Below are 72,089 nucleotides of genomic sequence, written 5' to 3'. Positions count from 1 at the left end.
ATTCTGAACTATCAGTCTGGCCTCATTGAGGAGTCCTCTTCCTCTTGCCATTCTGACCTATCAGTCTGGCCTCATTGAGGAGTCCTCTGCCTCTTGTCATTCTGAACTATCAGTCTGGCCTCATTGAGGAGTCCTCTGCCTCTTGTCATTCTGAACTATCAGTCTGGCCTCATTGAGGAGTCCTCTGCCTCTTGTCATTCTGACCTATCAGTCTGGCCTCATTGAGGAGTCCTCTGCCTCTTGTCATTCTGAACTATCAGTCTGGCCTCATTGAGGAGTCCTCTTCCTCTTGTCATTCTGAACTATCAGTCTGGCCTCATTGAGGAGTCCTCTGCCTCTTGTCATTCTGACCTATCAGTCTGGCCTCATTGAGGAGTCCTCTGCCTCTAGTCATTCTGAACTATCAGTCTGGCCTCATTGAGGAGTCCTCTGCCTCTTGCCATTCTGAACTATCAGTCTGGCCTCATTGAGGAGTCCTCTTCCTCTTGTCATTCTGAACTATCAGTCTGGCCTCATTGAGGAGTCCTCTGCCTCTTGTCATTCTGAACTATCAGTCTGGCCTCATTGAGGAGTCCTCTTCCTCTTGTCATTCTGAACTATCAGTCTGGCCTCATTGAGGAGTCCTCTGCCTCTTGCCATTCTGAACTATCAGTCTGGCCTCATTGAGGAGTCCTCTGCCTCTTGTCATTCTGAACTATCAGTCTGGCCTCATTGAGGAGTCCTCTGCCTCTTGTCATTCTGAACTATCAGTCTGGCCTCATTGAGGAGTCCTCTTCCTCTTGCCATTCTGAACTATCAGTCTGGCCTCATTGAGGAGTCCTCTGCCTCTTGTCATTCTGACCTATCAGTCTGGCCTCATTGAGGAGTCCTCTGCCTCTTGTCATTCTGAACTATCAGTCTGGCCTCATTGAGGAGTCCTCTGCCTCTTGCCATTCTGAACTATCAGTCTGGCCTCATTGAGGAGTCCTCTGCCTCTTGCCATTCTGAACTATCAGTCTGGCCTCATTGAGGAGTCCTCTTCCTCTTGTCATTCTGAACTATCAGTCTGGCCTCATTGAGGAGTCCTCTGCCTCTTGTCATTCTGAACTATCAGTCTGGCCTCATTGAGGAGTCCTCTGCCTCTTGTCATTCTGAACCTATCAGTCTGGCCTCATTGAGGAGTCCTCTGCCTCTTGCCATTCTGAACTATCAGTCTGGCCTCATTGAGGAGTCCTCTGCCTCTTGTCATTCTGAACTATCAGTCTGGCCTCATTGAGGAGTCCTCTTCCTCTTGTCATTCTGAACTATCAGTCTGGCCTCATTGAGGAGTCCTCTGCCTCTTGTCATTCTGACCTATCAGTCTGGCCTCATTGAGGAGTCCTCTTCCTCTTGTCATTCTGACCTATCAGTCTGGCCTCATTGAGGAGTCCTCTTCCTCTTGTCATTCTGACCTATCAGTCTGGCCTCATTGAGGAGTCCTCTGCCTCTTGTCATTCTGACCTATCAGTCTGGCCTCATTGAGGAGTCCTCTGCCTCTTGTCATTCTGACCTATCAGTCTGGCCTCATTGAGGAGTCCTCTGCCTCTTGTCATTCTGACCTATCAGTCTGGCCTCATTGAGGAGTCCTCTGCCTCTTGTCATTCTGACCTATCAGTCTGGCCTCATTAACATATTCTCCTAAACATCAACATCATATCGCTCTTTAAACATTTGCTTACCTGGCCTCATTGAAACCTGGCCTCAACGCAAAAGAGAATAAAGACATGCAATCCCACAGCCACAGGCTGCTGGAGAAGAAAGGGGGGGCACGAAGAAGGAACATGGGGGGTGGCCTTCCTCCTGCTAGCCCTCTGACAAAAGCCTCATTCATTCATGGCTTCTCCCTGCAGCTGACACTGAGCTGTCCTTACCTGTTCTTACCTGTTCTTACCTGTCCTTACCTGTCCTTACCTGTTCTTACCTGTTCTTACCTGTTCTTACCTGTTCTTACCTGTCCTTACCTGTCCTTACCTGTTCTTACCTGTTCTTACCTGTCCTTACCTGTTCTTACCTGTTCTTACCTGTTCTTACCTGTCCTTATCTGTTCTTACCTGTTCTTACCTGTTCTTACCTGTCCTTACCTGTTCTTACCTGTTCTTATGTGTTCTTACCTGTTCTTACCTGTCCTTATCTGTTCTTACCTGTCCTTGCCTGTCCTTGGCCTGTTCTTACCTGTTCTTACCTGTCCCTTATCTGTTCTTACCTGTTCTTCCCTGTTCTTCCCTGTTCTTACCTGTCCTTATCTGTTCTTACCTGTTCTTACCTGTTCCTCATTGTCCTTATCTGTTCTTACCTGTTTGAGGAGTATCTGTTCTTACCTGTCCTTATCTGTTCTTACCTGTTCTTATCTGTTCTTACCTGTCCTTATCTGTTCTTACCTGTTCTTATCTGTTCTTCCTTACCTGTTCTTCCTGTTCTTACGTGTTCTTACCTGTCCTTACCTGTTCTTCCCTGTTCTTACCTGTTCTTATCTGTCTTACCTGTTCTTATCTGTTCTTACCTGTTATTACCTGTCCGTACCTGTTCTTACCTGTTCTTACCTGTCCTTATCTGTTCTTCCCTGTTCTTACCTGTTCTTACCTGTCCTTATCTGTTCATTACCTGAACTTACCTGTTCTTGCCTGTTCTTACCTGTCCTTATCTGTTCTTACCTGTTCTTATCTGTTCTTACCTGTCCTTGCCTGTCCTTATCTGTTCTTACCTGTTCTTACCTGTCCTTATCTGTTCTTACCTGTTCTTACCTGTTCTTCCCTGTTCTTACGTGTTCTTACCTGTCCTTACCTGTTCTTCCCTGTTCTTACCTGTCCTTACCTGTTCTTATCTGTTCTTACCTGTTATTACCTGTCCTTACCTGTTCTTATGTGTTCTTACCTGTCCTTACCTGTTCTTCCCTGTTCCTACCTGTCCTTCCCTTGTTCAGTCTGGGCCTCATTGGAGTTACATTCTTACCTGTTCTTACCTGTTCTTACCTACTTTATACTACAGCCCTATTCCCTAGTCCTAGTGCACTACTTTATACTACAGCCCTATTCCCTATATAGTGCACTACTTTATACTACAGCCCTATTCCCTATATAGTGCACTACTTTATACTACAGCCCTATTCCCTATATAGTGCACTACTTTATACTACAGCCCTAATCCCTATATACTTGTATTTACTAGGGTAGTGCACTACTTTATGTGATCTATCCTAACCCAGGGTAGTGCACTACTTTATGTGAACTATCCTAACCCAGGGTAGTGCACTACTTTATGTGATCTATCCTAACCCAGAGTAGTGCACTACTTTATGTGATCTATCCTAACCCAGAGTAGTGCACTACTTTATGTTAACTATCCTAACCCAGGGTAGTGCACTACTTTATGTGAACTATCCTAACCCAGGGTAGTGCACTACTTTATGTGAACTATCCTAACCCAGGGTAGTGCACTACTTTATGTGATCTATCCTAACCCAGGGTAGTGCACTACTTTATGTGATCTATCCTAACCCAGGATAGTCACTACTTTATGTGATCTATCCTGACCTTAGAGTAGTGCACTACTTTATGTGATCTATCCTAACCCAGAGTTGCCTACTTTATGTGAACTATCCTAACCCAGGGTAGTGCACTCTTTATGTGAACTATCTGTTGCACTACTTTATGTGAACTATGTGAACTATCCTAACCCAGAGTAGTGCACTACTTTATGTGAACTATCCTAACCCAGAGTAGTGCACTACTTTATGTGAACTATGTGAACTATCCTAACCCAGAGTAGTGCACTACTTTATGTGAACTATGTGAACTATCCTAACCCAGAGTAGTGCACTACTTTATGTGAACTATCCTAACCCAGAGTAGTGCACTACTTTATGTGAACTATGTGAACTATCCTAACCCAGAGTAGTGCACTACTTTCTTATGTGAACTATCCTAACCCAGAGTAGTGCACTACTTTATGTGAACTATGTGAACTATCCTAACCCAGGGTAGTGCACTACTTTATGTGAACTATCCTAACCCAGAGTAGTGCACTACTTTATGTGAACTATGTGATCTATCCTAACCCAGGGTAGTGCACTACTTTATGTGATCTATCCTAACCCAGGGTAGTGCACTACTTTATGTGATCTATCCTAACCCAGGGTAGTGCACTACTTTATGTGATCTATCCTAACCCAGGGTAGTGCACTACTTTATGTGAACTATCCTAACCCAGAGTAGTGCACTACTTTATGTGAACTATGTGAACTATCCTAACCCAGGGTAGTGCACTACTTTATGTGAACTATCCTAACCCAGGGTAGTGCACTACTTTATGTGAACTATCCTAACCCAGAGTAGTGTCACTACTTTATGTGATCTATCCTAACCCAGGGTAGTGCACTACTTTATGTGATCTATCCTAACCCAGGGTAGTGCACTACTTTATGTGAACTATCCTAACCCAGGGTAGTGCACTACTTTATGTGATCTATCCTAACCCAGAGTAGTGCACTACTTTATGTGATCTATCCTAACCCAGAGTAGTGCACTACTTTATGTTAACTATCCTAACCCAGGGTAGTGCACTACTTTCTGTTAACTATCCTAACCCAGGGTAGTGCACTACTTTCTGTTAACTATCCTAACCCAGGGTAGTGCACTACTTTCTGTTAACTATCCTAACCCAGGGTAGTGCACTACTTTATGTGAACTATCCTAACTCAGGGTAGTGCACTACTTTATGTGATCTATCCTAACCCAGAGTAGTGCACTACTTTATGTGATCTATCCTAACCCAGGGTAGTGCACTACTTTATGTGATCTATCCTAACCCAGGGTAGTGCACTACTTTATGTGAACTATCCTAACCCAGGGTAGTGCACTACTTTATGTGAACTATCCTAACCCAGGGTAGTGCACTACTTTATGTGAACTATCCTAACCCAGGGTAGTGCACTACTTTATGTGATCTATCCTAACCCAGGGTAGTGCACTACTTTATGTGAACTATCCTAACCCAGGGTAGTGCACTACTTTATGTGATCTATCCTAACCCAGGGTAGTGCACTACTTTATGTGATCTATCCTAACCCAGGGTAGTGCACTACTTTATGTGAACTATCCTAACCCAGGGTAGTGCACTACTTTATGTGAACTATCCTAACCCAGGGTAGTGCACTACTTTATGTGAACTATCCTAACCCAGGGTAGTGCACTACTTTATGTGATCTATCCTAACCCAGGGTAGTGCACTACTTTATGTGATCTATCCTAACCCAGGGTAGTGCACTACTTTATGTGAACTATCCTAACCCAGGGTAGTGCACTACTTTATGTGAACTATCCTAACCCAGGGTAGTGCACTACTTTATGTGATCTATCCTAACCCAGAGTAGTGCACTACTTTATGTGATCTATCCTAACCCAGAGTAGTGCACTACTTTATGTGAACTATCCTAACCCAGGGTAGTGCACTACTTTATGTGAACTATCCTAACCCAGGGTAGTGCACTACTTTATGTGAACTATCCTAACCCAGGGTAGTGCACTACTTTATGTGATCTATCCTAACCCAGGGTAGTGCACTACTTTATGTGATCTATCCTAACCCAGAGTAGTGCACTACTTTATGTGATCTATCCTAACCCAGAGTAGTGCACTACTTTATGTGAACTATCCTAACCCAGAGTAGTGCACTACTTTATGTGAACTATCCTAACCCAGGGTAGTGCACTACTTTATGTGATCTATCCTAACCAAGGGGAGTGCACTACTTTATGTGAACTATCCTAACCCAGAGTAGTGCACTACTTTATGTGATCTATCCTAACCCAGGGTAGTGCACTACTTTATGTGAACTATCCTAACCCAGGGTAGTGCACTACTTTATGTGAACTATCCTAACCCAGGGTAGTGCACTACTTTATGTGAACTATCCTAACCCAGGGTAGTGCACTACTTTATGTGAACTATCCTAACCCAGAGTAGTGCACTACTTTATGTGATCTATCCTAACCCAGGGTAGTGCACTACTTTATGTGAACTATCCTAACCAAGGGTAGTGCACTACTTTATGTGAACTATCCTAACCCAGGGTAGTGCACTACTTTATGTGAACTATCCTAACCCAGGGTAGTGCACTACTTTATGTGAACTATCCTAACCCAGGGTAGTGCACTACTTTATGTGAACTATCCTAACCCAGAGTAGTGCACTACTTTATGTGAACTATCCTAACCCAGAGTAGTGCACTACTTTATGTGAACTATCCTAACCCAGGGTAGTGCACTACTTTATGTGAACTATCCTAACTCAGGGTAGTGCACTACTTTATGTGAACTATCCTAACCCAGGGTAGTGCACTACTTTATGTGATCTATCCTAACCCAGGGTAGTGCACTACTTTATGTGATCTATCCTAACCCAGGGTAGTGCACTACTTTATGTGAACTATCCTAACCCAGGGTAGTGCACTACTTTCTGTGATCTATCCTAACCCAGAGTAGTGCACTACTTTATGTGATCTATCCTAACCCAGGGTAGTGCACTACTTTATGTGAACTATCCTAACCCAGGGTAGTGCACTACTTTATGTGAACTATCCTAACCCAGGGTAGTGCACTACTTTATGTGATCTATCCTAACCCAGGGTAGTGCACTACTTTATGTGAACTATCCTAACCCAGAGTAGTGCACTACTTTATGTGAACTATCCTAACCCAGGGTAGTGCACTACTTTATGTGATCTATCCTAACCCAGGGTAGTGCACTACTTTATGTGATCTATCCTAACCCAGGGTAGTGCACTACTTTATGTGAACTATCCTAACCCAGGGTAGTGCACTACTTTATGTGAACTATCCTAACCCAGGGTAGTGCACTACTTTATGTGAACTATCCTAACCCAGGGTAGTGCACTACTTTATGTGAACTATCCTAACCCAGGGTAGTGCACTACGTGCTGCTTCCAATGGTTGTTCAGGACGAAGAGATTTAGGATAGAGACCAGCTGGTGAACAGGCTCCTACTGTAACACCTGTGGTATAAACATCAGGGTAGAGACCAGCTGGTGAACAGGCTCCTACTGTAACACCTGTGGTATAAACATCAGGGTAGAGACCAGCTGGTGAACAGGCTCCTACTGTAACACCTGAGGTATAAACATCAGGGTAGAGACCAGCTGGTGAACAGGCTCCTACTGTAACACCTGTGGTATAAACATCAGGGTAGAGACCAGCTGGTGAACAGGCTCCTACTGTAACACCTGTGGTATAAACATCAGGGTAGAGACCAGCTGGTGAACAGGCTCCTACTGTAACACCTGTGGTATAAACATCAGGGTAGAGACCAGCTGGTGAACAGGCTCCTACTGTAACACCTGTGGTATAAACATCAGGGTAGAGACCAGCTGGTGAACAGGCTCCTACTGTAACACCTGTGGTATAAACATCAGGGTAGAGACCAGCTGGTCAGGCTCCTACTGTAACACCTGTGGTATAAACATCAGGGTAGAGACCAGCTGGTGAACAGGCTCCTACTGTAACACCTGTGGTATAAACATCAGGGTAGAGACCAGCTGGTGAACAGGCTCCTACTGTAACACCTGTGGTATAAACATCAGGGTAGAGACCAGCTGGTGAACAGGCTCCTACTGTAACACCTGTGGTATAAACATCAGGGTAGAGACCAGCTGGTGAACAGGCTCCTACTGTAACACCTGTGGTATAAACATCAGGGTAGAGACCAGCTGGTGAACAGGCTCCTACTGTAACACCTGTGGTATAAACATCAGGGTAGAGACCAGCTGGTGAACAGGCTCCTACTGTAACACCTGTGGTATAAACATCAGGGTAGAGACCAGCTGGTGAACAGGCTCCTACTGTAACACCTGTGGTATAAACATCAGGGTAGAGACCAGCTGGTGAACAGGCTCCTACTGTAACACCTGTGGTATAAACATCAGGGTAGAGACCAGCTGGTGAACAGGCTCCTACTGTAACACCTGTGGTATAAACATCAGGGTAGAGACCAGCTGGTGAACAGGCTCCTACTGTAACACCTGTGGTATAAACATCAGGGTAGAGACCAGCTGGTGAACAGGCTCCTACTGTAACACCTGTGGTATAAACATCAGGGTAGAGACCAGCTGGTGAACAGGCTCCTACTGTAACACCTGTGGTATAAACATCAGGGTAGAGACCAGCTGGTGAACAGGCTCCTACTGTAACACCTGTGGTATAAACATCAGGGTAGAGACCAGCTGGTGAACAGGCTCCTACTGTAACACCTGTGGTATAAACATCAGGGTAGAGACCAGCTGGTGAACAGGCTCCTACTGTAACACCTGTGGTATAAACATCAGGGTAGAGACCAGCTGTTGAACAGGCTCCTACTGTAACACCTGTGGTATAAACATCAGGGTAGAGACCAGCTGGTGAACAGGCTCCTACTGTAACACCTGTGGTATAAACATCAGGGTAGAGACCAGCTGGTGAACAGGCTCCTACTGTAACACCTGTGGTATAAACATCAGGGTAGAGACCAGCTGGTTTAGGGGGAGTTTGTGACCCCACCTTGACCTACTGGTTTAGGGGGAGTTTGTGACCCCACTATGACCTGCAGGTTTAGGGGGAGTTTGTCACCCGACCATGACCTGCTGGTTTAGGGGGAGTTTGTGACCCCACTATGACCTGCAGGTTTAGGGGGAGTTTGTCACCCGACCATGACCTGCTGGTTTAGAGGGAGTTTGTGACCCCACCATGACCTGCAGGTTTAGGGGGAGTTTGTCACCCGACCATGACCTGCTGGTTTAGGGGGTGTTTGTGACCCCACTATGACCTGCATGTTTAGGGGGAGTTTGTCACCCCACCATGACCTGCAGGTTTAGGGGGAGTTTGTGACCCCACCATGACCTGCATGTTTAGGGGGAGTTTGTCACCCCACCATGACCTGCAGGTTTAGAGGGAGTTTGTGACCCCACCATGACCTGCAGGTTTAGGGGGAGTTTGTGACCCCAACTTGACCTGCAGGTTTAGAGGGAGTTTGTGACCCCAACTTGACCTGCTGGTTTAGGGGGAGTTTGTGACCCCACTATGACCTGCAGGTTTAGGGGGAGTTTGTCACCCCACTATGACCTGCAGGTTTAGAGGGAGTTTGTGACCCCACCTTGACCTGCTGATTTAGGGGGAGTTTGTGACCCCACTATGACCTGCAGGTTTAGGGGGAGTTCGTCACCCCACCATGACCTGCAGGTTTAGAGGGAGTTTGTGACCCCACCTTGACCTGCAGGTTTAGAGGGAGTTTGTGACCCCAACTTGACCTGCAGGTTTAGGGGGAGTTTGTGACCCCACCTTGACCTGCTGGTTTAGAGGGAGTTTGTGACCTCACCATGACCTGCAGGTTTAGGGGGAGTTTGTGACCCCACCATAACCTGCAGGTTTAGGGGGAGTTTATGACCTCACCATAACCTGCAGGTTTATGTGAAGTCAGTCAGTGGGGAGAGAGAGAGAGAGGTGGATAACCAGACATCAGCTACAGCCCAGCAGCCCTCCGTGTTGTATTCTAGATGGTATTGTAGTCTAGGTCATATAAAACACTGAGATGTGGCTGGACCTGAGAGCTGGAACACAGTAGCTGGAATCCATTGACACAAATGATGGGATTCTAATTGTATGGCTGCAAGCCCATCTCAACAGTTTGAAAGCTCACTAGCCTTCTTCTAATCAGTGGCCAGTGTGTTTCCATGTGTGTGCCAACTACAGGGGTTTTGGTGGCCCAATGTTCTCTTGCCAAAAATAGACAATCGGTCTCTGGAAACGTACGGTTTAATATAGGACAGTAATGAGCATAGTGAAGGGGACTGAGGGATGTTTCCTTTGTGCCTGGGAACGAACCCCACCTGGGTCGTTGAAAGGAGTGAAACAGACCATTATCATTTATCAGCCATCATGCCGGGGTCATCACAAACTGATCCTGGAGCTGTAATTACATGATAAATGTCTGTATAAAACGTCTCCTGTCTCCACAGCACCCGGGAGGGAGGGAGGGAGGGTGGAGAGGGGGAGAGGGAGAGGGAGGTGGAGAGGGAAGGGAGAGGGAGAGGGAGGGGGAGAGAGAGGGGAGGGGAGAGGGAGAGGGAGAGGGGGGGAGAGGAGGGGGAGAGGGAGGGGGAGGGGAGAGGGTGTCTCTAAAGGGAGAAGGAGGGGGTCCCAGTGTCTCTAGAGGTCCCTCCATGACAGAGGGAGGGTCTCTAGGGAGACAGAACCCCCTGAGGTCCCAGTGTCTCTATAATGTCCCTCCATGACAGAACCCCTGAGGTCCCAGCGTGTCTCTATAATGTCCCTCCATGACAGAACCCCCTGAGGTCCCAGTGTCTCTATAATGTCCCTCCATGACAGAACCCCTGAGGTCCCAGCGTGTCTCTATAATGTCCCTCCATGACAGAACCCCTGAGGTCCCAGTGTCTCTATAATGTCCCTCCATGACAGAACCCCTGAGGTCCCAGTGTCTCTATAATGTCCCTCCATGACAGAACCCCTGAGGTCCCAGTGTCTCTATAATGTCCCTCCATGAAAGAACCCCCTGAGGTCCCAGCGTGTCTCTATAATGTCCCTCTATGACGGAACACCCTGAGGTCCCAGTGTCTCTATAATGTCCCTCCATGACGAAACACCCTGAGGTCCCAGTGTAACTCTCTAATTCACCATTAACATAATTTCTCATCCACACACACACACACACACTCACACAGACACACACACAAACCACAGGAGGTTGTTGTCACCTTAATTTGGTAGGAAGGGCTGGTGGTAATGGCTGGAGCAGGATTCAGTGGAATGGTATCAGACACACGGTTTCCATGGTTTCCACGGTTTCCACGGTTTCCATGTATTTGATGCCCTTCCATTAACTCCGTTCCAGCCGTTATTATGAGCCCATCCTCCCATCAGCAGCCTCCACTGACGCACACACACACACACACTAAGCCGCCCTGCACCAGACCAGGAACAGCTTAGTGTGAGGGCCCTCTCTCTAATTGCGGACCATTGCACATAATGCCTGTGTGGCAGGCCGGAACAGGAGAGGTTCAACATTGTTTTCCAACACTGTGAAATGGCATCGAGGCCTCCTCTCACACGCCCAATGATAATTGAACAATTAAACTTTAGCATGCTAATGACCACTTCAGAGTTGCATACTGGATAACTAATTACCGTGGCAGGCCTCTCTAATGAAACACCGTCCACGCTAACATACAATCACAAAATGAGGTTGTGTATGCTAACATACAATCACAAAATGAGGTTGTGTACGCTAACATACAATCACAAAATGAGGTTGTGTATGCTAACATACAATCACAAAATGAGGTTGTGTATGCTAACATACAATCACAAAATGAGGTTGTGTACGCTAACATACAATCACAAAATGAGGTTGTGTATGCTAACATACAATCACAAAATGAGGTTGTGTATGCTAACATACAATCACAAAATGAGGTTGTGTATGCTAACATACAATCACAACCTTTTGTGATTGTACGATAGCAATGAGGTTGTGTATGCTAACATACAATCACAAAATGAGGTTTTTGTTATATGCTAACATACAATCACAAAATGATGTGATCGTACTATTCGTTAGCATACACAACCTCATTTTGTGATTGTATGTTAGCACACAACCTCATTTTGTGATTGTACACAACCTCATTTTGTGCCACTTTTCTAAAGCTTGTCTTAGCAAACTCTGCGTACTGTAATCGTGTGTAAATCAGATGAAAGGATACTATTCCATTTAGCCTGGAACAGGAGAGGGCAAAGCATTTAGTCTGGAACAGGAGAGGACAAAGCATTTAGTCTGGAACAGGAGAGGGCGAAGCATTTAGTCTGGAACAGGAGAGGACAAAGCATTTAGTCTGGAACCGGAGAGCACAAAGCATTTAGTCTGAAACCAGAGAGGACAAAGCATTTAGTCTGGAACAGGAGAGGACAAAGCATTTAGTCTGGAACAGGAGAGGACAAAGCATTTAGTCTGGAACAGGAGAGGACAAAGCATTTAGTCTGGAACAGGAGAGGACAAAGCATTTAGTCTGGAACAGGAGAGGACAAAGCATTTAGTCTGGAACAGGAGAGGACAAAGCATTTTGTCTGGAACCTGAGAGGACAAAGCATTTAGTCTGGAACAGGAGAGGACGAAGCATTTAGCCTGGAACCGGAGAGCACAAAGCATTTAGTCTGAAACCAGAGAGGACAAAGCATTTAGTCTGGAACAGGAGAGGACAAAGCATTTCGTCTGGAACAGGAGAGGACAAAGCATTTATTCTGGAACCAGAGAGGACAAAGCATTTAGCCTGGAACAAGAGAGGACAAAGCATTTAGTCTGGAACAGGAGAGGACAAAGCATTTTGTCTGGAACCTGAGAGGACAAAGCATTTAGTCTGGAACAGGAGAGGACGAAGCATTTAGCCTGGAACCAGAGAGTACGAAGCATTTAGTCTGGAACAGGAGAGGACAAAGCATTTAGCCTGGAACCGGAGAGGACAAAGCATTTAGTCTGGAACAGGAGAGGACAAAGCATTTAGTCTGGAACCAGAGAGCACAAAGCATTTAGTCTGGAACCAGAGAGGACAAAGCATTTAGTATGGACCAGGAGAGGACAAAGCATTCAGCCTGGAACCGGACAGGACAAAGCATTTAGTCTGAAACCAGAGAGGACAAAGCATTTAGTCTGGAACAGGAGAGGACAAAGCATTTAGTCTGGAACAGGAGAGGACAAAGCATTTACTCTGGAACTGGAGAGGACAAAGCATTTAGCCTGGAACAGGAGAGGACAATGCATTTAGTCTGGAACAGGAGAGGACAATGCATTTAGTCTGGAACAGGAGAGGACAAAGCATTTAGACTGGAACAGGAGAGGACAAAGCATTTAGTCTGGAACCAGAGAGGACAAAGCATTTAGTCTGGAACAGGAGAGGACAATGCATTTAGCCTGGAACAAGAGAGGACCAAGCCTTTAGCCTGGAACAGGAGAGGACAAAGCATTTAGTCTGGAACAGGAGAGGGCGAAGCATTTAGTCTGGAACAGGAGAGGACAAAGCATTTAGTCTAGAACAGGAGAGGACAAAGCATTTAGTCTGGAACAGGAGAGGACAAAGCATTTAGTCTGGAACAGGAGAGGACAAAGCATTTAGTCTGGAACAGGAGAGGACAAAGCATTTAGTCTGGAACAGGAGAGGACAAAGCATTTAGTCTGGAACAGGAGAGGACAAAGCATTTAGTCTGGAACGGGGGAGGACAAAGCAGTTAGTCTGGAACAGGAGAGGACAAAGCATTTAGTCTGGAACAGGATAGGACAAAGCATTTAGTCTGGAACAGGAGAGGACGAAGCATTTAGTCTGGAACAGGAGAGGACGAAGCATTTAGTCTGGAACAGGAGAGGGCGAAGCATTTAGTCTGGAACAGGAGAGGACAAAGCATTTTGTCTGGAACAGGAGAGGACAAAGCATTTAGTCTGGAACAAGAGAGGACAGAGCATTTAGTCTGAAACAAGAGAGGACAAAGCATTTAGTCTGGAACAGGAGAGGACAATGCATTTAGTCTGGAACCAGAGAGGACAAAGCATTTTGTCTGGAACAGGAGAGGACAAAGCATTTAGTCTGGAACAAGAGAGGACAGAGCATTTAGTCTGAAACAGGAGAGGACAAAGCATTTAGTCTGGAACAGGAGAGGACAATGCATTTAGTCTGGAACAGGATAGGACGAAGCATTTAGTCTGGAACAGGAGAGGACAAAGCATTTAGTCTGTAACAGGACAGGAAAAAGCATTTAGCCACCACTTAATGATGTCATCCGTTGACAGGAGGTGGGATTACTTGCATGACATCTTTTAATTCAGTTAATTGAATAACACCTTCATATTAGGTGTATTGATTAAGGTTAGGTGTAATGGTATGATTGATTAAGGTTAGGTGTAATTGTATGACTGATTAAGGTTAGGTGTAATGGTATGATTGATTAAGGTTAGGTGTAATGGTGTGATTGATTAAGGTTAGGTGTAATGGTGTGATTGATTAAGGTTAGGTATAATGATATGATTGATTAAGGTTAGGTATAATGGTATGATTGATTAAGGTTAGGTGTAATTGTATGACTGATTAAGGTTAGGTGTAATGGTATGATTGATTAAGGTTAGGTATAATGGTGTGATTGATTAAGGGTAGGTGTAATGTTATGATTGATTAAGGTTAGGAATAATGGTATGATTGATTAAGGTTAGGTGTAATGGTATGATTGATTAAGGTTAGGTGTAATGGTATGATTGATTAAGGTTAGGTGTAATGGTATGATTGATTAAGGTTAGGTATAATGGTATGATTGATTAAGGTTAGGTGTAATTGTATGACTGATTAAGGTTAGGTGTAATGGTATGATTGATTAAGGCTAGGAATAATGGTATGATTGATTAAGGTTAGGTGTAATGGTATGATTGATTAAGGTTAGGTATAATGGTATGATTGATTAAGGTTAGGTCTAATGGTATGATTGATTAAGGTTAGGTCTAATGGTATTGATCATCTCTAGGTGTAATGGTATGATTGATTAAGGTTAGGTGTAATGGTATGATTGATTAAGGTTAGGTCTAATGGTATTGATAATCTCTAGGTGTAATGGTATGATTGATTAAGGTTAGGTCTGATGGTATTGATCATCTCTAAGTGTAATGGTATGATTGATTAAGGTTAGGTCTGATGGTATTGATCATCTCTAGGTGTAATGGTATGATTGATTAAGGTTAGGTCTGATGGTATTGATCATCTCTAGGTGTAATGGTATGATTGATTAAGGTTAGGTCTGATGGTATTGATCATCTCTAGGTTACCGTAAAGAGAGGTGATGTTTCAGTGGACCAGGGAACTACAACAGCCTCCACCTACACAGCAGCTTCTTCATATCCTCAAGTCATGACTGATTGTAATGAAGCACGAGGAACCACATTGGAAAGGCATGAAAGATGGTCACACGTGATTCAGAATCCAACTGAAAATGAAAGGCTGAAGCCTATTTTTTTGTTAAATGAATGTGGCTCTTCAAAACGCCAAGTCATTTCATTTGCAAGTTGTAATACAAAGAGGCCTGATAAGCGTGAGCGAGATGGCGGATATGATCGGGTACGTATTATGAGGTGATTGGAGACAATATCAAACGACACAAAGAAAGCTTCTGTTGGAGAATTCCTGTTGCAGTTCAGCCCATATCGCCTCTCTGCTTTAATTACATTTTTTATTTATTTGTTACCTCCCATTGTTGGGCTTTTTTATTTTATTTTATTGAGGTTGTGCCTGGCTACGTTTAGTTATCAGGCCCATCTCTACTCCAAGTGAAGGTCACCAGAGACCAGGACGGGCAGAGTGCCTCAGTTTATTGGCTTTTCATTGAGTCCCTTTATATGAAGCTGATTTGACTATCTGCCGTTAAGATACTGAGCTCTGTTCGTAGCGTTTGGTGGCGTCGCCATCCGGATATTGTTTATCGCTGTTTTGAGATATTCCAGGGTGTATTTACACTTGTGGTTGAATTAAATATTCCTCATCACTTTTATAATATCCTCTTTTATGTGTGTGCTCTCTCTCTCTCTGTGTGTGTGTGTGTGTGTGTGTGTGTGTGTGTGTGTGTGTGTGTGTGTGTGTGTGTGTGTGTGTGTGTGTGTGTGTGTGTGTGTGTGTGTGTGTGTGTGTGTGTGTGTGTGTGTGTGTGTGTGTGTGTGTGTGTGTGTGTGTGTGTGTGTGTGTGTGTGTGTGTGTGTGTGTGTGTGTGCGTGTGTGTGTGTGTGTGTGTGTGTGTGTGTGTGTGTGTGTGTCAGGGGTGGTTGGGTGTGTCGGTGTGTGTCAGTGTGTGTATCAGTGTGTTAGTGTGTGTATCAGTGTGTTAGTGTGTGTGTCAGGGGGTGGTTGCGTGTGTCGGTGTGTGTCAGTGTGTGTACGTGGTGTGTATCAGTGTGTCAGTGTGTGTGTATGCGGTGTGTGTATCAGTGTGTGTGTGTCAGTGTGTATCAGTGTGTGTGTCAGTGTGTATCAGTGTGTGTGTCAGTGTGTGTGTCAGGGGTGGTTCAGTGTGTCAGTGTGTGTGTGTGTGTCAGTGTGTGTATCAGTGTGTGTATCAGTGTGTATCAGTGTGTGTATCAGTGTGTATCAGTGTGTATCAGTGTGTGTGTCAGTGTGTATCAGTGTGTATCAGTGTGTGTCAGTGTGTATCAGTGTGTGTGTCAGTGTATATCAGTGTGTGTGTCAGTGTATATCAGTGTGTGTGTCAGTGTATATCAGTGTGTGTATCAGTGTATATCAGTGTGTGTATCAGTTTGTATCAGTGTATATCAGTGTGTGTATCAGTGTATATCAGTGTGTGTATCAGTGTATATCAGTGTGTGTATCAGTGTGTATCAGTGTGTGTATCAGTGTGTGTATCAGTGTGTATCAGTGTGTGTATCAGTGTGTATCAGTGTGTGTATCAGTGTGTATCAGTGTGTATCAGTGTGTGTATCAGTGTGTATATCAGTGTGTATCAGTGTATATCAGTGTGTGTATCAGTGTGTATCAGTGTATATCAGTGTGTATCAGTGTGTATCAGTGTGTGTATCAGTGTGTATCAGTGTGTGTGTCAGTGTGTATCAGTGTATATCAGTGTGTATCAGGGTGTGTGTCATTGTGTATGCGGTGTGTGTATCAGTGTGTGTGTCAGTTTGTATCAGTGTGTATCAGTGTATATCAGTGTGTGTCAGTGTGTATCAGTGTATATCAGTGTGTGTATTAGTGTGTATCAGTGTATATCAGTGTGTATCAGTGTGTATCAGTGTATATCACTGTGTATCAGTGTATATCAGTGTATGTATCAGTGTGTATCAGTGTATATCAGTGTGTGTATCAGTGTATATCAGTGTGTGTATCAGTGTGTATCAGTGTGTATCAGTGTATATCAGTGTGTATATCAGTGTGTGTATCAGTGTATATCAGTGTGTGTATCAGTGTATATCAGTGTATATCAGTGTGTATCAGTGTATATCAGTCAGTGTATATCAGTGTATATCAGTGTATATCAGTGTATCAGTGTATATCAGTGTATATCAGTGTGTATATGTATATCAGTGTGTATCAGTGTATATCAGTGTATGTATCAGTGTGTATCAGTGTATATCAGTGTGTATCAGTGTATATCAGTGTATATCAGTGTGTATATCAGTGTGTATATCAGTGTGTGTATCAGTGTGTATCAGTGTGTATCAGTGTATATCAGTGTGTATATGTATCAGTGTGTGTATCAGTGTGTATATCAGTGTATATCAGTGTCATGTGTGTATATCAGTGTGTGTATCAGTGTGTATCAGTGTATATCAGTGTGTGTATCAGTGTGTATCAGTGTGTGTCAGTGTGTGTATATCAGTGTATATCAGTGTGTATCAGTGTGTATCAGTGTATATCAGTGTATCAGTGTGTATCAGTGTATATCAGTGTCAGTGTATATCAGTGTGTGTCATCAGTGTATATCAGTGTGTATCAGTGTATATCAGTGTATATCAGTGTGTGTCAGTGTGTATCAGTGTCATATCAGTGTATATCAGTGTGTAGCTCTTTGTGTATCAGTGTGTGCCCCAGTGTGCAGCTGTAGCTCTTTGTGTATCTTATGTCCCTCCCAGCCCCCCAAAAAGCATTGCCCCCCCAAAAAATTGCCCCCCAAAAAAGCCCCCCCCAAAAAAAAAAAGCATTGCCCCCCCCAAAAAATTGCCCCCAAAAAAAGCATTGCCCCCCCCCAAAAAAAGCATGAGCAAGAAATGCCCATAACATTATGCAATAACACCCCAGTATGATACATTAAATAACACACAGGGGGGGTTATCCACTTGAAACTGGCAGCTCATTAAACCACACAATGCTGAGCCATTTGTACAAAAGGCCCTCTTCCCTCACCTTCTTCTCTCTACTTTAGGTGAAATTACCCTCGGCTATCCTTCCTCCTGCTCCACGAGGACCACTTCAGACATTCTGCCTCGCTGACAAAGGCAGAGGCTGAACATCCTAATGTTTACAGAGAAAATACAGGCTTTCTGATCTTCATTTCACTGTTGTTCTTCTGTACGACAGACATCTGTATGTCTTCTATATGACAGACAGTCTTCTATATGACAGACAGTCTTCTCTATGACAGTCTTCTATATGACAGACAGTCTTCTCTATGACAGTCTTCTGTACAGTCTTCTCTATGACAGTCTTCTCTATGACAGTCTTCCCTATGACAGTCTTCTCTATGACAGTCTTCTCTATGACAGTCTTCTCTATGACAGTCTTCTCTATGACAGTCTTCCCTATGACAGTCTTCTCTATGACAGTCTTCCCTATGACAGTCTTCTCTATGACAGTCTTCCCTATGACAGTCTTCCCTATGACAGTCTTCTCTATGACAGTCTTCCCTATGACAGTCTTCCTATGACAGTCTTCCATATGACAGTCTTCTCTATGACAGTCTTCCATATGACAGTCTTCTCTATGACAGTCTTCCCTATGACAGTCTTCTCTATGACAGTCTTCTCTATGACAGTCTTCCCTATGACAGTCTTCTCTATGACAGTCTTCCATATGACAGTCTTCCATATGACAGTCTTCCATATGACAGTCTTCTCTATGACAGTCTTCCATATGACAGTCTTCTCTATGACAGACTTCCCAGTCTTCTCTATGACAGTCTTCTTCTCTATGACAGTCATCTCTATGACAGTCTTCCATATGACAGTCTTCTCTATGACAGTCTTCTCTATGACAGTCTTCCATGACAGTCTTCTCTATGACAGTCTTCTCTATGACAGTCTTCCATATGACAGTCTTCTCTATGACAGTCTTCCCTACATGACAGTCTTCTCTATGACAGTCTTCCATATGACAGTCTTCTCTATGACAGTCTTCCCTACGACAGTCTTCTCTATGACAGTCTTCTATGGCAGTCTTCAATGACAGTCCTCCGTATGACAGTCTTCTGGGTTTCATTGGGTCTGTCTTTGACTCTGCATTTCAATGTTAACCTGTCCACTACTTTTCAATAACAAGAAATTCAAAAATAGCAAGCATTTGAAACAATGCTCAGTTGCACGGTCTTGTCCTGTGCCCCCTGGTTAGAAAGGTGGATCCATAATTAGAGAGGTCTTATCCTGTACCCCCTGGTTAGAGAGGTGGATCCATAATTAGAGAGATCTTATCCTGTACCCCCTGGTTAGAGAGGTGGATCCATAATTAGAGAGATCTTATCCTGTACCCCCTGGTTAGAGAGGTGGATCCATAATTAGAGAGATCTTGTCCTGTGCCCCCTGGTTGGAGAGGTGGATCCATAATTAGAGGTCTTATCCTGTGCCCCCTGGTTAGAGAGGTGGCTCCATAATTAGAGAGATCTTGTCCTGTGCCCCCTGGTTAGAGAGGTGGCTCCATAATTAGAGAGATCTTATCCTGTGCCCCCTGGTTAGAGAGGTGGCTCCATAATTAGAGGTCTTGTTCTGTGCCCCCTGGTTAGAGAGGTGGCTCCATAATTAGAGGTCTTGTCCTGTGCCCCCTGGTTAGAGAGGTGGCTCCATAATTAGAGGTCTTGTCCTGTTTCCCCTGGTTAGAGAGGTGGATCCATAATTAGAGGTCTTATCCTGTGCCCCCTGGTTAGAGAGGTGGCTCCATAATTAGAGAGATCTTGTCCTGTGCCCCTGGTTAAGGAGGTGGCTCCATAATTAGAGAGATCTTATCCTGTGCCCCCTGGTTAGAGAGGTGGCTCCATAATTAGAGGTCTTGTTCTGTGCCCCCTGGTTAGAGAGGTGGCTCCATAATTAGAGGTCTTGTCCTGTGCCCCCTGGTTAGAGAGGTGGCTCCATAATTAGAGGTCTTGTCCTGTTTCCCCTGGTTAGAGAGGTGGCTCCGTAATTAGAGAGATCTTGTTCTGTGCCCCCTGGTTAGAGAGATGGCTCCATAATTAGAGAGATCTTGTCCTGTGCCCCCTGGTTAGAGAGGTGGATCCATAATTAGAGGTCTTATCCTGTGCCCCCTGGTTAGAGAGGTGGCTCCATAATTAGAGAGATCTTGTCCTGTGCCCCCTGGTTAGAGAGGTGGCTCCATAATTAGAGAGATCTTATCCTGTGCCCCCTGGTTAGAGAGGTGGACCCATAATTAGAGGTCTTGTCCTGTGCCCCCTGGTTAGAGAGGTGGCTCCATAATTGGAGAGATCTTGTCCTGTGCCCCCTGGTTAGAGAGGTGGCTCCATAATTGGAGAGATCTTGTCCTGTGCCCCCTGGTTAGAGAGGTGGCTCCGTAATTAGAGAGATCTTGTTCTGTGCCCCCTGGTTAGAGAGGTGGCTCCATAATTAGAGGTATTGTCCTGTGTCCCCTGGTTAGAGAGGTGGCTCCATAATTAGAGGTATTGTCCTGTGCCCCTGGTTAGAGAGGTGGCTCCATAATTAAAGGTCTTGTCCTGTGCCCCCTGGTTAGAGAGGTGGCTCCATAATTAGAGGTCTTGTCCTGTGCCCCCTGGTTAGAGAGGTGGCTCCATAATTAGAGGTCTTGTCCTGTGCCCCCTGGTTAGAGAGGGCTCCAGAGAGGTGGCTCCATAATTAGAGGTCTTGTCCTGTGCCCCCTGGTTAGATAGGTGGCTCCATAATTAGAGGTCTTGTCCTGTGCCCCCTGGTTAGAGAGGTGGCTCCATAACTAGAGGTATTGTCCTGTGCCCCCTGGTTAGAGAGGTGGCTCCATAATTAGAGGTATTGTCCTGTGCCCCCTGGTTAGATATGTGGCTCCATAATTAGAGGTATTGTCCTGTGCCCCCTGGTTAGATAGGTGGCTCCATAATAAGAGGTATTGTCCTGTGCCCCCTGGTTAGAGAGGTGGCTCCATAATTAGAGGTATTGTCCTGTGCCCCCTGGTTAGATAGGTGGCTCCATAATAAGAGGTCTTGTCCTGTGCCCCCCTGGTTAGATAGGTGGCTCCATAATAAGAGGTATTGTCCTGTGCCCCCTGGTTAGAGAGGTGGCTCCATAATAAGAGGGGAAGGATGTGGAGGGGGAGACAACATGTTTCTCCTGTAATTTACCTAAGCACACACACACACACACACACCATAAGATCATATGACCTGTTTGTGCTCGCCATATGTCTATGTTCTACTGGTACAGACCGTAGTGCACCTCCCCACAGTCAATGACCACGGCAATGTGAACTGAATCAACTCTGTGAGAGATTGATTTCCATAGCCTACTGCGCTCTCATAACCCGGTCCCATACTTTTTATTTTATTTTTCAAATTGAATGACTTGTTAGATTGTGTTTTCTCCAGTTGAATGTGAAGACGAAAATGTCCTAAATATATGTATTTTTTTTGCTCCCAGATAGCGTGTATACAGCCGTGAGGTTTTCCTGGTGGAAACCCGACCTCCACGTGGTTGGTTGTTTACGTCTTCCAGGAACGGGCCGCAGCGGAACAGCGCTGATTGGGAAACTTCATTCCTGGATACAATTTCATTGCAGCAAGTTTGGACGGCTGGAAAATATATCCGCTGCCTCATCCACAAAGAGGTGCTGGAAGAAAAAAACACTGACTCCTGTTTTCAACTTTCTCTGACTTTATTAAAGTAAGAGCTCGACCTATGTCTCCGTCTTTTGTTCTAACGCTAGTATTAGTCTCCGTCTTTGTTTTCACTGCTAAGCCACGTTCATTTTCGAGTGTTTTTTGTCGTGAACAAACACGTTTGTTGACATTGGCAATATAGAAGTTGTAGCTAAATACAGCGAGATAATGTAACGTAAATGATGTGTTGTCCAAATATAGTTTAATTATCTAGGACATGCTGTGCCTGCTCCCCTCCAAGTCGCACAAACAAAAACGGCTGGGAATAATGTGGAACAGGAATCTATTCAATAACAAGGTTTCCAACATACAACAGAGTTGTTTATCGGCAGAATAAGATACCAGGTAGGGAAGTGGGCTACGTGGTGAGTTGATGCCTCTTCGACAGCTAGTTAACTAGGTGAATTGATCATGCTACTTTGTATGTTGTTTTTGTTGGCATCCTTGTTATTTACGAAGTTTTTGGAAACCGATTCCGGTTGGAATGTGACACAAATTATACCCAGCCGTCAAAAAACACGTTTTCTAAATGTTTTTTTGTTTGTTACTTAGCTATATAGTCTTGTTGTTTTAAGATGTTGCTGTCTAAATGAGCTTTTACTTTCCTGTAGTGTGATGCGGTTTGATGTCAACATATAGCTACACCTCTCCGCTTCTATAGTTGCATACACAAACCATTAGCAACACCTTCCTGATATTGAGTCGCTGTACCCCCCCTCCGGTTTTGCCCTCAGAACAGACTCAGTTCGTCGGGTCATGGACTCGACAAGGTGTCTTAAAGAATGACACAGGGATGCTGGGCCATGTTGACTCTGTTTCTCACAGTTGTGTCAAGTTGGCTGGATGTCCTTTGGGTGGTGGACCGTTCTTGATACACTCGGGGAAACTGTTGAGTGTGGAAAAACCCTGCAGCGTTGCAGTTCTTGACACACACAAACCGGTGCCATTGGCACCTAATTACTACCATACCCCCCTTTCAAAGGCAATTAAATCTTTTGTCCTTCCCCATTCACCCTCTCAATGAGACACATACATTCAGAGGGTGAATCCTTAATTAAATCCTTAATTAACCTGTCTCCTCCCCTTCATTTACACTGATTGAAGTGGATTGAACAGGTGACATCAATTAGGGATCATAGCTTTCACCTGGCCAGTCCTATGTTCCTAATGTTTTACACACTCAGTGTTGTTCCACTTATTTTCAAGTTTGGTTCTGGTTGTTTCAGATCCACAAGAAGAATGTTTCAGCTTGGAAGCCAGCTGGCCCAGTTTCACTTCTCCACAGGACCCAGTACTGCTATCGCAGGTGCCGAAGGAGACAGTACACCGCCTACCCTAACAGTACAGGACTTTATCCAACATGTCAGGTAGGCCTAAATGATTGATTTAACACGGCAGGGAATTATACAAGTGTGTTCTGTACGTATGGTGAGATTGTTAGTTTGATGTTCTTGTTTATCCTCGACAGTGGTAGCTAGACTACGTTGTGGGGACAGGGGGTGGTCAGGTTGTGTTATGGGGACGGGGGGAGTCAGGTTGTACGTAGCTAGCTAGACTACAGCTTATTATAGAGACCGGGGGGCAGGTTGTACGTAGCAGGTTATAGTTGTACGTAGCTAGCTAGACTACATTATAGAGACCGGGGGGCAGGTTGTACGTAGCTAGCTAGACTACATTATAGAGACCGGGGGGCAGGTTGTACGTAGCTAGCTAGACTACATTATAGAGACCGGGGGGGGCAGGTTGTACGTAGCAGGTTGAGACCGGGGGGCAGGTTGTTATGGGACGAGGGGGGGGCAGGTTGTACGTAGCTAGCTAGACTACATTATAGAGACCGGGGTGGGGGGCAGGTTGTACGTAGCTAGCTAGACTACATTATAGAGACCGGGGGGGCAGGTTGTACGTAGCTAGCTAGACTACATTATAGAGACCGGGGGGGGGCAGGTTGTGTTAGCTGGGACTACGGGGGGGGGGGGCAGGTTGTACGTAGCTAGCTAGACTACATTATAGAGACCGGGGGGGGGGCAGGTTGTACGTAGGTTGCTGTTATAGAGACCGGGGGGGCAGGTTGTACGTAGCTAGCTAGACTACATTATAGAGACCGGGGGGCAGGTTGGGGGAGACCGGGGGGGGGGCAGGTTGTACGTAGCTAGCTAGACTACATTATAGAGACTACTACATTATAGGACCAGGTTGTACGTAGCTAGCTAGACTACATTATAGAGACCGGGGGGCAGGTTGTACGTAGCTAGCTAGACTACATTATAGAGACCGGGGGGGGCAGGTTGTACGTAGCTAGCTAGACTACATTATAGAGACCGGGGGGGGGGCAGGTTGTACGTAGCTAGCTAGACTACATTATAGAGACCGGGGGGGGGGCAGGTTGTACGTAGCTAGCTAGACTACATTATAGAGACCGGGGGGGGGGGGCAGGTTGTACGCTAGCTACATTATAGAGACCGGGGGGGGGCAGGTTGACTAGCTAGCTATTATAGAGACCGGGGGGGGGCAGGTTGTACGTAGCTAGCTAGACTACATTATAGAGACCGAGGTTGTACGGGGGCTAGACTACATTATAGAGACCGGGGGGCAGGTTGTACGTAGCTAGCTAGACTACATTATAGAGACCGGGGGCAGGTTGTACGTAGCTAGCTAGACTACATTATAGAGACCGGGGGGGGGCAGGTTGTACGTAGCTAGCTAGACTACATTATAGAGACCGGGGGGGGCAGGTTGTACGTAGCAGGTTGTACGTAGCTAGCTAGACTACATTATAGAGACCGGGGGGGGGAGGTTGTACGTAGTAAAAAGCATAAGGACCTTGGATTATATCCCTCTTTATTTGCTTTAGGAAACTTGGCGGACTGAAAAAAGAGAACATTTTCTGTGACCTACGAGTTCCGACCCAGTTTCAAACCACCAAGGCAGACGACATCGACCTTGTCATCCTCACAGGTGCTCAGTCGAATATTAAACTAACTAGGCCTATGTACTGTGTGGTTGACTTGACTCCTAACCAATGTTCCTTCTCTTTTTTTTTGAGCACTGAGCAAATTTCACTTCTGCTGAGCGCAAACTTGAAAATTCTGTGCAGCTTCCAGCTCTCGTTTACTGTGAACACGGAGGCTGTACCTGCTTTCAGTTAGTTTTAATAGTGAACACTGAGGCTGTACCTGCTTTGTTACAGTTTTACTGGTCTAACACTGAGGCTGTACCTGCTTTCAAAAACAATAGTTTTAACCTCTAGTGGCCAACCCTGTTCCTGGAGGCTACTGTGGCTATGTGATCATAATGTAGGTCTACCAGAGTGGCCTGCCATCAAAAACAATGGAGAAAAACCTCTAGGTGTTCACTCCAACCCTGTTCCTGGAGAGCTACTGTCCTCTAGGTGTTCACTCCAACCCTGTTCCTGGAGAGCTACTGTCCTCTAGGTGTTCACTCCAACCCTGTTCCTGGAGAGCTACCGTCCTCTAGGTGTTCACTCCAACCCTGTTCCTGGAGAGCTGCTGTCCTCTAGGTGTTCACTCCATCCCTGTTCCTGGAGAGCTACTGTCCTCTAGGTGTTCACTCCAACCCTGTTCCTGGAGTCTCCCCAGTTGTAACTAACTTGATTCAGCTCATCTACCAGTTAATTAGTGTTGGAGTGAACACCTAGAGGACGGTAGCTCTCCAGGAACAGGGTTGGTGAGCCCTGTTCTAACTCAAACCTTTTCTATCTGTCTTCTAAGGTCACGGGGTGTTCTGCATCGACGTGAAGCCCTGGAGAGGAACGGTGTCTTCCCAGCGACAGCAATGGCACGTCCAGCTCAAAGAACAGCACCACAACTTTACCAACACCTCCATAGAACAGGTGGCTGACCCCCTTGAGGCCGTCATGGTAAATATGTCATAACATCTTTTAGTTAATAAATACATATCAAATGTAGCCAAGTCTTTCACATAGACTAGTGGTCCAAAATATTACAGTGTGACGTCTAAATCAGGGGGTTATCACTTAATGGGTGGGGGCCCCCAATAACTTGATTGAGATAAAAAATGGCCTATAGTTTTACTATGACTGTGGCAGGGCATGGTTGGACAAGTCTCAGGCCCTGGGAAGGAACATTTTTAAAGGCCCACCTCTTTGGCATAGGAAAGCACATTTCCTGCAATTCTAAAAAAAAATTGTCATTGGTCAAAGCAATGTTATTTAATGGGGGGCAAAGCAATGTTATTTAATGGGGGCAAAGCAATGTTATTTAATGGGGGCAAAGCAATGTTATTTAATGGGGGGCAAAGCAATGTTATTTAATAGGGGGCAAAGCAATGTTATTTAATAGGGGGCAAAGCAATGTTATTTAAAAGGGGGCAAAGCAATGTTATTTAATAGGGGGCAAAGCAATGTTATTTAATAGGGGGCAAAGCAATGTTATTTAATGGGGGGGCAAAGCAATTTCATTAAATTTTTAAAGCTAATATCCTGTAACTCTACACATTTTGCCATGAGACCGAGACCTTTGCAGTTTAAAATCTTAAATTACAGGTCATTTTTATGTAAAAATTGGAATTAATTATAATTTCAGTATTTGCCCAAGGTTTAAGAACATACATTGTGTATTAGTATTATAACATTGTATTACACCCTCAACTTATTCCAGAGATCCTTTGAAATGAGTTAAATCTGTTAAATTAGTAGTTTTTTTATTTAAAATGGTATATACTTTAAAAAAAATGTTATGCCTGGCCACGGACCCCACTTTGAGAACCCCTTGCCTAGATAGCCTAAACTGATAGGAACTGATGCCAAGTGTGGCCCAGTTGTCTGTTTAGGATAAGTGGTGGCCCAGTTGTCTGTTTAGGATAAGTGGTGGCCCAGTTGTCTGTTTAGGATAAGTGGTGGCCCAGTTGTCTGTTTAGGATAAGTGGTGGCCCAGTTGTCGTAAGCATTTGCAGTCTGGTACTTCATTCTGCCAGCCAAGCTCCCTCTTATCCAACCTCTGCCCCAACATAGCATCTACAGCAGGGTTGTTCATTTTGCCCCCGCTGCCTGCCTACGGTCTTCACCGAGGTCCGGAGGGCCACACTTAAAATGGATTATTATTTACTCTAGCTTCTGGAATCTGCTATGCTCCCTGACTGTCTCGCTTGAGTATAGATGACTGTTAGTAAGCTGGACAGTGAAGACTATAAATGTAGGTCCGTTATTTCTACAGAGATTTATTTTGGTAATCTCAATGTTGATTGAGATTGTTCCCCCTCCCCCCAGATTGAAGGGGTTCGCAGGCCAGATCTGGCCCATATGTTTGACATCCCTGAGGCTCTTGCTCTACAGTGAATGTATATGAGTGACTCCTGTCCTGCCCTGGTAGACAGGGTGACAGCTGTGTTGAGGCACCTGTTTTTCCCCTCTATAAACATAATTACAGCCGTTAAAAATCAAGAGGCCCTACTTTGTGGAAGGGAATTTACCGAACCCTGCTCCCTCTGTAGTGTTCATCAACTCATTTCCATATAAATGTACTACTCTGACTCAGTCAAGATCCAGGACAAAGCAGACCGTTTGGATTAGATTCCAAAACTACAGTTTGGTTTAGAAGGATATTGTATCATCTAATCCTTCCAATGGTGATTTTTTGGGGGTAACACAATTTTCTTCCTAAACTGTGCTTTCCATTTCCATAGTGTGTCAGAAGAACATTACCCCACCAAAAACATACATTATGAGTTATTATTTGTGGTTGTTAAAATGATGCTTGATGAATAATGATATACTCTACTTGACAGACCTGCTAATGATTAGGTCTCTGATTATTAGCTCATTTATACACTTAGATTTTACATTCACTCTTTAGTTATTTGGAGGCGGGGGGGTAGTTGAGTGTCATCCGCATAGCAACAATAGGTGAGACCATGTGAGGATATGACAGAGCTGAGTGGCTTGGTCTGTAGAGGAGAGGAGAGGTCCATCCTCATAGCAGTGTTAGGAGAGACCATGTGAGGACACGACGGAGCTGAGGGACTTGGTGTAATGAGAGAAGAGGGCCTAGAACCGAGCCCTGGGGGACACCAGTAGTGAGAGTACGTGGTGCAGATACAGATCATCTCCATGTGACCTGGTAAGAGCGGCCAACCGGGTAGAATGCAACCAAGAGTGTGCAGAGCCTGAGACGCCCAGCCCTGAGAGGGTGGAGAGGAGGATCTGATAGAGCCTGAGACGCCCAGCCCTGAGAGGGTGGAGAGGAGGATCTGATAGAGCCTGAGACGCCCAGCCCTGAGAGGGTGGAGAGGAGGATCTGATAGAGCCTGAGACGCCCAGCCCTGAGAGGGTGGAGAGGAGGATCTGATAGAGCCTGAGACGCCCAGCCCTGAGAGGGTGGAGAGGAGGATCTGAAGGTTCACGGCGTTGAAAGCAGAGGATAGATCTAGGAGGATGAGAACAGAAGAGAGTCAGCTTTGGCAGTGTGACGAGCCTCTGACACAGAGAGAGGAGCAGTCTCCGTTGAATAGCCCATCTTGAAGCCTGACTGGTTAGAGTCCAGAAAATCATTCCTAGAGAGTTGGTCAGAGACGGCACGCTCAAGTATTTTTGGAAAGAAAACGGGGTTACAGGTCTGTAGTTTCTGACGTCAGAGGGTTTCAGGACGAGGGGTGCAACTCTGGACATTTTGAGGTTAGAGGGTCAGCCAAGGGTCAGGGATGAGTTGCTGGGGGAAGTGAAGGTGATCCAGTGATGGGATGGGGAGAAGGGGATGGGGTCGGGCAGGCAGGTTGTCGGGGTGGCCGGACCTCACTAGTTGCTGGATGTCATCTGGAGAGCGAGAGGTAGAAAGAGGTCAAGGCGACAGGTAGTTCTGGGTGAGTGAGACCAGTGGACTCAATAGGCTAGAGTGGATGTTGTCAAACTTCTTGGAGGGGAAGGTGGAAAAGTGTTTCCTAGGTTTAGAGGCAGAACCTTGACATTTAGATTGATAAAGTGTACCTATACTAGCATACTGTGTACTCATTGTCGCATACTATTTAACATGTCCCTAACTATTAGAAATTATGCAGTATGCCTCGGCCGCAATGCAAGAGTGGATCCTGAGTAGGTGGGGTGGGGGTTGAGTGTGGGCGCATTTTTTTTTCTCTCCCAAATTCAACAGACATCACATTAACCAGCCTGATAATAGCTCATTTCCAATACGATCAATTTGTCTAAACTCTGAATATAAAATGAATCGGGTTATAGGCCTACTCAGGCTGGTTATAACCAAGCCTATCACATTCAACTTATACCACAGCCCGTCTATCCTATTTTAGAAAGGACTGAAGACAGAAACGGATCATTTGGTCCCATTTCAACATATTTATTAGTGAAGCCAAAGTGTACACACCTTCTCATGTTCAAATCAAAAGGCTATTTCACAGGAAAACCTGGCCGCCCGGGCGCATCGCGAGTTCAGAACCGTTGCATAGCAACAAACTATATCACTGATCATTGGGAACGAGATCAGGATGACTACGAAGGCTTGATCTATCAATTCAGTTATTAAATAGGTAGGCCAGCCTTCAGAACCGGTTAACATGACCTCAATAACAGCCCAGTCCCTGGTGCCGACACAGTCAGAAATCAAAAGATGGTTTGTCATTTTAGTTTCAATACTCTGACGAAGGCCACGAGAACAGGAAACGCTTTTCAATGAGAACAGAAATCCTCTTTGGTCCAATTTTTTTAATTATACCTTTATTTAACTAGGCTAGTCAGTTAAGAACAAATTCTTATTTTCAATGACGGCCTAGGAACAGTGGGTTAACTGCCTTGTTCAGGGGCAGAACAAATAATTTGTACGTTGTCAGCTCGTGGATTTGAACTTGCAACCTACTAGTCAAACGCTCTAACCACTAGGCTACCCTGCCGCCCCATTTAAAGTGATCGATTTTCAAAATGTTGCATACTATTTAAAAAAAATAAATGTGCATACTCAATCGGACCCCTATTTAGGACACTGGGTATTTGGTCGTTGGCTTTAACAGCAGATACAGAGGAAGGTAGAGAGGAGGGAGTGGAAGGATGATAGAACGTGACTTTACCTTCTCTTCCTCTGTATCTGCTGTTAGAGAGGAGGGAGTGGAAGGATGATAGAACGTGACTTTACCTTCTCTTCCTCTGTATCTGCTGTTAGAGAGGAGGGAGTGGAAGGATGATAGAATGTGACTTTATCAGCAGATACAGAGGAAGGTAGAGAGGAGGGAGTGGAAGGATGATAGAACGTGACTTTAACAGCAGATACAGAGGAAGAGGATGATAGGTCCTCCGGAAGTTTAGTTTTCCTCCATTTTCACTCCGCTGCCCACCGCCCTGTTCTGTAAGCTATACCCCCTCTAGACCAAGACGGGTAACCTGTGATCTCTATATATCCTCTAGACCAAGACGGGTAACCTGTGATCTCTATATATATCCCCTCTAGACCAAGACGGGTAACCTGTGATCTCTATATATATATCCTCTAGACCAAGACGGGTAACCTGTGATCTCTATATATACCCCCTCTAGACCAAGACGGGTAACCTGTGATCTCTATATATACCCCCTCTAGACCAAGACGGGTAACCTGTGATCTCTATATATACCCCCTCTAGACCAAGACGGGTAACCTGTGATCTCTATATATACCCCCTCTAGACCAAGACGTGTAACCTGTGATCTCTATATATATATAACCTCTAGACCAAGACGGGTAACCTGTGATCTCTATATATACCCCCTCTAGACCAAGACGGGTAACCTGTGATCTCTATATATATAGACCAAGACCCTGTGATCTAGACCAAGACGGGTAACCTGTGATATCTATATATATATCTCCTCTAGACCAAGACGGGTAACCCTCTAGACCAAGACGGGTAACCTGTGATCTCTATATATACCCCTCTCTAGACCAAGACGGGTAACCTGTGATCTCTATATATATATCCTCTAGACCAAGACGGGTAACCTGTGATCTCTATATATATATCTCCTCTAGACCAAGACGGGTAACCTGTGATCTCTATATATATCCTCTAGACCAAGACGGGTAACCTGTGATCTCTATATATATCCTCTAGACCAAGACGGGTAACCTGTGATATCTATATATATATATATATCTCCTCTAGACCAAGACGGGTAACATGTGATATATATACATATCCTCCAGACCAAGACAACTAACCTGTGATATCTATGCATATCCTCCAGACCAAGACAACTAACCTGTGGCAGTACCTGAGGAGGAGCGGCCTGTCGGTGCGTCAGGAGCTCTTCCTTCCCAGGCTAGTCTTCCTCGCCCCAGACTGCCAGCTGGATGAAGAGTTGAGGAAGAGGAGGGAGCTGGTCTCCCACAGTCAAATAGCTGAGTTCCTCCACTCCTTCAGAGAGGGCTATGTAGCCTGGATATCAGACGCCCTGACTCCTGCCTGGCTGTCTGGTGAGTGGAGGAGGCGTTGTGGCTTTTTGGGTCACAAATACTTTTTTTCTTCTTTTTAAACAAAAATGGATGTAAATAAATAAAAGACATTAAACTGTCATATTTCCCCAAAATATAGTGAAATAAGGGAGCTTTTCAATATTTCTAAGCTAATCTATATTTACTACTGTTAGCCTAGTCTGCCCTTCATTGCTTGCTGCACTGCTGAAGGTAGACAGAGATGCACATGTGTTTTAAGCGTTTTGTAAATCCTGTTTTTTTTTGGTGTCCTGCAGGTCACCTGTCGTACCGTCAGATAGGGGAGCTGAAACAAGTGGTGAGGAGAATGGGGACCTGGGACCTGGTCAGACTACAGGGAGGAGAGCAGCTCAAGGTGGCTTTTACAACTTGATGGATATTAATGTCTGACATTTTGCAGACGCTTTTGTCCTAAACCACTAACAGTCGTGTGTGTACATTATAAATATGGGTGGCCCCGGGAATCGAACCCACAATCCGCGAGGTACCAGTCCCTCAGGACTCCCATAGCCTAGTATTTGTAAATTGTATTAATAATAATTATAATAATTATTATTATAGTTTTAATACTTTTAATTTGTAATAATAATGTGTAGGCTACTTTCTAGTGCTGTACTGAAACCAAAAGACACTTGACGTTTTTGTTTTACTGTGAAGTGTGTCATGAATTTATAATTAAAGTTTGTCTGTACTTGGTTTGAAGGGAGACTTCCGGAGCTGTCCTTACATCGCTCTGAACCGCCAGGAGACTGACACCATGGAGTTCTTTAAGATCAAAACCCTGTCTGCTAATTCACTGTGGGCTCTGCTGGGACACGCCCCTCAGGTTAGTGCACCCCGCCCCGCCGTCGTGACCACCAGTATTGAGCTGTGATTGGTTGATGCTGTTGTGATTCTGCTCACTGACTGAAAGACCCAACACAAGGGCTTAGAAAGAGGAGTGGCTTGCCTCTACAACTCCTTGGCCAGACGAGGATCTGAAATCGGGGGCAGAGAAGACTGAAAAGCCTTGTGTTAGGGATTTTAGGGTTCCCGAGTGGCTCAGCGGTCTAAGGCATTTGCATCTCAGCACTAGAGGCTTCACTACAGACCCTAGTTTGATCCCGGGTTGTATCACAACCGGACGTGATCGGGAATCCCATAGGGCGGCGCCCAACTGGCCCAGCGTCGTCCGTGTTAGGGGAGACTGGCTGGGGTAGGTCATCACTGTAAAATAAGAATTGTTCTGAACTGACTTGCCTGGTTTAAATAAAGGTGAAATAGATGTCTCAAAGTTTCTCTCTGAAATTACAGGACACCACTTGAGAATATAACAGGTGAAGATATAACCTTAAGCTACAAGCAGAGGGCACTGCTACAGCAAAGATCCACTGAGACGAGATCCCTATTTTTATTTTATGGAACTAGTCAGTTAAGAACAAATGTATTATTTACAACGACGGCCTAGTAGGTGGGGCAACTGCCTTGTTCAGGGGCAGAATGACCAAGCAACCTTTTGGTTACAGGCCTAACGCTCTAACCACTAGGCTCCCTGCCCCCCCTCTAACCACTAGGCTACCTGCCTCCCCCTAGGCTCCCTCTGTAACCACTAGGCTACCTGCCTCCCCCCCATCATAATAAATCCATGTAATATAGTCGACCTACGCCATCACAATAAATCCATGTAATATAGTCTACCTACACCGTCACAATAAATCCATGTAATATAGTCTACACCTTCACAATAAATCCATTATTTATTTTAGGACAGGTCTAAAGAAACATGATATGAAGAAAATGTCTATTTCAGAAGAACAGATTAGCATACTGAGTTTTCCTTATGTTAGGTCCTGATCTGGCTATACCATGCGGCTGTGTGCTTCACTAGTTCATTTAGCAGACAATATTTGCTTAGAATTCGGTGGCATTTTATAGTATCAAGAAAACAATTGAACGTAGCTGAATAAAATAAGATATATTCTCCAAACCATTTGAGGAAGGCGTACGTAGCAGTCGGCTACGAGCGCGAATGTTTCATTAGCGGGATAACGCCATTTATCAGAAGTGACCGCAAATGTGATTATGCATCTAATGCTTTGTTATAAAGGTGCATTTTAATGGTGAAAATGACCTTCCCCAAACTGGAAACTCACGTGCTGCAAATGTATCCCAGTTAGGCTCTACACCCCCTTGTTAGGCTCTACACCCCCTTGTTAGGCTCTACACCCCCTTGTTAGGCTCTACACCCCCTTGTTAGGCTCTACACCCCTTGTTAGGCTCTACACCCCCTTGTTGTTTCACCCCCTTGTTAGCTCTACACCCCCTTTGTTAGGCTCTACACCCCCTTGTTAGGCTCTACACCCCCTTGTTAAAGAGGCATTAATGTATCCCAGTTAGGCTCTACACCCCCTTGTTAGGCTCTACACCCCCTTGTTAGGCTCTACACCCCCCCAGTTAGGCTCTACACCCCCTTGTAAAGAGGATTCATGTATCCCAGTTAGGCTCTACACCCCCAGTTAGGCTCTACACCCCCAGTTAGGCTCTACACCCCCTTGTAAAGTGGATTAATGTATCCCTGTTAGGCTCTACACCCCCTTGTTAGGCTCTACACCCCCTTGTTAGGCTCTACACCCCCTTGTAAAGAGGATTCATGTATCCCAGTTAGGCTCTACACCCCCAGTTAGGCTCTACACCCCCAGTTAGGCTCTACACCCCCTTGTAAAGTGGATTAATGTATCCCAGTTAGGCTCTACACCCCCTTGTTAGGCTCTACACCCCCTTGTTAGGCTCTACACCCCCTTGTTAGGCTCTACACCCCCTTGTAAAGAGGATTCATGTATCCCAGTTAGGCTCTACACCCCCTTGTTAGGCTCTACACCCCCAGTTAGGCTCTACACCCCCTTGTAAAGAGGATTAATGTATCCCAGTTAGGCTCTACACCCCCTTGTTAGGCTCTACACCCCCCAGTTAGGCTCTACACCCCCTTGTAAAGAGGATTCATGTATCCCCTTAGGCTCTACACCCCCAGTTAGGCTCTACACCCCCTTGTAAAGTGGATTAATGTACCCCAGTTAGGCTCTACACCCCCCCTTGTAAAGTGGATTAATGTATCCCAGTTAGGCTCTACACCCCCTTGTTAGGCTCTACACCCCCTTGTTTCATGTATCCCAGTTAGCACTCTACACCCCCTTGTTAGGCTCTACACCCCCTTGTTAGGCTCTACACCCCCTTGTTAGGCTCTACACCCCCTTGTTAGGCTCTACCACACCCCCTTGTTAGGCTCTACACCCCCTTGTTAGGCTCTACACCCCTTGTAAAGCAGATTCATGTATCCCAGTTAGGCTCTACACCTCCAGTTAGGCTCTACACCCCCTTGTAAAGTGGATTAATGTATCCCAGTTAGGCTCTACACCCCCAGTTAGGCTCTACACCCCCAGTTAGGCTCTACACCCCCTTGTAAAGAGGATTCATGTATCCCAGTTAGGCTCTACACCCCCAGTTAGGCTCTACACCCCCAGTTAGGCTCTACACCCCCTTGTTAGGCTCTACACCCCCTTGTAAAGTGGATTAATGTATGCCAGTTAGGCTCTACACCCCCTTGTAAAGCGGATTAATGTGCTTCATTTTAAGAAGTCATTTGGATACGTTTAGTTGTGATACAAACCTTACCAAACATGTAGCCTAGCCCATAGGCCTATATGAGGTGTGCGACTATGATATAATTTTTAAAGGCTATTGTCGCCCATCAGACTATTCTTGATTTGATCTTGTCTTTACATGTACTAACTAATATGTGTGGAATTAGTTTGGATTTAGAATGAACCATTCTCATGCACCTGTCTCAGAACAGGGGGTAAAATACATGTCATCTATGCACTTAAATGAATGGGGGGACGCTTTCCCCTGGTGGTTTATTTATCATGCCAGCCAGGTAGGCTTTTCTCCTGTTTGTAAATATAAACAATGTGCTTAATATTAGGGAAGTTGAGAAATAAATAGTCTGTCTAGCTGATGGGATCCTCCTCTTTTTAATAGAGGCCATCACTCTGTTTTCTCACGCAATTGCATAGCCTATAGAAATGTTGCGCAACATTTCATCAAGTCTTTTGATGATGTTTTCCACAACATTTTGCACTGATGTCAGAGTGACTAGAGGGACAATAGAGTGCTGAGTACCAGGCAGTTAGCCCGTTTGGTAGGCTACTGATGACCAGCAGCAGCATCAGAGCTTGGAGAAGCCTAATTACCGTGACTAAGCGGTCACGTGAAATTTGACTGCCTTCATGACTCGTGACCGCCGGTAATACGGTCACCGCAACAGTCCTAGTCAAGGGTACACATTGATCTGAGGTCCCACCATACTGGGTCCAGTGACACAACATTGATCATAGGTCCCACCATTCTGGGTCCAGTGACACAACATTGATCATAGGTCCCACCATTCTGGGTCCTTTGACATAACATTGATCATAGGTCCCACCATTCTGGGTCCAGTGACATGACATTGATCATAGGTCCCACCATACTGGGTCCAGTGACATGACATTGATCATAGGTCCCACCATACTGGGTCCAGTGACATGACATTGATCATAGGTCCCACCATACTGGGTCCAGTGACACGACATTGATCATAGGTCCCACCATTCTGGGTCCAGTGACATGACATTGATCCGAGGTCCCACCTGGGTCATGTCCTTAAGGCTTCCATTACAGATGTAGCCTACACCCATCTCTAGAGCCGCTGGCCCGGACACACACACTGTACGAGGCCCTACCAGCCCTTCCACTCGATACAGTCATCAGTCTCCAGCAGACCCTAGCCCAGGACCCTAGCCCAGGACCCTAGCCCAAGGGGACTCGCTGTGTTACAACATATTATATTAGTAAATGGAGGCTGAATGGCCCTCCATAAGGCAAACCACCTTACACACACACACACATCTATATCTCACAAAGAAACATGACAGTCTTATGATAGATATCCATGAATGTATGCCGGGAGGAAGGCCTCCTGCCCTGTGTTACGCCTGTGTTACGCCTGTCTGGCTTACTGGGCATTGTGAGGCATTAGGGGTTTCTCTGCTCCTCTCAGAGACTGGGTGACGAGGCACCTCTCCTTGTTCCTGTCAGAATATACAGCGGTCAGGGTGGATCTAGTCCATGATGTTTCTCACAGCTGGTCTTGTTACAGAGACACTTAGGACATTTCCTCTCGTACAAGAAATTGAGTATTTAGAAAATGTTCAGTGATTTTTATTTATATACAGGACCAGTCAAAAGTTTGGACACCTACTCATTCAAGGGTTTTTCTTTATTTTTACTATTTTCTACATTGTAGAATAATAGTGAAGACTATTTTTTCAGAACATGATTGGAGCTCTTCAAATATAATACTAACAAGGTAGAGCGTTGGGCTACACATGATAATATCATAATATATTATATACATTGCAAAGAATAGATTTTCCATTTGGGAACCTCCATGCTACCAATTTTAATTATACAGTCGGTATCTTCAGGCCCATTTGCCAACAGGCAGCACAGCTCTTAAATCTTATCTGGTTTGGACCCGAAACTCAGACACGGTTGTCGGACCCGGTGTCTCGCCGGACCCGGTGTCTCGCGGACCGGTGTCTCGCTCCATGCCCCCGGTGTCTCGCCGGACCCGGTGTCTCGCCGGACCCGGTGTCTTGTGACCCGGTTTGTTAAGGCTGGCAGGTCTTTGATTTGTTACCAGTACTGTAACTACATCGCCTTGGGCTCCGATACGACACCACCTGCCACCTAATTTCACTGCTGTTTGGGTAGAAGGAATAGACTGCACCAGGTTTGTTTATTAGATCAGACCGTAGCAAAAACATTTTAAAGACGCCTATGTACAACGGAAAACTAAAATACCAGGGAGGATAATGCCTCTGTTTTCTTTACTTGACAACATTACCACAGTCGGTAAGGGATTCTGTGTATTTTCTATGGGTTCTGGTGAGGACATTGGAGAAGGCAGGGAACCATCAGACTCCAGTATGATGGAGGGCAGCGGGCTGTAAATGATGGTCTATATTCGTAGCCCGCTGTTCTCGGGTCGTGTGTGTCCTCTCACTCAGTTGTACTGGTCGGGGCTAGACTAAAAGAGTTTTTGACGGCAGTGCTTCTTGTCTTCACCTCTAGTTAAAAGTGCGATGGTGCATCTCTGCTTCCAGCTCCTAAGCAACTTTGCAGTTTTTTTGTGTGTTTTTATTTCTACAAGCATTTCGCTACACCTGCAATAGCAAAAAGATATGTATGTAACCAATAGTAACGGTTTTCTAGGCGTGACACCAATAGCATTTGATTATGGCACATCTAGGTCTGCAATTAGTTATTTAGCAGACTCTCCAATTCAGAGCCACACTGTAGTTAGCTAGGTGGGACGACCACGTATCACTGTAGTTAGCTAGGTGGGACGACCACGTATCACTGTAGTTAGCTAGGTGGGACGACCACGTATCACTGTAGTTAGCTTATGGCACATCTAGGTGGGCCACACTGTAGTTAGCTAGGTGGGACGACGACCACGTATCACTGTGTAGTTGGGAGGCTGTAGGGCTGGGTGGGACGACCACGTATCACTGTAGTTAGCTAGGTGGGACGACCACGTATCACTGTAGTTAGCTAGGTGGGACGACCACGTATCACTGTAGTTAGCTAGGTGGGACGACCACGTATCACTGTAGTTGGCTGGGTGGGACGACCACGTATCACTGTAGTTGGCTGGGTGGGACGACCACGTATCACTGTAGCTGGCTGGGTGGGACGACCACGTATCACTGTAGCTGGCTGGGTGGGACGACCACCACGTATCACTGTAGCTGGCTGGGTGGGACGACCCACCGCATCACTGTAGCTGGCTGGGTGGGACGACCACCATCACTGTAGCTGGCTGGGTGGGGAAACCACGTATCACTGTAGCTGGCTGGGTGGGACGACCACCACGTATCACTGTAGCTGGCTGGGTGGGACGACCACCACCATGAGCATCAGGTCTTGGCTGGGAGGCAGACGAGATTCGGTACACTGTAGCTGGTCAGGGTTGTCACCACGTCACTGTGGCTGGCGGGTGGGACGACGCCACTGTGGCCCATAGCTTTGGCAGGTCCTGGAGATTACAGCTGCCCACTGTGGCACCTCAGGTCCTGGAGATTACAGCTGCCCTCACTGTGGCCGTTACCTCAGGTCCTGGAGATTACAGCGCCCTCACTGTGGCCGTTACCTCAGGTCCTGGAGATTACAGCTGCCCTCACTGTGGCCGTTACCTCAGGTCCTGGAGATTACAGCTGCCCTCACTGTGGCCGTTACTTCAGGTCCTGGAGATTACAGCTGCCCGCACTGTGGCCGTTACCTCAGGTCCTGGAGATTACAGCTGCCCTCACTGTGGCCGTTACCTCAGGTCCTGGAGATTACAGCTGCCCGCACTGTGGCCGTTACCTCAGGTCCTGGAGATTACAGCTGCCCTCGCTGTGGCCGTTACCTCAGGTCCTGGAGATTACAGCTGCCCTCGCTGTGGCCGTTACCTCAGGTCCTGGAGATTACAGCTGCCCTCGCTGTGGCCGTTACCTCAGGTCCTGGAGATTACAGCTGCCCTCGCTGTGGCCGTTACCTCAGGTCCTGGAGATTACAGCTGCCCTCACTGTGGCCGTTACCTCAGGTCCTGGAGATTACAGCTGCCCTCGCTGTGGCCGTTACCTCAGGTCCTGGAGATTACAGCTGCCCTCACTGTGGCCGTTACCTCAGGTCCTGGAGATTACAGCTGCCCTCACTGTGGCCGTTACCTCAGGTCCTGGAGATTACAGCTGCCCTCACTGTGGCCGTTACCTCAGGTCCTGGAGATTACAGCTGCCCTCACTGTGGCCGCTACCTCACTGTGGCCGCTACCTCACTGTGGCCGCTACCTCACTGTGGCCGTTACCTCAGGTTGTCTTCTGTATTAAGTTTGATAGCAGCGCAATTTTCTGCACTTTCCTCATTTGGAAAAGTTTTCTGAAGAATGTGTTTGGTCCAGTAATAAAACACGAAGCATATATTTTTTTTTTTCAACAGATGAAAATTGTGGTGGAAATTACCATCGTTTTCAGATTTATTTTCTCCATAATTGGAAAAAAGCTCTTCAAAGAAAAGCCAGTGATTTTGAAATTATCTCCAGTGTGTCTAGAAACCCCTTGCCGCAGAGTGTGTAGGAGTCCTCTGCGCTTGTGCAATTACACAAAGACAAGTGCTGCAGAGTCCCAGGTGTCTGTTCTTCGCTATAGCAGTGTAGCACAACGGCACTGTACCTACTCACAGAGCACCAGACCGGTGATGAACGCTACCCTTTTTAATGTAACGGTGGCTAATTAAACTCTGTCGTTCTATTATCTCTGCTGAGCGCCGAGCCACGGTGAAGAGATCCCATGTCCGTCTGTATTGAAGATAACTCAATAGGCCTGGTGGATGTTATTCATCTGTCTACTGTGTATTCAGTCCATCCAGCCCACTCCTCCTCCTTGTAGGACGATGCCATCATTCTCAAGCCCTCTTTTTGTTCATTGGGTGAAACCGTAACATGTGGAAATCCATGTTGTAGATGTAACACAATGGTTAGAAGATGAGGACGTCTGCAGTTGTAGTCAGAATTGACTATTAATATATTTGAATACGTTTTTTAATTTTTTAAATGCCGTCAATTCTTTTTTTTTTTTTTAAATCTTTTTTATTTAACTAGACATGTCTGTTAAGAACACATTCTTATTTACAATGACGGCCTACCGGGGAACAGTGGGTTAACTGCCTTGTTCAGGTGCAGAAACCACTAGGCTACCTCCTACCCACTGTCCAGGGGCCACAGGTCTGTATCGTATCCTACCCACTGTCCAGGGGCCACAGGTCTGTATCGTATCCTACCCACTGTCCAGGGGCCACAGGTCTGTATCGTATCCAACCCACTGTCCAGGGGCCACAGGTCTGTATCGTATCCTACCCACTGTCCAGGGGCCACAGGTCTGTATCGTATCCTACCCACTGTCCAGGGGCCACGGGTCTGTATCGTATCCTACCCACTGTCCAGGGGCCACGGGTCTGGTCCTACCCACTGTCCAGGGGCCACGGGTCTGTATCCTACCCACTGTCCAGGGGCCACGGGTCTGTATCGGTCCAGGGGCCACGGGTCTGTATCGTATCCTACCCACTGTCCAGGGGCCACGGGTCTGTATCGTATCCTACCCACTGTCCAGGGGCCACGGGTCTGTATCGTATCCTACCCACTGTCCAGGGGCCACGGGTCTGTATCGTATCCTACCCACTGTCCAGGGGCCACGGGTCTGTATCGTATCCTACCCACTGTCCAGGGGCCACGGGTCTGTATCGTATCCTACCCACTGTCCAGGGGCCACGGGTCTGTATCGTATCCTACCCACTGTCCAGGGGCCACGGGTCTGTATCGTATCCTACCCACTGTCCAGGGGCCACGGGTCTGTATCGTATCCTACCCACTGTCCAGGGGCCACGGGTCTGTATCGTATCCTACCCACTGTCCAGGGGCCACGGGTCTGTATCCCTACCCACTGTCCAGGGGCCACGGGTCTGTATCGTATCCTACCCACTGTCCAGGGGCCACGGGTCTGTATCCAGGGGCCACGGGTCTGTATCCTACCCACTGTCCAGGGGCCACGGGTCTGTATCGTATCCTACCCACTGTCCAGGGGCCACGGGTCTGTATCGTATCCTACCCACTGTCCAGGGGCCACGGGTCTGTATCGTATCCTACCCACTGTCCAGGGGCCACGGGTCTGTATCGTATCCTACCCACTGTCCAGGGGCCACGGGTCTGTATCGTATCCTACCCACTGTCCAGGGGCCACGGGTCTGTATCGTATCCTACCCACTGTCCAGGGGCCACGGGTCTGTATCGTATCCTACCCACTGTCCAGGGGCCACGGGTCTGTATCGTATCCTACCCACTGTCCAGGGGCCACGGGTCTGTATCGTATCCTACCCACTGTCCAGGGGCCACGGGTCTGTATCGTATCCTACCCACTGTCCAGGGGCCACGGGTCTGTATCGTATCCTACCCACTGTCCAGGGGCCACGGGTCTGTATCCCTACCCACTGTCCAGGGGCCACGGGTCTGTATCGTATCCTACCCACTGTCCAGGGGCCACGGGTCTGTATCGTATCCTACCCACTGTCCAGGGGCCACGGGTCTGTATCGTATCCTACCCACTGTCCAGGGGCCACGGGTCTGTATCGTATCCTACCCACTGTCCAGGGGCCACAGTCACATGCATACTAAAACACTCGTTGTATTGTAACGTTCTGTTATTGCTCTGAGTTGATGTCATCCCCGCAGTTGATTCTCCATTGTCTGTCTATGCGATCTAGTCGTCCTAGGTTACGACTGGCTCCCAAAATGCCACCCTAATACCTATGGGTCCTGGTCAGAAGTAGTGCACTGAATAGGGTGCGGTGTGGGACACACAGCGTAGATTCTAATTCAGAACCCTGTTCCCATCTGTTATGTTGAATCCCACATAAACCAGTTAACAGACACTTTGGCCCATTTCTTTTTTGTGTGTGTCTGTTGTCTTGATAATCAGCCGTTAATAATGCTCAGCATCAATATGCTCTTTTTAAACCCCATTTTGCTTTAGTTAATGGAGTCACAGAGAGGCGGTCAGTGAATGCTCTGGGGGTTAATGACATTAAGACATGTTTGTAAAGGGCTAAATTAAATCAGTCGTAGATTGTAGCTCCGTCAAGTCATGCCAGACAACCAGACAACCCCATTGAAGAAAGAGAGTGGGGGAGAGAGGGGGGGAGGGGGGATTCCTACTCTAACCTCCTCGCAGCAAATGCACTTATGTTGTAGGGACATAAAGTAAGTGGGTCTGGGACGTGAATGGAGCTAAATGGTTATTGGTGCTAGCTGGGTCTCTACTGGCTTCCGGCTGGTCCTGTTATCCCTGTTGCTTCATCGGTTTACGCTGCTGCTGCTACTCTATCGTATATCCTGATGCCTAGTCACCTTACATATCCATCACTACAGTATCCCTGTCACCTTCCCCCTATACATATCCATCACTCCAGTATCCCTGTCACCTTCCCCCTATACATATCCATCACTACAGTATCCCTGTCACCTTCCCCCTATACATATCTACCTCCATCACTCCAGTATCCCTGTACATAGTTAATATGGTACTGACCCTGTATATAGTCACCTTCCCCCTATACATATCTACCTCCATCACTACAGTATCCCTGTACATTGTTAATATGGTACTGACCCTGTATATAGTCACCTTCCCCTATACATATCTACCTCCATCACTACAGTATCCCTGTCACCTTCCCCCTATACATATCCATCACTACAGTATCCCTGTCACCTTCCCCCTATACATATCCATCACTCCAGTATCCCTGTACATTGTTAATATGGTACTGACCCTGTATATAGTCACCTTCCCCCTATACATATCTACCTCCATCACTACAGTATCCCTGTCACCTTCCCCCTATACATATCTACCTCCATCACTACAGTATCCCTGTCACCTTCCCCCTATACACATCTACCTCCATCACTACAGTATCCCTGTCACCTTCCCCCTATACATATCTACCTCCATCACTACAGTATCCCTGTCACCTTCCCCCTATACATATCTACCTCCATCACTACAGTATCCCTGTCACCTTCCCCTATACACATCTACCTCCATCACTACAGTATCCCTGTCACCTTCCCCCTATACACATCTACCTCCATCACTACAGTATCCCTGTCACCTTCCCCCTATACATCTACCTCCATCACTACAGTATCCCTGTCACCTTCCCCCTATACACATCTACCTCCATCACTACAGTATCCCTGTCACCTTCCCCCTATACACATCTACCTCCATCACTACAGTATCCCTGTCACCTTCCCCCTATACACATCTACCTCCATCACTACAGTATCCCTGTCACCTTCCCCCTATACACATCTACCTCCATCACTACAGTATCCCTGTACATTGTTGATAGAAACTGGGGTTCAAGACTGACCTCCAGTCTTCATGGATCACCAGGCTGACCTCCAGTCTACATGGAGGAGATTACTGAGTAGTGTGGGTCATCAGGCTGACCTCCAGGCTACATGGAGATTACTGACTAGTTTGGTTCATCAGACTGACCCCCAGTCTTCATTGAGGAGATTACTGAGTAGTTTGGTTCATCAGACTGACCTCCAGTCTTCATGGTTCATCAGACTGACCCCCAGTCTTCATTGAGGAGATTACTGAGTAGTTTGGTTCATCAGACTGACCTCCAGTCTTCATGGTTCATCAGACTGACCTCCAGTCTTCATGGTTCATCAGACTGACCTCCAGTCTTCATGGTTCATCAGACTGACCTCCAGTCTTCATGGTTCATCAGACTGACCTCCAGTCTTCATGGTTCATCAGACTGACCTCCAGTCTTCATGGTTCATCAGACTGACCTCCAGTCTACATGGAGGAGATTACTGAGTAGTTTGGTTCATCAGGCTGACCTCCAGGCTACATGGAGGAGATTACTGAGTAGTTTGGTTCATCAGACTGACCCCCAGTCTTCATGGATCACCAGGCTGACCCCAGTCTACATGGATCACCAGGCTGGTCTCACCAGGCTGACTGACCCCAGTCTTGGATCACCAGGCTGACTGACCCCCAGTCTACATGGATCACCAGGCTGACTGACCCCCAGTCTACATGGATCACCAGGCTGACTGACCCCCAGTCTTGGTTCACCAGGCTGACCTCCAGTCTTCATGGAGGAGATTACTGAGTAGTTTGGTTCATCAGACTGACCCCCAGTCTTCATGGATCACCAGGCTGACCCCCAGTCTTCATGGATCACCAGGCTGACCCCAGTCTACATGGATCACCAGGCTGACCCCCAGTTTGGTTCACCAGGCTGACCCCCAGTCTACATGGATCACCAGGCTCACCCCCAGTCTACATGGATCACCAGGCTCACCCCCAGTCTACATGGATCACCAGGCTGACCCCCAGTCTTCGTGGAGGAGATTACTGAGTAGTTTGGTTCATCAGGCTGACCTCCAGTCTACATGGAGAGATTACTGAGTAGTTTGGCTCATCAGGCTGACCTTCAGGCTACATGGAGATTACTGAGTAGTTTGGTTCATCAGGCTGACCTCCAGGCTACATGGAGATTACTGACTAGTTTGGTTCATCAGACTGACCCCCAGTCTTCATGGATCACCAGGCTGACCCCCAGTCTACATGGATCACCAGGCTGACCCCCAGTCTACATGGATCACCAGGCTGACCCCCAGTCTACATGGATCACCAGGCTGACCCCCAGTCTACATGGATCACCAGGCTGACCCCCAGTCTACATGGATCACCAGGCTGACCCCCAGTCTACATGGATCACCAGGCTGACTGACCCCAGTCTACATGGATCACCAGGCTGACTGACCCCCAGTCTAGGATCACCAGGCTGACTGACCCCAGTCTACATGGATCACCAGGCTGACTGACACCCAGTCTACATGGATCACCAGGCTGACTGACACCCAGTCTACATGGATCACCAGGCTGACTGACCTCCAGTCTTCATGGAGGAGATTACTGAGTAGTTTGGTTCATCAGACTGACCCCCAGTCTTCATGGATCACCAGGCTGACCCCCAGTCTTCATGGATCACCAGGCTGACCCCAGTCTACATGGATCACCAGGCTCACCCCCAGTCTACATGGATCACCAGGCTGACTGACCCCAGTCTACATGGATCACCAGGCTGACTGACCCCAGTCTACATGGATCACCAGGCTGACTGACCTCCAGTCTTCATGGAGGAGATTACTGAGTAGTTTGGTTCATCAGACTGACCCCCAGTCTTCATGGATCACCAGGCTGACCCCAGTCTACATGGATCACCAGGCTCACCCCAGTCTACATGGATCACCAGGCTCACCCCCAGTCTTCATGGATCACCAGGCTCACCCCCAGTCTTGGATCACCAGACTGACCCCCAGTCTTCATGGATCACCAGGCTGACCCCCAGTCTACATGGATCACCAGGCTGGCTGACCCCCAGTCTTCATGGATCACCAGGCTGACTGACCCCCAGTCTTCATGGAGGAGATTACTGAGTAGTTTGGTTCACCAGGCTGACTGACCCCCAGTCTTCATGGAGGATATTACTGAGTAGTTTGGGTCATCAGGCTGACCCCCAGTCTTGAAGTTATTGAGGGATGATGTTTTGGCAATGTGGAGATGATAGTTGTAGTGTATGGTACCTCCTGTATCTGATAGAGAATTGACTGTGTGGAGATGATAGTTCTAGTGTATGGTACCTCCAGTATCTGATAGAGAATTGACTGTGTGGAGATGATAGTTGTAGTGTATGGTACCTCCTGTATCTGATAGAGAATTGACTGTGTGGAGATGATAGTTCTAGTGTATGGTACCTCCTGTATCTGATAGAGAATTGACTGTGTGGAGATGATAGTTCTAGTGTATGGTACCTCCAGTATCTGATAGAGAATTGACTGTGTGGAGATGATAGTTCTAGTGTATGGTACCTCCTGTATCTGATAGAGAATTGACTGTGTGGAGATGATAGTTCTAGTGTATGGTACCTCCAGTATCTGATAGAGAATTGACTGTGTGGAGATGATAGTTGTAGTGTATGGTACCTCCTGTATCTGATAGAGAATTGACTGTGTGGAGATGATAGTTAAACTGTCTGGGACCTGGTAGAATCCATTGAAGGGTTTAAGGTAAACTGTCTGGGACCTGGTAGAATCCATTGAAGGGTTTAAGGTAAACTGTCTGGGACCTGGTAGAATCCATTGAAGGGTTTAAGGTAAACTGTCTGGGACCTGGTAGAATCCATTGAAGGGTTTAAGGTAAACTGTCTGGGACCTGGTAGAATCCATTGAAGGGTTTAAGGTAAACTGTCTGGGACCTGGTAGAATCCATTGAAGGGTTTAGGTAAACTGAACCATTTAGAAAATGTGTCCATACCTGAGTTGGCTTCATTAATTAGTGAATCAAAATTATTGTGATTTAAAATCAAATTGGTATCCTCAGCAAAGAGAAAGGGAAGTATGATAGAAGACTCAGCAGCAATGTCATTGATAGAGATTTAGGAATAACAAAGGTCAGATTATATAATCCCACAGGGACACCAGTCTCCATTCAGAGAAGATAGCAAAGGTCAGATTATAGAAACCTACAGGGACACCAGTCTCCATTCAGAGAAGATAGCAAAGGTCAGATTATATAATCCCACAGGGACACCAGTCTCCATTCAGAGAAGATAGCAAAGTCAGATTATAGAAACCTACAGGGACACCAGTCTCCATTCAGAGAAGATAGCAAAGGTCAGATTATAGAAACCTACAGGGACACCACAGGGACACCAGTCTCCATTGAGAGAAGATAACCAAGGTCAGATTATAGAATCCCACAGGGACACCAGTCTCCATTCAGAGAAGATAACTCACTGTCAGACATTGACAACAGAAGTCATTTCCCTCAAAGGAAAGTGAGCTGTCTGTCGTCAGGACTTGTGACACACCAGACAGTAAGTAAAGAACAGAGAAAAGGAGTTGTCTCGTTGAAATGTGAGGGACTTGTGAGGGCTGGATGAAGTCATCCTGACAAGTCATCCCCTGACACACAAAATAAGAGAGGGAGGAGATGGTTAGATCTTTTGTGTGACTCCCTCCCTTCACCCACAGGGCTCTGTGCTCTCAGTGGAGGCTCACACACAGGCCTCTTCTATCCCTCTCCCCATCTCCCCTCTCCGTGCCTGGACCAGGTACAACCCCCTGAGGTCTTCTCTGGTGGTAATACCTGTAACTCTAGACAGAGACCAAATCAGAGGGAGAAGGAGTTATACCATATCAAACCTTTTTTATTTAGCTAGGTAGTTAAAGAACAAATTCTTATTTACAATGACGGCCTACCCTGGTCAAACCCTAACTCGGATGACGCTGGGCCGATTGGGCGTCCCATAGGGCAGCGCACAATCACGGCCGGTTGTGATACAGCCTGGAATCGAACCAGGGTCTGTAGTGACGCTAGGACAAAGTTGTGAGTGGACTGGGGTTCATATAGCCTGGGGGGGGTGTATAATGTAGCCTGGGTGCCAGTCTGTTCCTGCTCTCTTGCCAACTCCTTATGGAACTGTCATGCCAGACATTGGATTGACAATAATAGTAGGCAAGAGCACAAACAGATCTGGGGGCTGGCGAGATCAGATCTTCCTGACTGATGTCTTGATGTTGCTTCAATATATCTGCATACTTTCTCTTTCCTCATGATGCCATCTATTTTGTGAAGTGCACCAGTCCCTCCTGCAGCACAGCACCCCCACAACATGATGCTGCCACCATCGTGTTTCACAGATGGGATGATGTTCTTCGGCTTGCAAGCCTGCATCTTTCCCTCCAAATATAACGAAGGTCATTATGGCCAAACAGTTCTATTTTTGTTTCATCAGACCAGAGGACATTTCTCCAAAAAGTGTGATCTTCGTCCCCATGTGCAGTTACAAACTGTAGTCTAGCTTTATGGTGGTTTTGGAGCAGTGGCTTCTTCTTTGCTGAGCGGCCTTTCAGGTTATGTTGATATATGACTTGTTTTACTGTGGATATAGATACTTTTGTACCTGTTTCCTACAGCATCTTCACAAGGTCCTTTGCTGTTGTTCTGGGATTGATTTGCACTTTTCGCCCCAAAGTACGTTCATCTCTAGGAGACAGAACCTGTCTCCTTCCTGAGTGGTATGACGGCTGCGTGGTCCCATGGTGTTTATACTTGCGTACTATTGTTTGTACAGATGAATGTGGTACCTTCAGGCATTTGGAAACTGCTCCCAAGGATGAACCAGACTTGTGGAGGTCTACAATTTTTGGGGGGAGGTCTTTGCTTGACATCATGGGAAAATCAAAAGAAATCAGCAAAGAGAATTGAGTTTGAAGGTAGGCCTTGAAATACATCCACAGGTACATCTCCAATTGACTCAAATGATGTCAATTAGCCTATCAGAAGCTTCTAAAGCCATGACGTTTTCTTGAATTTTCCAAGCTGTTTAAAGGCACAGTCAACTTAGTGTATGTAAACTTCTGACCCACTGGAATTGTGATACAGTGAAGTAATCTCTGTAAACAATTGTTTGAAAAATGACTTGTCATTCACAAGTAATGTCCTAACCGACTTGCCAAAACTATAGTTTGTTAACAAATGTGTGTAGTGGTTGAAAACGAAAAACAACCTAAGTGTATGTAAGCGTCCGACTAGCGCGTCCGACTAGCGCGTCCGACTAGCGCGTCCGACTAGCGCGTCCGACTAGCGCGTCCGACTAGCGCGTCCGACTAGCGCGTCCGACTAGCGCGTCCGACTAGCGCGTCCGACTAGCGCGTCCGACTAGCGCGTCCGACTAGCGCGTCCGACTAGCGCACACAGGTCGCAGTGGTGGGTATTAAGGGGGTTTGGTAACAAAGACTGCATCCAGTTTGCTGAGTAGACTATTGGAAGCTATTTTGTACATGACATCGCCGAAGTCGAGGATCGGTAGGATAGTCAGTTTTACTAGGGTAAGTTTGGCGGCGTGAGTGAAGGAGGCTTTGTTGCGGAATAGAAAGCCGATTCTAGATTTGATTTGAGATGTTTGATATGAGTCTGGAAGGAGAGTTTACAGTCTAGCCAGACACCTAGGTACTTATAGATTGTCCACATATTCAAGGTCGGAACCATCCAGGGTGGTGATGCTGGTCAGGCGTGCGGGTGCAGTCAGCGAACGGTTGAAAAGCATGCATTTGGTTTTACTAGCGTTTAAGAGCAGTTGGAGGCCACGGAAGGAGTGTTGTATGGCATTGAAGCTCGTTTGGAGGTTAGATAGCACAGTGTCCAAGGAGGGGCCGGAAGTATACAAAATGGTGTCGTCTGCGTAGAGGTGGATCAGGGAATCGCCCGCAGCAAGAGCAACATCATTGATATATACAGAGAAAAGAGTCGGCCCGAGAATTGAACCCTGTGGCACCCCCATAGACTGCCAGAGGACCGGACAGCATGCCCTCCGATTTGACACACTGAACTCTGTCTGCAAAGTAGTTGGTGAACCAGGCAAGGCAGTCATCAGAAAAACCGAGGCTACTGAGTCTGCCGATAAGAATATGGTGATTGACAGAGTCGAAAGCCTTGGCAAGGTCGATGAAGACGGCTGCACAGTACTGTCTTTTATCGATGGCGGTTATGATATCGTTTAGTACCTTGAGCGTGGCTGAGGTGCACCCGTGACCGGCTCGGAAACCAGATTGCACAGCGGAGAAGGTATGGTGGGATTCGAGATGGTCAGTGACCTGTTTGTTGACTTGGCTTTCGAAGACCTTAGATGGGCAGGGCAGGATCGATATAGGTCTGTAACAGTTTGGGTCCAGGGTGTCTCCCCCTTTGAAGAGGGGGATGACTGCGGCAGCTTTCCAATCCTTGGGAATCTCAGACGATATGAAAGAGAGGTTGAACAGGCTGGTAATAGGGGTTGCGACAATGGCGGCGGATAGTTTCAGAAATAGAGGGTCATATAAATATAGGGAACCTGGAGAGGCTTGGGCGAGTAGCTGCGGGGGGGCGGAGCTGTTGGCCGAGGTTGGAGTAGCCAGGCGGAAGGCATGGCCAGCCGTTGAGAAATGCTTGTTGAAGTTTTCGATAATCATGGATTTATCGTTGGTGACCGTGTTACCTAGCCTCAGTGCAGTGGGCAGCTGGGAGGAGGTGCTCTTGTTCTCCATGGACTTCAGTGTCCCAGAACTTTTTGGAGTTGGAGCTACAGGATGCAAATTTCTGCCTGAAGAAGCTGGCCTTTGCTTTCCTGACTGACTGCGTGTATTGGTTCCTGACTTCCCTGAACAGTTGCATATCGCAGGGACTATTCGATGCTATTGCAGTCCGCCACAGGATGTTTTTGTGCTGGTCGAGGGCAGTCAGGTCTGGAGTGAACCAAGGGCTATATCTGTTCTTAGTTCTGCATTTTTTGAACGGAGCATGCTTATCTAAAATGGTGAGGAAGTTACTTTTAAAGAATGACCAGGCTTCCTCAACTGACGGGATGAGGTCAATGTCCTTCCAGGATACCCGGGCCAGGTCGATTAGAAAGGCCTGCTCACAGAAGTGTTTTAGGGAGCGTTTGACAGTGATGAGGGGTGGTCGTTTGACTGCGGCTCCATAGCGGATACAGGTAATGAGGCAGTGATCGCTGAGATCCTGGTTGAAGACAGCGGAGGTGTATTTGGAGGGCCAGTTGGTCAGGATGACGTCTATGAGGGTGCCCTTGTTTACAGATTTAGGGTTGACCTGGTGGGTTCCTTGATGATTTGTGTGAGATTGAGGGCATCTAGCTTAGAATGTAGGACTGCCGGGGTGTTAAGCATATCCCAGTTTAGGTCACCTAACAGAACAAACTCTGAAGCTAGATGGGGGGCGATCAATTCACAAATGGTGTCCAGGGCACAGCTGGGAGCTGGGGGATCGGTAGCAGGCGGCAACAGTGAGAGACTTATTTCTGGAGAGAGTAATTTTTTTAATTAGTAGTTCGAACTGTTTGGGTATGGACCTGGAAAGTATGACATTACTTTGCAGGCTATCTCTGCAGTAGACTGCAACTCCTCCCCTTTTGGCAGTTCTATCTTGACAAAAAATGTTATAGTGGGGTATGGAAATCTCCGAATTTTTGGTGGCCTTCCTGAGCCAGGATTCAGACACGGCAAGGACATCAGGGTTAGCAGAGAGTAAAACAAACTTAGGGAGGAGGCTTCTTTGATTCAATCTGATAGCGGGATATAGGCCTTGGGTCATTTTCTGATTGAGCTGATATATGCAGCGTTTAGCGTGAATGATCTCCTCCACCAAGGCCTTTCTAAGCCATAATGTCAAAGCCATAATGTCAATCTACCATCTGATTGAGTCCCGGACCAGTGATTTTGTTTCATCCTCCTTTTCTCTGCTTCCTGCCACCCCCACCCCCCCAGATAAGAAGCGACAGCTTGTCAGTATAGCTAGAGGTCAGAGGTGTCTGTAGAGGTATAGACCCGAGGTCACAGTCCCCACTGACCCCTGAGAGAGGTCAGACTGTCAGAGACCGCCAAGCCAGACTGACCACCATAACTTTACAAACAAACAATACTTCCTTTCTTTTCTTCTTTTTTTCACAAAAATGTTTTTGTTTTTGAAATTTGATGGAGCTTTACACGTGGAGGACCACTGTTTTTGTATGTACATTTAAAAAAAAGATTTCTCTCCTAAACGAACGGTGACTACTTATCTCACATCTCCTCTGTCCTCCCCTGTAGGTGACGGTGAAGATGTATAAACGTGGAGCTCCAGGCTGGCTGGGGAAGCCCCTGACGTCCACCAGCACCATCCCCCACAACACACAGGTCATCTTCCGGATCAACGGAGAGGAAACGGACGCCAGGATCCCCGCTAACACCATCCAAAGCATCACACTCAGCATATGACTTTTTTTACCCTTGGTTACGGCCCAAATGTCACCCTATATAGTACACTACTTTTAGTGCGCTGGTATATGGACTAGGGTGCCACTTTGGGATCCATCACAGACAGTGGATCTGTATGAGAAACAAGCCTGTTCTCCACGGTCTGCAGGTTTTAGGTGTGTGTGTGTGTGTGCAGTTTTCTAAACTACCAGGTTAGGTATCTGTTGAATCAGACTCTATTTAAACTAGTTTTTTGGCCCTTAAGACCAGAAGGGCAAAGGGATTGTTGGTAACTGAAGGACCCTGTAGTCCGGCTTCAGGGACCTCCTCCTATACTAGTTATCACACAACAATAACAATATATACCTGCTGTTTTTAATTATGTATATGAGTACCTTTTTATCACATGGATCACTTAGTTGTGCTCCACAGCCTCCTGCAGGCCACCAAACATCCCTCACCCACAGCCTCCTGCAGGCCACCAAACATCCCACAGCCTCCTGCAGGCCACCAAACATCCTCAACCACAGCCTCCTGCAGGCCACCAAACATCCCTCACCCACAGCCTCCTGCAGGCCACCAAACATCCTCAACCACAGCCTCCTGCAGGCCACCAAACATCCTCACCCACAGCCTCCTGCAGGCCACCAAACATCCCTCACCCACAGCCTCCTGCAGGCCACCAAACATCCCTCAACCACAGCCTCCTGCAGGCCACCAAACATCCCTCACCCACAGCCTCCTGCAGGCCACCAAACATCCCTCACCCACAGCCTCCTGCAGGCCACCAAACATCCCTCACCCACAGCCTCCTGCAGGCCACCAAACATCCCTCACCCACAGCCTCCTGCAGGCCACCAAACATCCCTCACCCACAGCCTCCTGCAGGCCACCAAACATCCCACAGCCTCCTGCAGGCCACCAAACATCCTCAACCACAGCTCCACTTGTCACCCTGTAGTCAAACCATTGTTATGCTGAAAATCTGTTTCATAATCAGCACTTAGCCTAATGTAAACTTCCCCCGTTCACACACCGACTCGCCTTGTTCCATCCGCGGTGGCCTGTCATACTCAACGACAATATTATGTTAATGGAGATGGTTCAGAACAATTAGCCTGATTAAATGTACTCTTGTTTTGAATGATAATTCTAGTGTCTGGCCCCTGCCACTAACGTAGACGTTAACTAGCCGTTATGTCAGTTGGTTTGATTGTCACCCACTACATGGTTCAGCTGCGGAGTGTGTACCTGACGTGCTAATTGTTAGTTTAAAAACCGCTGCCCCTTTAGTGTTAATGAGGGCTGGGGAAGGTACCTGTATTACTGACTGGCCCCTTAGTGTTACCTGTATTACTGACTGGCCCCTTAGTGTTACCTGTATTACTGACTGGCCCCTTAGTGTTACCTGTATTACTGACTGGCCCCTTACCTGTATTACTGACTGGCCCCTTAGTGTTACCTGTATTACTGACTGGCCCCTTAGTGTTAATGAGGGCTGGGGAAGGTACCTGTATTACTGACTGGCCCCTTAGTGTTAATGAGGGCTGGGGAAGGTACCTGTATTACTGACTGGCCCCTTAGTGTTACCTGTATTACTGACTGGCCCCTTAGTGTTAATGAGCGCTGGGGAAGGTACCTGGTATTACTGACTGGCCCCTTAGTGTTACCTGTATTACTGACTGGCCCCTTAGTGTTAATGAGGGCTGGGGAAGGTACCTGGTATTACTGACTGGCCCCTTAGTGTTAATGAGGGCTGGGGAAGGTACCTGTATTACTGACTGGCCCTTAGTGTTACCTATATTACTGACTGGCCCCTTAGTGTTAATGAGGTCTGGGGAAGGTACCTGTATTACTGACTGGCCCCTTAGTGTTAATGAGGTCTGGGGAAGGTACCTGTATTACTGACTGGCCCCTTAGTGTTAATGGGGGCTGGGGAAGGTACCTGTATTACTGACTGGCCCCTTAGTGTTAATGAGGGCTGGGGAAGGTACCTGTATTACTGACTGGCCCCTTAGTGTTAATGAGGGCTGGGGAAGGTACCTGTATTACTGACTGGCCCTTAGTGTTACCTGTATTACTGACTGGCCCCTTAGTGTTAATGAGGGCTGGGGAAGGTACCTGTATTACTGGCGGTTTTGGTTGGACGGCTGAATTGGTTTGATGGCGAGTGGCAAAGTCTGTTTTTCCTGAGTTTCTGTAAGGTTTTTTTTTGGGGGGGGGGACAATTATGCTCTTCTCTCAAGAGGATCTTCAAGAGCGCACGTGTTCAGACCCAAACCTGTGTTCAAATACTATTTTAAAATACTTTTCAGTACTTTAGCTGTGCTTGATTTGAGCTTGCCTGTTTCAATAGAAAAGTCCCAAAAGTACAAACCTGGCACTCCAGGCAGGCTTAAGCAAATGCTTGAAGTATTTGAAAGATTTTCAAATAGTATTTGAACCCAGTTCTGGCTCAACCAGGCTTGCCCAGTACCATTTTAATTCCTAGCTTTTAGTGGCACGACCTGTCACTCCACTGCTTTGCTAACAGCTAGCAATTGTATTTACTGTGTCTGGTGTTGGGCCTAAATAATGTTATTTCTACCAGGATATCAGTGCCTTGAGCTAATTCAGGAGGGAAATCTCTGTGGCATCTCGCTGACTAGCATCTCTCTCTACCTGAAACGACACCATACTCCACTCCAGCTCCTCACTTTCCCAAAGGTCTGTTTTTCTACATGTGCCTGGGGGTTAGGATGTTTGTTGGGTGTGGGAGCACTGAGCAGCACTACCCCCATATATATATATATATAATACCTACTCTCTATTCTCAGTGAAACCGTGGTTGCCTTGGGGGAGCCATTTTTCCAAGCCGTTTTTAATGGTTTGTGTGTTTTTGTTTTATACCTATCGGGTGTGCATTCAGAATGGATGTGTCTTGTGTTTTAATATGTAACTATACCTACGTCTTACTTTCTGAATGTGCCGTTGGACTTTGATATATGTTCTCCTACTCGGCCGACTCAATGGTGCGTTCTCAGGAAAATGTATCTTTTTGAGACCCTATCCTCCAACTAGTTTTACAAAGACAGTAGACCTGCTGTGGGACTCTAAAAGGAGCTCTACAGTAGACCTGCTGTGGGACTCTAAAAGGAGCTCTACAGTAGACCTGCTGTGGGACTCTAAAAGGAGATCTACAGTAGACCTGCTGTGGGACTCTAAAAGGAGATCTACAGTAGACCTGCTGTGGGACTCTAAAAGGAGATCTACAGTAGACCTGCTGTGGGACTCTAAAAGGAGATCTACAGTAGACCTGCTGTGGGACTCTAAAAGGAGATCTACAGTAGGTTTGCAGATTATACTGAACATTTTTAAAAACAGTCTTGACAATACTACAAGCACCATTTTGTATTCAAAGGCATAATTAAGCCATACTCTGCATGCTTATTTTACCATTTATATATTTTTTTTTATAGAAATCTTTAGTGATTTTATTAAATGATCTATTCAAATGTTTGTACTATGATGTTTTAAAAATAAAATGGTGTGAGAGAAATCTAATCTTGGTAGTGTATCCTGAAGTCTCTCTCTCGGTACATGCACATCTCTGCACTCATCACAACTACACTGAATAAACATATAAAATGCAACATGTGAAGTGTTGGTCCCGTGTCTCAGCAACGTGTGAAGTGTTGGTCCCGTGTTTCAGCAACGTGTGAAGTGTTGGTCCCGTGTCTCAGCAACGTGTGAAGTGTTGGTCCCGTGTCTCAGCAACGTGTGAAGTGTTGGTCCCGTGTCTCAGCAACGTGTGAAGTGTTGGTCCCGTGTCTCAGCAACGTGTGAAGTGTTGGTCCCATGTCTCAGCAACGTGTGAAGTGTTGGTCCCGTGTCTCAGCAACGTGTGAAGTGTTGGTCCCGTGTCTCAGCAACGTGTGAAGTGTTGGTCCCAAGAATGTCTGTCAGCAACGTGTGAAGTGTTGGTCCCGTGTCTCAGCAACGTGTGAAGTGTTGGTCCCGTGTCTCAGCAACGTGTGAAGTGTTGGTCCCGTGTCTCAGCAACGTGTGAAGTGTTGGTCCCGTGTCTCAGCAACGTGTGAAGTGTTGGTCCCAACGTGTCTCAGCAACGTGTGAAGTGTTGGTCCCTCAGCAACGTGTGAAGTGTCCCGTCAGCAACGTGTGAAGTGTTGGTCCCGTGTCTCAGCAACGTGTGAAGTGTTGGTCCCGTGTCTCAGCAACGTGTGAAGTGTTGGTCCCGTGTCTCAGCAACGTGTGAAGTGTTGGTCCCGTGTCTCAGCAACGTGTGAAGTGTTGGTCCCGTGTCTCAGCAACGTGTGAAGTGTTGGTCCCGTGTCTCAGCAACGTGTGAAGTGTTGGTCCCGTGTCTCAGCAACGTGTGAAGTGTTGGTCCCGTGTTTCAGCAACGTGTGAAGTGTTGGTCCCGTGTCTCAGCAACGTGTGAAGTGTTGGTCCCGTGTCTCAGCAACGTGTGAAGTGTTGGTCCCGTGTCTCAGCAACGTGTGAAGTGTTGGTCCCGTGTTTCAGCAACGTGTGAAGTGTTGGTCCCGTGTCTCAGCAACGTGTGAAGTGTTGGTCCCGTGTCTCAGCAACGTGTGAAGTGTTGGTCCCGTGTTTCAGCAACGTGTGAAGTGTTGGTCCCTCCACCAGCCCAGGGACCTCCACATCCGGCTTCTTCACATCCGAGATCATCTGAGACCAGCTACCCGGACAACTGCTGAAACTGTGGGTTCGCAGAACCGAAGAATTTCTGCACAAACTGTCAGAAACCATCTCAGAGAAGCTCGTGTGATGCTCGTCTTCCCTCACCAGGGTCTTGAACTGACTGCAGTCTGGCGCCGTAACCAACGTTTCTGTGGGTAAATGCTGGAGAAGTGTGCTCTTCATGGATGAATCCCGGTTTCAGCTGGGCAGATGGCGGTCATGTGGGCGAGCGGTTTGCTGATGTCAACGTTGTGAACACAGTGCCCCATGTGGCGGTGGGGTTATGGTATGGGCAGGCATAAGCTACAGACAACAAACACAATTGCATTTTATTGATGGCAATTTGAATGCACAGGGATACTGTGGCGAGATCCTGAGGCCCATCGCTACTTTGCATGACATCGTCGATCACTACTTTCTATGACATCGTCGATCGCTACTTTCTATGACATCGTCGATCGCTACTTTCTATGACATCGTCGATCGCTACTTTCTATGACATCGTCGATCGCTACTTTCTATGACATCGTCGATCGCTACTTTCTATGACATCGTCGATCGCTACTTTCTATGACATCGTCGATCGCTACTTTCTATGACATCGTCGATCGCTACTTTCTATGACATCGTCGATCGCTACTTTCTATGACATCGTCGATCGCTACTTTCTATGACATCGTCGATCGCTACTTTGCCACACGGTTTCATCAAAGTATTTTGGGGGAGATAGTGGATATTTATCCATCAGCAGCAGTCCTTTATTCCCTAGCCTTCAACAGCCTGTATGATGTCTGAACCATGGCGGATCCTAGCCTTCAACGGCCTGCGTGATGTCTGAACCATGGCGGATCCTAGCCTTCAACGGCCTGCGTGATGTCTGAACCATGGCGGATCCTAGCCTTCAACAGCATGATGTCTGAACCATGGTGGATCCTAGCCTTCAACGGCCTGCGTGATGTCTGAACCATGGCGGATGATGTGATGTCTGAACCATGGCGGATCCTAGCCTTCAACGGCCTGCGTGATGTCTGAACCATGGCGGATCCTAGCCTTCAACGGCCTGCGTGATGTCTGAACCATGGCGGATCCTAGCCTTCAACGGCCTGCGTGATGTCTGAACCATGGCGGATCCTAGCCTTCAACGGCCTGCGTGATGTCTGAACCATGGCGGATCCTAGCCTTCAACGGCCTGCGTGATGTCTGAACCATGGCGGATCCTAGCCTTCAACGGCCTGCGTGATGTCTGAACCATGGCGGATCCTAGCCTTCAAAAGCGTAGCGTGATGTCTGAACCATGGCGGATGGGCAGGGATTAGGATCGGATGAATGGAAGGCTGGCCACAGGTAGACAATGGGGGCTCTGTCGGGCACTAGTAGTGTGGTAGCCCGTTGGGAGGAGACGTTCCACTCACACAGTTGGGAGGGGAAAGGGGATGTGGTGCAGAACTCTAGGTGGAGACCAGAACACGGTACAACCTACAAGGTAACAAGGTAACCTGATCCAGGCTGGAATTCCATAGGAACGACAGCAGATCAATGAGGATTCTGTTTAAAGGGGAAATCACACAGGATATTGAGCTGAGTGCAGTGAACCCATCAAATTATACATGTGTCCTGTTGTGACTGTCTCTTTGTAATGGATGTTTAAATGAAGATTTAACCGGATTTACAACTATACCTATCCCTGTTTCATTGTATGTATTTAACCTGGATAGTCGACTCAGTGACTATGTATTTAACCTGGATAGTCGACTCAGTAACTATGTATTTAACCTGGATAGTCGACTCAGTAACTATGTATGTATTTAACCTGGATAGTCGACTCAGTAACTATGTATGTATTTAACCTGGATAGTCGACTCAGTAACTGTGTATTTAACCTGGATAGTCGACTCAGTAACTATGTATGTATTTAATCAATAGTCGACTCAGGTATAGTAGTCGACTCAGTAACTATGTATGTATTTAACCTGGATAGTCGACTCAGTACTGTATGTATTTAACCTGGATAGTCGACTCAGTAACTATGTATTTAACCTGGATAGTCGACTCAGTAACTATGTATGTATTTAACCTGGATAGTCGACTCAGTAACTATGTATGTATTTAACCTGGATAGTCGACTCAGTAACTATGTATGTATTTAACCTGGATAGTCGACTCAGTAACTATGTATTTAACCTGGATAGTCGACTCAGTAACTATGTATTTAACCTGGATAGTCGACTCAGTAACTATGTATGTATTTAACCTGGATAGTCGACTCAGTAACTATGTATGTATTTAACCTGGATAGTCGACCTGGATAGTCGTCAGTAACTATGTATGTATTTAACCTGGATAGTCGACTCAGTAACTATGTATGTATTTAACCTGGATAGTCGACTCAGTAACTATGTATGTATTTAACCTGGATAGTCGACTCAGTAACTATGTATTTAACCTGGATAGTCGACTCAGTAACTATGTATTTAACCTGGATAGTAACTATGTATTTAACCTGGATAGTAACTATGTATTTAACCTGGATAGTCGACTCAGTAACTATGTATTTTTAACCTGGATAGTCGACTCAGTAACTATGTATGTATTTAACCTGGATAGTCGACTCAGTAACTATGTATTTTTAACCTGGATAGTCGACTCAGTAACTATGTATGTATTTAACCTGGATAGTCGACTCAGTAACTATGTATGTATTTAACCTGGATAGTCGACTCAGTAACTATGTATTTAACCTGGATAGTCGACTCAGTAACTATGTGTATTTAACCTGGAACCGACTGGTAACTATGTATGTATTTAACCTGGATAGTCGACTCAGTAACTATGTATTTAACCTGTATTTAACCTGGATAGTCGACTCAGTAACTATGTATTTAACCTGGATAGTCGACTCAGTAACTATGTATTTAACCTGGATAGTCGACTCAGTAACTATGTATGTATTTAACCTGGATAGTCGACTCAGTAACTGTGTATTTAACCTGGATAGTCGACTCAGTAACTATGTATGTATTTAACCTGGATAGTCGACTCAGTAACTATGTATGTATTTAACCTGGATAGTCGACTCAGTAACTATGTATGTATTTAACCTGGATAGTCGAACTATGTATTTAACAGGATAACTAACTGTATTTAACCTGGATAGACTCAGTAACTAGTCGACTCAGTAACTATGTATTATAACCTGGATAGTCGACTCAGTAACTATGTATGTATTTAACCTGGATAGTCGACTCAGTAACTGTGTATTTAACCTGGATAGTCGACTCAGTAACTATGTATTTAACCTGGATAGTCGACTCAGTAACTATGTATGTATTTAACCTGGATAGTCGACTCAGTAACTATGTATGTATTTAACCTGGATAGTCGACTCAGTAACTATGTATGTATTTAACCTGGATAGTCGACTCAGTAACTATGTATTTAACCTGGATAGTCGACTCAGTAACTATGTATGTATTTAACCTGGATAGTCGACTCAGTAACTATGTATGTATTTAACCTGGATAGTCGACTCAGTAACTATGTATGTATTTAACCTGGATAGTCGACTCAGTAACTATGTATGTATTTAACCAGGATAGTCGACTCAGTCTATGTATTTAACTAGTCGACTTAACTAATTTAACCAGGATAGTCGACTCAGTAACTATGTATTTAACCATAGTCGACTCAGTAACTATGTATTTTTAACCAGGATAGTCTACTCAGTAACTATGTATGTATTTAACCTGGATAGTCGACTCAGTAACTATGTATGTATTTAACCTGGATCTAGTCTATGACTCAGTAACTATGTATGTATTTAACCTGGATAGTCGACTCAGTAACTATGTATGTATTTAACCTGGATAGTCGACTCAGTAACTATGTATGTATTTAACCTGGATAGTCGACTCAGTAACTATGTATGTATTTAACCTGGATAGTCGACTCAGTAACTATGTATGTATTTAACCTGGATAGTCGACTCAGTAACTATGTATGTATTTAACCTGGATAGTCGACTCAGTAACTATGTATGTTAACCAGGATAGTCGACTCAGTAACTATGTATTTAACCTGGATAGTCGTCGACTCAGTAACTATGTATGTATTTAACCTGGATAGTCGACTCAGTAACTATGTATGTATTTAACCTGGATAGTCGACTCAGTAACTATGTATGTATTTAACCTGGATAGTCGACTCAGTAAGTAACTATGTATTTAACCTGGATAGTGTCAGTAACTATGTATTTAACCTGGATAGTCGACTCAGTAACTATGTATGTATTTAACCAGGATAGTCGACTCAGTAACTATGTATTTAACCTGGATAGTCGACTCAGTAACTATGTATTTAACCTGGATAGTCGACTCAGTAACTGTGTATTTAACCTGGATAGTCGACTCAGTGACTATGTATGTATTTAACCTGGATAGTCGACTCAGTGACTATGTATGTATTTAACCTGGATAGTCGACTCAGTGACTATGTATGTATTTAACCTGGATAGTCGACTCAGTAACTATGTATGTATTTAACCTGGATAGTCGACTCAGTAACTATGTATGTATTTAACCTGGATAGTCGACTCAGTAACTATGTATGTATTTAACCTGGATAGTCGACTCAGTAACTATGTATGTATTTAACCTGGATAGTCGACTCAGTAACTATGTATGTATTTAACCTGGATAGTCGACTCAGTAACTATGTATGTATTTAACCTGGATAGTCGACTCAGTAACTATGTATGTATTTAACCTGGATAGGACTCAGTCTATGACCAGGATAGTCGACAGTAACTATGTATTTAACCTGGATAGTCGACTCAGTAACTATGTATGTATTTAACCTGGATAGTCGACTCAGTAACTATGTATGTATTTAACCTGGATAGTCGACTCAGTAACTATGTATGTATTTAACCTGGATAGTCGACTCAGTAACTATGTATGTATTTAACCTGGATAGTCGACTCAGTAACTATGTATGTATTTAACCTGGATAGTCGACTCAGTAACTATGTATTTAACCTGGATAGTCGACTCAGTAACTATGTATGAATTTAACCTGGATAGTCGACTCAGTAACTATGTATTTAACCTGGATAGTCGACTCAGTAACTATGTATTTAACCTGGATAGTCGACTCAGTGACTATGTATTTAACCTGGATAGTCGACTCAGTAACTATGTATTTAACCTGGATAGTCGACTCAGTAACTGTGTATGTATTTAACCTGGATAGTCGACTCAGGAACTGTATGTATTTAACCTGGATAGTCGATAGGAACTGTATGTATTTAACCTGGACTCAGGAACTGTATGTATTTAACCTGGATAGTCGACTCAGGAACTGTATGTATTTAACCTGGATAGTCGACTCAGGAACTGTATGTATTTAACCTGGATAGTCGACTCAGGAACTGTATGTATTTAACCTGGATAGTCGACTCAGTAACTATGTATTTAACCTGGATAGTCGACTCAGTAACTATGTATTTAACCTGGATAGTCGACTCAGTAACTATGTATTTAACCTGGATAGTCGACTCAGTAACTATGTATGTATTTAACCTGGATAGTCGACTCAGTAACTATTGCCACTGCTGTCCAGGGCGTCATGGGAGTTTGTTGTTTGCTTTACTGAGCTAAAAAGGGAGACTTTAACAATAAAGACTATTTTATTTAATTCCATTTTCCTCCAAGAGTTGCTGAACTTCCCTCTCTGATTTTCCCGCTCTCTACCCATTGATAGACCCAGCCCAGCTATAAGAGGCTAGCTCAGTCACCTGTGACTAATAGCACAACAAGTGGAAGGTTAAAGGTCACAACCTCAACGGTGACACCAGGTCTCTGACCCTGACCTGTAAGGCTGTGACTATGGAGACCGTTCGCTGGGCTGCACAGCCATGTGACTGCTTTGACCTGACCCTCTAAGGTGGACACCTGACCCTCTAAGATGAACATCTGACCTGAGGAGATCTGGACAGACGGGACAAGGTACTCCGGGACAGACTATAGAAATATATTGATAATAAAAAGTAATTCTATGGGACAGAGCCTTGTTAGAGCTGCCATGTGTGAAAGAGAGAGAGAGAGATAGAGGGAGTGAGAGCAGGCTGGACTGCCAGGCTGACCTACTGAATGGAGCAGGCTGGACTGCCAGGCTGACCAACTGAATGGAGCAGGCTGGACTGCCAGGCTGACCAACTGAATGGAGCAGGCTGGACTGCCAGGCTGACCAACTGAATGGAGCAGGCTGGACTGCCAGGCTGACCAACTGAATGGAGCAGGCTGGACTGCCAGGCTGACCAACTGAATGGAGCAGGCTAGACTACCAGGCTGACCAACTGAATGGAGCAGGCTGGACTGCCAGGCAGACCTACTGAATGGAGCAGGCTGGACTGCCAGGCTGACCAACTGAATGGAGCAGGCTGGACTGCCAGGCTGACCAACTGAATGGAGCAGGCTGGACTGCCAGGCTGACCAACTGAATGGAATAGGCTGGACTGCCAGGCTGACCAACTGAATGGAGTAGGCTGGACTGCCAGGCTGACCAACTGAATGGAGTAGGCTGGACTGCCAGGCTGACCAACTGAATGGAGCAGGCTGGACTGCCAGGCTGACCAAATGAATGGAGCAGGCTGGACTGCCAGGCTGACCTACTGAATGGAGCAGGCTGGACTACCAGGCTGACCAACTGAATGGAGCAGGCTGGACTGCCAGGCTGACCTACTGAATGGAGCAGGCTGGACTGCCAGGCTGACCAACTGAATGGAGTAGGCTGGACTGCCAGGCGTTAGTGTAATGATGTATGACCCCTGACCGTTACACAATGTAATGATGTATGACCCCTGACCGTTACACAGTGTAATGATGTATGACCCCTGACCGTTACACAGTGTAATGATGTATGACCCCTGACCGTTACACAGTATAATGATGTATGACCCCTGCCCGTTACAGTATAATGATGTATGACCCCTGACCGTTACACAATGTAATGATGTATGACCCTGACCGTTACACAGTGTAATGATGTATGACCCCTGACCGTTACACAGTATAATGATGTATGACCCCTGCCCGTTACAGTATAATGATGTATGACCCCTGCCCGTTACAGTATAATGATGTATGACCCCTGACCGTTACAGTGTAATGATGTATGACCCTGACCGTTACAGTGTAATGATGTATGACCCCTGACAGTTACAGTGTAATGATGTATGACCCTGACAGTTACAGTGTAATGATGTATGACCCTGACAGTTACAGTGTAATGATGTATGACCCTGACAGTTACAGTGTAATGATGTATGACCCCTGACAGTTACAGTGTAATGATGTATGACCCCTGACAGTTACAGTGTAATGATGTATGACCCTGACCGTTACAGTGTAATGATGTATGACCCTGACCGTTACAGTGTAATGATGTATGACCCCTGACCGTTACACAGTGTAATGATGTATGACCCCTGACCGTTACAGTGTAATGATGTATGACCCCTGACCGTTACAGTGTAATGATGTATGACCCCTGACCGTTACAGTATAATGATGTATGACCCCTGACCGTTAGTGTAATGATGTATGACCCCTGACCGTTACAGTGTAATGATGTATTTTGCCAGAGAGGTTGGCTGATGTTTTACTTGCTCCTAACCAACTGCTATTTTGTTCGTTTTTTTGCGTTGTTTGTAACTTATTTTTGTACTTAATGTTGCTTTCTCTTATGACCGAAAATTACTTCTGAACATCAGAACAGCGGTGACTCACCTCGAACTGGAAGAAGCTCTTTCCTTTAACGAGTCCGACACAAAGGATTTACTGCTTTCTTGGGAACAGGCCCAAATCCCTGTCATTTGCGTGAAGAAAAGATGGAGAAAAAGGGAGCGGAGGTCGGGCTGTCTTCTGAGAATTCGTAGGCGAGCGAGTAATCTATATTCTTCGTATCTGTCTATTTACCACCACAAACCGATGCTGGCACTAAGACCGCTCTCAATGAGCTGTGTAAGGCCACTCAACCAGCTGTATAAGGCCACTCAACCAGCTGTGTAAGGCCACTCAACCAGCTGTGTAAGGCCACTCAACCAGCTGTGTAAGGCCACTCAACCAGCTGTGTAAGGCCACTCAACCAGCTGTATAAGGCCACTCAACCAGCTGTATAAGGCCACTCAACCAGCTGTATAAGGCCACTCAACCAGCTGTATAAGGCCACTCAACCAGCTGTATAAGGCCACTCAACCAGCTGTATAAGGCCACTCAACCAGCTGTATAAGGCCACTCAACCAGCTGTTTTTGGCCGTAAGCAAACAGGAAAATGCTCATCCAGAAGCGGCGCTCCTAGTGGTCGGGGACGTTAATGCAGGGAAACTTAAATCCATTTGACCTAATTTCTACCAGCAGGTCACATGTGCAACCAGAGCAAAAAAACTCTAGACCACCTTTACTCCACACACAGAGATGCGTACCAAGCTGACCATAATTGTATCCTCCTGATTCCTGCTTACAAGCAAAAAATATAGGAGGAAGTACCAGTATCTCGCTCAATACGGAAGTAGTCAGATGATGCGGATTCAGGACTGTTTTGCTAGCACAGACTGGAATATGTTCCGGGATTCATCCAATGGTATTGAGGAGTATACCACCACAGTCATCGGCTTTATCAATAAATGCATCGACGACGTCGTCCCCACAGTGGCCATACGTACATATCCCAACCAGAAACAATGGATTACAGGCAACATCCACATCGAGCTAAAGGCTGGAGCTGCCGCTTTCAAGCAGCGGGACACTAATCCGGACGCTTATAAGAAATCCTGCTACGCCCTCAGACAAACCATCAAACAAGCAAAGCGTCAATACAGGATTAAGATTGAATCCTACAACACCGACTCTGACACTCGTCAGATGTGGCAGGGCTTGAAAACTATGTCGGACTACAAAGGGAAACCCAGACGGATTACCAGAGCTACCGAGTGACGCGAGCCTACCAGATGAGCTAAATGCCTTTTATGTTCGCTTCAAGGCAAGCAACACTGAAGCATGCACGAGAGCACCAGCTGTTCTGGACGACTGTGTGATAACGCTCTTGGTAGCCGATGCGAATGCAGAAACATTGCCTTTAAAAGGTGCATAGCCGAAAAGAGGCAATGAGATTGAATCTAGCCCTTAGTTTGGACAAGATGATTCGGTAATGCTGAGTTTTTCTGCTGTCTGAATTCAATTGTTACAAAAGTAATCTAGACAGGGAGAGTGGTTTGACCTTTGACCCCATCCAGCTCAGCCAGCTCCTGTAGATGTACCGCTGTAGTTATGACAGGATAACACCAGAGAGAGGTCAACACACTCTTTTAACTAGAATATTTTCTGAGCAGCAGGCCTGTTTGGCCCGGTAAGGGCCCTAGACAGTGAATTGTGTTGTTTCTGAGAGTCTAACCTCACAGTGAACCTTCTGTTTACTCTAACTGGTGAAGCAGACAGAGCTTCAGGAAGAGCCTCGGAAGGACTTCTACTGTGATTACTGAGCATGTGTACACACACACACACACACACACACACACACACACACACACACCATTACGGGGCACTGAAGTTGTCAGTACATTTATTTCTGGTATTTGACACTACTGGAAAGTGTGGAAATAGCTGTGACTCATTAGGACAGTAGTGAAATAGCTGTGACTCATTAGGACAGTAGTGAAATAGCTGTGACTCATTAGGACTGTAGTGAAATAGCTGTGACTCATTAGGACTGTAGTGAAATAGCTGTGACTCATTAGGACTGTAGTGAAATAGCTGTGACTCATTAGGACTGTAGTGAAATAGCTGTGACTCATTAGGACTGTAGTGAAATAGCTGTGACTCATTAGGACTGTAGTGAAATAGCTGTGACTCATTAGGACTGTAGGGAAATAGCTGTGACTCATTAGGACTGTAGGGAAATAGCTGTGACTCATTAGGACTGTAGTGAAATAGCTGTGACTCATTACGACTGTAGTGAAATAGCTGTGACTCATTAGGACTGTAGTGAAATAGCTGTGACTCATTAGGACTGTAAATAGCTGTGACTCATTAGGACTGAAAATAGCTGTGACTCATTAGGACTGTAGTGAAATAGCTGTGACTCATTAGGACTGTAGGAAATAGCTGTGACTCATTAGGACTGTAGGGTTTGTCGGATGCCAGAGAAACGCTACTTGCCCCAATGCAATATTTTACAATCCAGATGTACACAGCTCTTAGACACTTACCTAGAAAGACACAGCTGTAATTGCTGCCAAAGGTGATTCTAACATGTATTGAGTCAGGGGTGTGAATACTAATATAAATGAGATATTTCTGTATTTCATTTTCAATAAATGTGCAAACATTTCTAAAAACATGTTTTTACTTTTCCATTATGAGGTATAGTGTGTAGATGGGTGAGGGGGAAAAACATATTTAATCCATATTTGAATTCAGGCTGTAACACAACAACATGTTGTCAAAGGGGTATGAATACTTTCTGAAGGCACGGAATGATTGTTTGAAATGATTAGATAATTAAAAGTAGTAAACTGCATCATCTGGAGAAAACATTACATAAAAAAATGATCCAGGATAAAAACACAAGGCCTGAAGGCTCCGTGTTCCGTGTTAGAACATAGAACTCTCCCCTACAATGAGCTGAAGGCTCCGTGTTCCATGTTAGAACATAGAACTCTCCCCTAAAATGAGCTGAAGGCTCCGTGTTCCGTGTTAGAACATAGAACTCTCCCCTACAATGAGCTGAAGGCTCCGTGTTCCATGTTAGAACATAGAACTCTCCCCTAAAATGAGCTGAAGGCTCCGTGTTCCGTGTTAGAACATAGAACTCTCCCCTACAATGAGCTGAAGGCTCCGTGTTCCATGTTAGAACATGGAACTCTCCCCTAAAATGAGCTGAAGGCTCCGTGTTTAGAACATGGAACTCTCCCTAAAATGAGCTGAAGGCTCCGTGTTCCGTGTTAGAACATGGAACTCTCCACTACAATGAGCTGAAGGCTCCGTGTTCCGTGTTAGAACATGGAACTCTCCACTACAATGAGCTGAAGGCTCCGTGTTCCGTGTTAGAACATGGAACTCTCCACTACAATGAGCTGAAGGCTCCGTGTTCCGTGTTAGAACATGGAACTCTCCACTACAATGAGCTGAAGGCTCCATGTTCTGTGTTAGAACATGGAACTCTCCACTACAATGAGCTGAAAGCTCCATGTTCCATGTTAGAACATGGAACTCTCCACTACAATGAGCTGAAGGCTCTGTGTTCCGTGTTAGAACATAGAACTCTCCACTACAATGACACTCGCTTTTCTTACCTGCACTGTTCTGTTCATCCAAAATGGGTGTTTTCAAGAGGTTGAGAGTACTTATGGGCAAAGCAGTAATGCATTACTGTAATGCTTTTCTTTGTCAAAGCCAAGCATCTTTTGATATATTTTTCAATGGTGGTGATAAAGGAGTCATTATAGTTGGAAAGATGTAATAATGTGCAGTCCCATTTCACAGGCTTTTACACGATGCCTGCCTTCCTTAGATGATAAAAGGCCACGTACGGTCCCATTTCACAGGCTTTTACACAATGCCTGCCCCTTCCCTTTTCTCAGACACCCAGAGCTCTCTCTGGTCCATGACTGTGGTATTATAAGGCAACAAAGCATTTCAAGGTTGTTGTTTTGATCCAAAAGCCACTATATATTTTTCTCACTTCTTATGTTGTGTATATATACAGTGCCTTGCGAAAGTATTCGGCCCCCTTGAACTTTGCGACCTTTTGCCACATTTCAGGCTTCAAACATAAAGATATAAAACTGTATTTTTTTGTGAAGAATCAACAACAAGTGGGACACAATCATGAAGTGGAACGACATTTATTGGATATTTCAAACTTTTGAAACAAACTTTTGTAACAAATCAAAAACTGAAAAATTGGGCGTGCAAAATGATTCAGCCCCTTTACTTTCAGTGCACCAAACTCTCTCCAGAAGGTCAGTGAGGATCTCTGAATGATCCAATCTTGACCTAAATGACTAATGATGATAAATACAATCCACCTGTGTGTAATCAAGTCTCCGTATAAATGCACCTGCACTGATTGGATGTCTCTGAGGGGACCAGGAGAAGGATGCTCTGTCCTGACTAGATGTCTCTGAGGGGCCCAGAAGAAGGGTGCTCTGTCCTGACTAGATGTCTCTGAGGGGCCCAGAAGAAGGGTGCTCTGTCCTGATTGGATGTCTCTGAGGGGCCCGGAAGAAGGGTGCTCTGTCCTGACTAGATGTCTCTGAGGGGCCCAGAAGAAGGGTGCTCTGTCCTGATTGGATGTCTCTGAGGGGCCCAGAAGAAGGGTGCTCTGGCCTTGTATTTTTCAAACCCTCCAGGACACCATCTGCTGCAGCCTGACGTCCTTTATACCAGGACTCCAGATCACCATCTGCTGCAGTGTGATGTCCTTTATACCAGGACTCCAGGTCACCATCTGCTGCAGCGTGACATCCTTTATACCAGGACTCCAGGTCACCATCTGCTGCAGCGTGACGTCCTTTATACCAGGACTCCAGGTTACCATCTGCTGCAGCGTGACGTCCTTTATACCAGGACTCCAGGTCACCATCTGCTGCAGCGTGACATCCTTTATACCAGGACTCCAGGTCACCATCTGCTGCAGTGTGATGTCCTTTATACCAGGACTCCAGGTCACCATCTGCTGCAGCGTGACGTCCTTTATACCAGGACTCCAGATCACCATCCAGATCACCATCTGCTGCAGCGTGACGTCCTTTATACCAGGACAGATGATCAATAGTAACACCATTATACATAGGCCTGTATGTATAGACGGCATTATCTTTTCTAAAGGTCCCTCTCTGCTCTGAACCGTGAGACAGGCTCCAAGTTGCTCCATTCGTTGTGAACCGTGCGTCAGGCTCCAAGTTGCTCCATTCGTTGTGAACCGTGCGTCAGGCTCCAAGTTGCTCCAGTCGTTGTGAACCGTGCGTCAAGCTCCAAGTTGCTCCAGTCGTTGTGAACCATGCTTCAGGTTTCAGGGTTAAACTGCTACATATGGTCTGCATTCCATAATGATTCCAATAGGCTACATGTTCCAAATGATTTCACAATCTGTGATACGTTAGCCTAATATGGTCCACTGTTGCTAGCGTCCCTTAGGAACAACCACACTAACGTGACAGATGAAAGAAAGGTAAACTATGTAAAGCAATGATACAAAATGTAAGGAAACTAACTAACAGTAAAGTGACAGATATTAATGTATGTGGGTATAACTGACAGTAAAGTGACAGTTATTAATGTATGTATAACTGACAGTGGGTATAACTGACAGTTATTAATGTATGTGGGTATAACTGACAGTTATTAATGTATGTGGGTATAACTGACAGTTATTAATGTATGTGGGTATAACTGACAGTTATTAATGTATAACTGTGGGTTTTAACTGACAGTTATTAATGTATGTGGGTATAACTGACAGTTATTAATGTATGTGGGTATAACTGACAGTTATTAATGTATAACTGACAGTTATTAATGGGTATAACTGACAGTTATTAATGTATGTGGGTATAACTGACAGTTATTAATGTATGTGGGGGTATAACTGACAGTTATTAATGTATAACTGACAGTTATTAATGTATGTGGGTATAACTGACAGTAAAGTATGACAGTTATTAATGTATAACTGGGTTTATAACTGACAGTTATTAATGTATGACAGTTATTAATGGTATAACTGACAGTTATTAATGTATGTGGGTATAACTGACAGTTATTAATGTATGTGGGTATAACTGACAGTTATTATAATGTATGTGGGTATAACTGACAGTTATTAATGTGTGGGTATAACTGACAGTTATAACTGACAGTTATTAATGTGTGTGGGTATAACTGACAGTATTAATGTATGTGGGTATAACTGACAGTTATTAATGTATGTGGGTATAACTGACAGTAAAGTGACAGTTATTAATGTATGTGGGTATAACTGACAGTTATTAATGTATGTGGGTATAACTGACAGTTATTAATGTAACTGTGGGACAGTATAACTGACACTAAAGTGACAGTTATTAATGTATGTGGGTATAACTGACAGTTATTAATGTATGTGACAGTTATTAATGGGGGTATAACTGACAGTTATTAATGTATGTGGGTATAACTGACAGTTATTAATGTATGTGGGTATAACTGACAGTAAAGGGACAGTAACTGACAGTTATTAATGTATGTGGGTATAACTGACAAAGTGACTTATTAATGTATGTGGGTATAACTGAAAAAGTGACAGTTATTAATGTATGTGGGTATAACTGACATTAATATATGTGGCTGACAGTGGCTTCCTTCCGATAGTGGCTAATATTTAACACGATATAAATTATACTAAAATACAGTGAAAAGTCCGGACATATAATGAGAACATTCTAGAAATAACAAATCAACTCGTTAGGTTTGGTGCTGTACTGTCATTTGGGCATGGCTACAGAAGCCTATAGCTTGGCTCTCCACATTTCATCAAAATACAAATACAAGTACAAAATATTAAGAACACCTTCCTAATATTGAGTTACTCCCCCCCTTTTGCACTCAGAACAGCCTCAATTCGTCAGGGCATTAACTCTAAAATGTGTCAAAAGCATTCCACAGGGGATGCTGACCCTTATTTAACCTGTCTCCTCCCCCTTCATCTACACTGATTGAAGTGGATTTAACAGGTGACATCAATAAGGGTTCATAGCTTTCACCTGGATTCATCTGGTCAGTCTGTCATTGAAAGAGCAGGTATTCTTAATGTTTAGTCCACTCAGTATAGAATTGATGGAACTAGAACGCTGCTGGCGTGGTTCTAGAATGTCAAACCAACCTTCCATCCATTCCACTATGCTGCTGTGGTCTGGTCTGTCATCACACATCAGCTAATAAATGGACTGGCTAGACTGGCCCAAGGCCAGGCTCCATCAATAACACACTAATAACATAACGTGTGGATAATGATGAATTAGGTCCTGGCTAAGGCTTTTAAATGGACCAGAATGCATTGCCGCTCTAAAACACCAAGCCATTGTGACTAGGATAAACACACTACCACTGTAGTTCACATTAGTTTAATACATCTGCATCTAGATCGATGGGACAACCTTTTTAATGAACGGATCACTACTGCTATATGTCTGTCTGGGTTCCTGTGTGTCCTCTAAACAGGCTGTTACTGCTATATGTCTGGTTCCTGTGTGTCCTCTAAACAGGCTGTTACTGCTATATGTCTGTCTGGGTTCCTGTGTGTCCTCTAAACAGGCTGTTACTGCTATATGTCTGTCTGTTTCCTGTGTGACCTCTAAACAGGCTGTTACTACTATATGTCTGTCTGTTTCCTGTTTGACCTCTAAACAGGCTGTTACTGCTATATGTCTGTCTGTTTCCTGTGTGTCCTCTAAACAGGCTGTTACTGCTATATGTCTGTTTCCTGTTTGACCTCTAAACAGGCTGTTACTGCTGTATGTCTGTCTGGTTCCTGTGTGTCCTCTAAACAGGCTGTTACTACTATATGTCTGTCTGGTTCCTGTGTGTCCTCTAAACAGGCTGTTACTGCTATATGTCTGTTTCCTGTTTGACCTCTAAACAGGCTGTTACTGCTATATGTCTGTCTGGGTTCCTGTGTGTCCTCTAAACAGGCTGTTACTGCTATATGTCTGTCTGGTTCCTGTGTGTCCTCTAAACAGGCTGTTACTGCTATATGTCTGTCTGTGTTCCTGTTTGACCTCTAAACA

The 72,089-nt window shown here is 45.8% G+C and overlaps 1 protein-coding gene across 4 annotated transcripts; it reads left to right on the top strand.

Moving 5' to 3' along the window:
* Positions 1 to 21,293: 21,293 nt before the first annotated feature.
* si:zfos-911d5.4 lies at positions 21,294 to 55,111 on the top strand. 4 transcript variants are annotated; one of them, XM_042315989.1, is made up of 8 exons: positions 21,294 to 21,632; positions 22,855 to 22,995; positions 24,480 to 24,583; positions 25,357 to 25,505; positions 30,828 to 31,056; positions 31,332 to 31,429; positions 31,778 to 31,900; positions 51,422 to 55,111. In XM_042315989.1, exons 2-8 carry the CDS (start codon positions 22,868 to 22,870, stop codon positions 51,587 to 51,589), a joined length of 999 nt encoding a protein of 332 aa, XP_042171923.1. In that variant the 5' UTR covers positions 21,294 to 21,632; positions 22,855 to 22,867; the 3' UTR covers positions 51,590 to 55,111. The 4 variants fall into 4 exon arrangements, with proteins under 4 accessions (XP_042171923.1, XP_042171925.1, XP_042171926.1 ...); XM_042315991.1 differs by lacking the exon at positions 21,294 to 21,632 and adding an exon at positions 21,690 to 21,993; XM_042315992.1 differs by lacking the exon at positions 21,294 to 21,632 and adding an exon at positions 21,690 to 22,028.
* The last annotated feature ends 16,978 nt before the right edge of the window (positions 55,112 to 72,089 follow it).

Source organism: Oncorhynchus tshawytscha, unplaced genomic scaffold (genome assembly GCF_018296145.1).
Source record: "Oncorhynchus tshawytscha isolate Ot180627B unplaced genomic scaffold, Otsh_v2.0 Un_contig_276_pilon_pilon, whole genome shotgun sequence".
NCBI classification, from domain to species: domain Eukaryota; kingdom Metazoa; phylum Chordata; class Actinopteri; order Salmoniformes; family Salmonidae; genus Oncorhynchus; species Oncorhynchus tshawytscha.
Note: the sequence above shows the minus strand (reverse complement) of the source record. Positions and strands in the feature narration are given on the sequence as shown.

Excerpts from the sequence above, each read along its gene's own strand:
- si:zfos-911d5.4 (XM_042315989.1), top strand. The coding sequence starts at position 22,868 with ATGTTTCAGCTTGGAAGCCAGCTGGCCCAGTTTCACTTCTCCACAGGA. Across the intron at positions 22,996-24,479 it reads GACTTTATCCAACATGTCAG|GAAACTTGGCGGACTGAAAA; the intron begins GTAGGCCTAAAT and ends TATTTGCTTTAG. Across the intron at positions 25,506-30,827 it reads ACCCCCTTGAGGCCGTCATG|ACCAAGACAACTAACCTGTG; the intron begins GTAAATATGTCA and ends CATATCCTCCAG.